We start from the raw sequence: 71,902 nt of genomic DNA, 5'->3' as shown, positions 1-71,902 counted from the left end.
CCATGGTCTAAGGTATTGGCAAAAAATGTAGATTTGCCAGTGTCACCCACATCTTGAGAACAAATAAAGAAATGGAATGCTTTACCATGGAATAGTTGAGGAAAAGACTATTGCATCTTTTAAGACAAAAGTTAGATAAACATTTGAAGCAGCGGAAGATCCAGATTTATAGGGAGAGCAGGGCAATGGAAATAGTTTTGGATTGTCTAGCAAAGCGCTAGCACAGACAAGATGGATTTAATGTCCTCCTGTGCTATAAACCCCTGAGGTTCTAATTCAGGGTTTGTGTTGCCCTTCTGTGAATACTTTCACAGCATTGAGCTAATCCCAAAAACAAGTGATCAATTTTTCTCTAGAATGCTAAGTGCACTCCTCAATGAAGCACAAGGTCTGAAAGATTTTGTGAAGCTCTCCCGTCAGATTTTTGATTTGTCTGTGATGCACTTCAAATTCAGATCCGAGATCTATTAAGAGATTTATATTAATTGCAAAAAGAATGAAAGAATATTAAAATGTATGTGGAGCAAGTAGGGGAGTGGGGTTAGACAAGGTGTCTCATGTAGAGAAAAATACTGACACAGACTTGATGGGCTGAATAGCCTAGTCTGTGCTGTAACATTCTGTGATTCTTTGACACTAGCTGCTGCTGGTAAATGGTGCAAAGAAAAAGTAAATAATTCAGAAAAGCTGTCATCACCTTTACCAAAGAAAGACAGACGTGCATTTATATAGCACCTGTTGTGCCCTCGGGACATTCCAAAGCGATTTACAGCCAATGAAGAACTTTAAAATGCAGTCACTGCTTTGCAGGCAAACATGTCAGCCAATTTGCATGCAGCAAGGTCCCACAGTCAGCAATGAGATAAATGAGCAGCGAATCTGTTTTTGGTGTTATTTGAGATAATGAATGTTTGGCCGGGCTTCAGGAGAACTCCCCATTCCTCTTCAAATAGTGCTATGGGAATTTTTATGTCTATTTAAATAGGCAGATTAACACCTCAGCCAAAATATGGCACCTCCAACAATACCCTTAATGCTACACTGCTTACTGATCTTAAAACATTGCTGGCACCCTACCCGGAGCAACAGCAGTATGTTTCTGTAAAAATAACTTGGCTTTCTAAAGTACAGACTTCAAGTCTTCCTTGATGTACAGGCTTGTTTTCGTTGGACACAGAATGCACTAACCAACTGCTGGAAGAACATCAAATATTCACCCAATGTGAAACTTAAATGTGCAAAATATCCACACCTTTGGATGTCTGAATGCAAGTGTGATTCAAAATCACTACTTAAATCTGAGATGCCACGATCCATGTATGTTAAGACATTTGCAGATCACTAAACTACTCTTGGGAGTAAAGCTTTAGGATTAAATCTTTCTTGCACAGGCGATGTTGCATTTAACTGGATCGGAAACTTGGCTTCTTTGGAAAATGTCCTGAAAATTTCTTTCTTTATTTTCAACCTGACTTTTCAGTGGCTGATCTTTGCAAGCCACTGGAAATGTGCTCCTGATTAGTGCTGAAATAAAATTGCGGATTTGAGCTGTGACGGACTGTCGTAACAAAGAAGGCACATAGGTTTCCTGTTACAATCTACAAAATATTAGGCAAGTTTCCATTTTGAGAAGAATGAGCAATGTTCATCCTCATCCATTGTTACATTTTTCAGTTATCTTGAACTTGTGTTGCAAGTAGGGGAGTGAGGTTAGACAAGGTGTCTCATGTAGAGAAAAATACTGACACAGACTTGATGGGCTGAATAGCCTAGTCTGTGCTGTAATATTCTGTGATTCTAAGTACTTGTGTTGCGGACGACACAAAGCTGGGTGGGCGTGTGTGCTGTGAGGAGGATGCCGAGAAACTCCAGGATGATTTGGACAGGTTGGGGGATTGGGCAGAAGCATAGCAGATGCAATATAACGTGGATAAATGCAAGGTTATCCACTTTGGTGTCAAAAACAAGAAGGCAGACTATTATCTGAATGGTAATAGATTGGGAGAAGGGGAAGTGCAACAAGACCTGGGTGTCCTTGTGCACCAGTCGCTGAAGGTAAGCATGCAGGTGCAGCAGGCGGTTAAGAAGGCAAATGGTATGTTGGCCTTCGTAGCGAGAGGGTTTGAGTACAGGAACAAGGATGTCTTGCTGTAGTTGTACAGGGCCTTGGTGAGACCACATCTTGAGTATTGTGTGCAGTTTTGGTCGCCTTATCTGAGGAAGGATGTTCTTGCCATGGAAGGAGTGCAGCGAAGATTCACCAGGCTGATACCTGGGATGGCAGGAATGATGTATGAGGAGAGATTGGGTCGATTGGGCTTATACTTGCTGGAGTTTAGAAGAAAGAGGGGATCTCATTGAAACTTATAAAATTCTAACAGGACTAGACAGACTAGATGCAGGAAGGATGTTCCCGATGGTCGGGGAGTCCAGAACCAGGGGTCACAGTCTAAGGATAAGGGGTAAGCCATTTAAGACAGAGATGAGGAGGAATTTCTTCACCCAGAGAGTGGTGAACCTGTGGAATTCTCTACCACAGAGGGCGGTGGAGGCCAGTTCATTAAATATATTCAAGAAGGAGTTGGATATATTTCTTAAGGCTAAAGGGATCAAGGGATATGAGGAGAAGGCCCGGACAGGGTACTGAGTTTGGATGATCAGCCATGATCTCATTGAATGGCGGAGCAGGCTCGAGGGGCTGAATGGCCTACTCCTGCTCCTATCTTCTATGTTTCTATGTTCACAATAAAGCTAAGTCACCTATTGCTCCTCTGCTCCAACTGGCCAGATGAGCAGCATGATTATTATGCTGTTGAACTTTTTTTTTAACTTAATATACAAAGAAAAATACAGATTGTGCACACCTTTTTCCTCATATTATAAAAATTAGGAAACAAAGTAATGACCTCTCGGAAGGCCACTAAATCTAAAACTTACATTCAATTATATAGCAAACCCATGGAGCACAGAATCCATAAAAGAGAGACTTCAGTTCAACACCAGTGCGGAAGTACTTGTGGCACATTGCAATTTGAGCCAATGTGTCCTTGTTCCTTCACTACTATTCCAAGGATATTGTACCTTGACATCATACAGGGGGTTAAAGATTTATAAATAGTGCTCGACATCTCAGGAATTTGAGCACTTAGGGTAATTAAGTCTGACCCCTCACAATCAATTAATAACAACTCATACTTTTGAAGCTAAAATGATCTTAACCTTGATGCATAATAAAGTTATCTGGTTTCTGACTCGACAGTATCGAGGGTGCTAAGCTGAGACTTGTACGGTTGAGAGGAAGTGACGCTGCATTTTCTTCGAGGGCTGTCCTTATCGTCTGCTGCAGCTTGTCCCTGGACTTCTGATGGACCTGGAAAGAGGAGAGAGAGACCTGAGATGGGTGGAAGTTTTTTTCTCCCTCCCTCTCTTCCGCTGGGTGGTTAGTTGTCTCTGACCTATGCAGCCACTCTGAGATCAAACTTAACAGTTGGTAACATGAAACTTTAACTGGAAAATCTGTTCTGCAGATTGTTTTCAAATAATTTGGAAAAACTTAGAAAGAAACTGAAAAATCCTTTTACATCAATGGGATCTACCCTTCCAGTGGTGAGTCAATTCACTACTCAACCGGCAGAATCCTAATAATGCAAGAAAGCTAACATAAAAGTGCTGGAGGGAGTGTGTTATATGCAAGATATAGATAATAACAAAGCTGAGAACTGCCAAGTTTCTAAAATAAATACAGCTATTATGTTTATATATTGTGCTATATAATTGCCTTTTCTTTGGTCTCTTCACACTATGCACTGCTCTTGCCTGAGAAGCCAAGTGGATGACTTGCTCTGAATTTTTTGCTGAGGTTGACCATGACCTGGAAATGATTTGTCCCCTGTAGTGCCGTACCCTGTCTTGTGTACCTCCCTAAACCGTTATGGCTAAATTTGGTGACTCAGCCTGTGGATCATTAACAGGTGTAAAATTACATTTGATCATTCTTGTGGCACAGTGCTTTGGACTTGACATACTGCACCACACTGCTGTCCCAGTCATCACATTATACTGAATACAACATTCAGAACGCACAGATTTTCACTATAAATTTGTTTTTAAAATTACTTTAGTGTGAATTCTTGAATATTTTTACATAAAGCAGGAGAAATGCAGAAACAACATTTTCACTTAATAAGCAACCAAGAGGTCAAGCACCTAAAGGAATTATGTTGAAGCTTTGTAACTTAGTCACGGGGCAACAACACATATATTTATAGCTTTTCTTGAGTTGGGATTAGTGTCTTCCAAGCTAACAAAGGTAACTTTAGGAAACTAATTATATTGTTATTCCACAGCTGACAAAATGATTGCAGAAGTTCTTGTGTAACAGACACCATAATATCTATAGCGTTTTGTAAAGGCCTCTTTTGTTGATAGATATAGTAGTGAAATCCGGCGATGACTGAATGAATCATCAGTTCAGAAAAAGCTTCAGGACAGTAAGTGTACTGTTCTTTGTGTCCTTACTTTGTCACTAGCACAGACAAACTAACTATTAGAATTTAGATATTATTTTTCATAAATTATAAATAGCCTTTATTGCTCTTGGGGGCAGAGATCTGGCATTTCTGGATCGCACCTCATTCCTCCCCACCCACTGCTCTCCTAGTTGTTTTACACTGACTACACCCTAGACTTAGGGCCATTAAGTAGAAAGTGCTTCTCAATGTTCTTGGTCTCACTACCATTTTACAACAAAAGATGTAACTTAGAAAGGATGCATTTGTGGACATTGGCATGTGCTGTAATGTACAGGTGTACAGTAAGTCACCCAGCAATATGCCTGGAATGTCTAATTTGATCTAGTTAGTGGCAGTCAGGCCGGAGGCAGACTGTGCTGCATTCAAACACTGTTTGACAACATAGAGGTAGTTGCCAATGTACAGTGGCACTGCATGAATAACCCTTCAGAGTTCAGACAATAAACAGCACCAGCATCTCCACAGTTCAGACGGGGATGGGCAATCATTTGGGCTGGAGGGCTACTGAACAAGTTTTGGTGAGCTGTTGAGGGCCGCACACCAATGTTTCCGTTAAGTTGCGCAGACGCGCGGTCACTCAGTGGCCTAGAGGTCCCGCGCAGGCTGCTCAGCGACTTTTAAATAGTCGTATACTTAGTACAGTAATGAGCACAATTAAATTGCACACCAATTGCCTAACGAGCAGAGTGTTAAGTTAGTGAATAAATCTGTTAACTAATTTACTAATTATTAGTTAGTATAAATAATCAGTGTTAAATAAATAAATTTGAGATCATTTTTTTATATTTGTTCCTGGGATGTGGGCATCGTTGGCAAGGCCAGCATTTATTGCCCATCCCTAATTGCCCTTGAGAAGGTGATGGTGAGCCACCTTCTCAAACCACTGCAGTCCATGTGGTGAAGGTACCCCCACAGTACTGTTCAGGATGGAGTGCCAGGATTTTGACCCAGCGACGATAAAGGAACGGCGATATATTTTCAAGTCAGGATGGTGTGTGACTTGGAGGGGAACTTGCAGGTGGTGGTGTTCCCATGCGCCTGCTGGCCTTGTCCTTCAAGGTGGTAGAGGTCGTGGGTTTGGGAGATGCTGCCGAAGAAGCCTTGGCGAGTTGCTGCAGTGCATCTTGTAGATGGTATACACTGCAGCCACGGTACGCCGGTGGTGGAGGGAGTGAATGTTTAAGGTGGTAGATGGGTTGCCAATCAAGCGGGCTGCTTTGTCCTGGATGGTGTTGAGCTTCTTGAGTGTTGTTGGAGCTGCACTTGTCCAGGCGTGTGGAGAGTATTCCATCACACTCCTGACTTGTGCCTTGTAGACGGTGGAAAGGCTTTGGGGAGTCAGGAGGTGAGACACTCGCCGCAGATTACCCAGCCTCTGACCTGCTCTTGTAGCCACAGTATTTATGTGGCTGGTCCAATTAAGTTTCTGGTCAATGGTGACCCCCAGGATGTTGATGGGGGATTCGGTGATGATAATGCCATTGAATGTCAAGGGGCGGTGTTTAGACTCTCTCTTGTTGGAGATGGTCATTGCCTAGCACTTGTGTGGTGCGAATGTTACCTGCCATTTATCAGCCCAAGTCTGAATGTCGTCCAGGTCTTGCTGCATGCGGGTACAGACTGCTACATACCTGCGGGCTGTATTTTGTCCACCACTGGTTTAGACAATGTGCCAACACTCCCCACAGTTCAGACAATGCACTGCACTAGCAGTCCTCAAAGTTCAGACAATTCATTGTGCTAACACACAGTTCAGACAATGCACAGCTCCAAGAGTCCCCAAGAGATTGAACAATGCACAGTGCTAATATTGGACGTGGTGATGTGCAGTACTAACGTATCAGGTGCTAACACTGTGCTAAAGCTAACACACAGATGGCCACAGAAAGTGCATAACTGGTCTGCTAACTGGAAAAGAGTGGCATGGTTTCTTATTTCTCTTTATGAGGAGGAAGTGGGGTGAGGTTATGCTGAAGTGTGTTTGTTCTGTCCCAACTGTCACTGGCTAGTATGGGTGCACTCCTGTGTTGAGAGAATATTTACAGCAGACCTGACATTTGTTGAAAGGTGGACATAACATGGACTTGCCGTCTTGTGCACTCCAGGTACAATTATTCAGTGAGCCTTAACATGACAGATAGGCATAGAGCCAACGGACACCAGCATTGCCTTCTACTCCAGAGTGGTTCTTCTCTGCACTGGCCCCAACGCATCAGTATCTTCTTCGTGCCTCGATGACCAGCATGGCACAAGATAGTCAAGTTGTGGACTGGGCAGAAGACTGTTCAAACCTTCCTCTGACGTAAAAACCCGGACTTTCCTTATGAAAACCACCCATTTCTGGGTGGTGTAGATATGGTCTGGCACGTGAAAGGGGGCAGTGCCCCTCAGCCAAAACTTCGCCCCAAAATTGGCCACCTCAATTTCTGCCATGATTTCCCTCCTATAGCCCTGATTATTCTACTAGCAGCGTGCCCACCGGGGGGCGGGGGTGGGGGGTGGCGGGGGAATCCTCAACTGATGCCTGCTGTTTATGTTACCTCCAGGGAAAGATGGCTGTTTCTCCAAGTTGCCTGCCCCCACCCCTGCTCCTCCCGCTCACTACTGTTCTTTGTTCCACCTAGTATTATCTGTTCTGTCTCAGTAAAACCGCTACCCCGAGTCGGTGTATCTGGGCTGTTGCTTGAATAAAACAGATGCCATGACAGAGTAGGTTGGTCAGATGCAGAGGTAGTCCCTCTGGAGGCATCAGGCTGCTTGACAGATGTTTCTTTCTCTAAACATTCAGCACGTGTGAGGGGTGAAAAGGACAACCAATTGACTTGTGCATAATGAAGTGTGACTGAGCAATAGCAGCAGGCCTTTCCTGTCATCAAAATATCAGCTGACATCAAAAATTCACCGTTCTATAAACACTTCATGCCAGTAGCAGCCTGAACCTGGCAACTCTGCTCCATCCCCAGCCCCTGCAGGCTCCCTGGTGAGTCTGTCCAGGAGTTGGAGAGCTTCCTTGCTCCTTTATCTCCTGATTCTGGTCATTCCTCCACCTTTGGTTGTTCCTTGCTTCTCATAGAGTCATTACGGCACAGAAGGAGGCCATTCGGCCCATCGAATCCGTGCCGGCTCTCTGTAGAACAATCCGGTCAGTCCCATACCCCTGCTCTATCCCCGTAGCCCTGCAAGTTTATTTCCCTCAAGTGCCTATCCAATTTCCTTTTGAAATCATTGATTGTCTCCGCTTCTACCACCCTCGTCGGCAGTGAGTTCCAGGTCCTCACCACTCACTGCGTAAAAAAGCTCTTCCCCACGTTCCCCCCTGTATCTCTTGCCCAAAACCTTAAATCTGTGTCCCCTCGTCCTTGCACCATCAGCTAATCGGAACAGCCTTTCTCTGTCTACCTTATCCAAACATGTCATAATTTTGTACACCTCTATCAAATCTCCCCTCAACCTCCTTTGCTCCAAGGAGAACAACCCCAGCTTCTCCAGCCTAACCTTGTAGCTAAAATCCCTCATCCCTGGAACCATTCTGGTAAATCTCCTCTGCACCCTCTCAAGGACTTTCACATCCTTCCTAAAGTGTGGCGACCAGAACTGGACGCAGTACTCTAGTTGTGGTCTAACCAGAGCTTTATAAAGTTTCAGCATAACATCCCTGCTTTTTTACTCAATACCTCTATTTATGAAGCCCAAGATCCCATATGCTTTGCTAACTACTCTCTCAATATGCCCTGCCACCTTCAAAGATCTATGCACATTAACTCCCAGGTCCCTCTGTCCCTGCACACTCTTTAGAACTGTGCCATTAAGTCTATATTGCCTCTCCCTATCCCTTCTGCCAAAATGCATCACCTCACAATTTTCTGTATTAAGTTCCATCTGCCACTTGTCTGCCCATTCTGCTAGCCTATCTGTGTCCTGTTGCTGTCGATTGGTATCCTCCTCACTGTTTGCCACACCTCCAAGTTTGGTATCATCAGCAAATTTTGAAATTTTACTCTGTATTCTAATATCCAAGTCATTTATACATATATCAAAAAAAGCAGTGGTCCTAGCACTGACCCTTGGGGAACACCACTGTCTACCATCCTCCAGTCTGAAAAGCAACCATTTACCACAACTCGCTGTTTTCTGTCCTTTTTAAAAATCTAACTTTAATTGTAAAGCCAGGGGAGAGCGCGAACGCAGTCCCCCACTACCACAAATTTTACAGTCGAGTATCCTTAAGCCAATTTCTTATCCAAGCTGACATTGACCCTCCTATTCCATGAGCCTCAATTTTGTTAACCAGTCTTTTATGTGGTACTTTGTCAAATGCTTTCTTAAAATCCACATAGACAACATCCACTGCAGTCCCTTCATCAACCTTCTCTGTTACTTCATCAAAAAATTCAATTCGATTAGTCAAACACGATCTGCCTTTTACAAATCCGTGCTGGCTCTCCTTAATTAACTTAAACCTCTCCAAGTGCCGGTTAATTTTTCCCTGATTATTGTTTCTAAAACTTTACCCACCATTGATGTTAAACTGACCGGCCTGTAGTTACTAGGATTGTCCTTACACCCTTTCTTGAACAATGGTGTCACATTTGCCACTTTCCAGTCCTAAGGCACCTCCCCCGTATCTATGGAAGATTGGAAGATTATGGCAAGCCTTTCCGCTATCTCCTCCCCCACTTCCCTTAGCAACCTGGGATGCAAGACATCCAGACCAGGCGACTTATCCACTCTAAGCATACCCAGCCTTTCCAGTACATCCTGCCTATCAATTTTCACCCCATCCATTACCTCTACCGTCTCCACTTCCACCGATATTTTGTCAGCATCCTCTTCCTTAGTAAACACTGATACAAAATACTCATTAAGTATTCTAGCCTTGCTGGTTAATCTTCTGGTTGTGCATATGTTCTCCTTTGGTTTCACACAGGGTACAAGTGTCTGCAGATATTGTCGCCTGAGATGTTAGCCATAGCTCAGTTGATAGCACTCTTGCCCTTGAGTCAGAAGGTTGTGGGTTCACAGTCCCACTCCAGAGACTTGAGCACAAAAAACTAGGCTGACACTCCAGTGCAGTGCTGAGGGAGTGCTGCACTGTCAGAGATGCCGTATTTCAGATGAGACATTAAACCAAGTCTGTCTTCACAGGTGGAAGACAGGCCCAGCAAATGCCTTCCAGGGGTGACTAAAACAAATCACGCCTTATCTGGTCCTGTGTGGGAACCTGTTAAAGAAGAGGCACAGACCACAAATAGCACTTAGTGAGACATAACGATTGATGTGCCTCAATAATTCCGAGACTCGAAGTTAGCAGAACAAAAACAAGGCTTTTATTAACTTAGAAAGTAACACGTAAGAGAGAGAGATGTCTTCCTTCTGGAGACTGAGGCCAGACTGAAGCTAGCTTACAAACGGGGCCAGGTATGGGCGGAGCCCTACACACAGCACATTCCAGTATACAATACAGCACATTCCAGTACACAATACAATGAGGTCTGGGGGAAGGGAAATGACACTGAAACCGATCTCAGTCACAGGCAGTGGTGAATGGAATATTTCATCACATTCACCCCTTCTATAGATTTAGTCTGTTCGGGGGTTTGATAGTCCTCTGCGACCGACGTGGCTGTTGCGGTGCCGCGGGTGTCGGCTGGGTGTCCCCGGTAGCCTCCTGGGTCTCTGCCGGGGGTGCCGCCAGGGTTGTTGGAGGGGTAGTTGGTGGGGGTGCCGTTGGTCGGTGTTCTTCCGGGGGTGATGAAAGAGTAGTGGGTGGGTAAGAGTTGCTGTGATCGTCGTTGCCGCTATTGCCGTGGTTGTTGTTGATGCCGGCTGGGGCGACGTCTTTTATGGACACGGTGTCCTCCCTTCCGTCGGCGTGCCGGACATATGCGTATTGGGGGTTGGCGTGGAGTAGGTGTACTGGCTCCACGAGAGGGTCCGTCTTGTGGCCCCTCACATGCCTTCGCACGAGTACCGGACCTGGGGTGGAGAGCCATGACGGCATGGATACGCCTGAGGTGGATTTCCGGGGAAAGGCAAACATTCGTTCATGAGGCGTGGTATTAGTGGCCGTACACAATAGCGACCGTATCGAATGGAGCACATCTGAGAGGACTTCCTGCCAGCGGGAGATAGGGAGGCCCTTGGTCCTTAGAGCTAGAATGACTGCTTTCCATACTGTCCCGTTCTCTCGCTCCACTTGGCCGTTACCCCGGGGGTTGTAGCTGGTGGTACGGCTCGTGGCGATCCCCTTGGACAGCATGTACTGGCGTAGCTCTTCACTCATGAAGGACGCCCCCCTATCCGTATGGATGTAGCTCGGCATACCGAACAGGCAGAACAGGCTGTTGAGGCATTTAATGACCGTGACGCTGGTCATGTCTGGGCAGGGGAAGGCGAATGGGAACCGGGAGTATTCGTCCACAATGTTCAGGAAGTAAACATTGCGGTCAACGGACGGGAGGGGGCCCTTGAAATCTAAGCTGAGCCGCTCAAAGGGCCGTGTAGCTTTGATTAAGTGGGCTCTATCTGGGCGGTAGAACTGAGGCTTGCACTCAGCGCAAGTGCGGCAGTTCCTGGTCAGGGACCGAACTTCCTCAATCGAGTAGGGTAAGTTACGGGACTTTATGAAGTGGAACAGCCGCGTGACCCCTGGGTGGCAGAGGTCGTTGTGGAGGGTCTGTAGCCGATCCCCGGTGGCGCTGGCACACATCCCTCGTGAGAGGGCGTCAGGGGATTCGTTAAGGGCCCCTGGCCGGTAAATGATGTCGTACTCGAAGGTGGAGAGCTCGATCCGCCACCTAAGAATCTTATCATTTTTAATCTTCCCCCTCTGTTTATTATTGAACATAAACGCTACCGACCGCTGGTCGGTAAGTAGGGTGAAGCGTTTGCCGGCTAGGTAGTGGCGCCAGTGGCGCACTGCCTCCACGATGGCTTGGGCCTCCTTTTCCACGGAGGAGTGTCTGATCTCGGGCCCTTGGAGGGTCCTCGAGAAGAAAGCTACGGGCTGCCCCGCCTGGTTGAGGGTGGCCGCCAAGGCGAAGTCAGACGCATCACTTTCCACTTGAAATGGAGTGTTCTCGTCCACTGCCTGTAGCGTGGCCCGCTCAATATCCTGCTTAATGCTTTTGAAGGCGGCGTGGGCCTCAGCAGAGAGCGGGAAAGAGGATGCTTTCAAGAGGGGGCGGGCTTTGTCGGAGTAGTTGGGGACCCATTGGGAATAATAAGAAAATAACCCCAGGCACCTTTTCAGGGCTTTGGGAGTGTTGGGCAGGGGCAGCTCCCATAGGGGGCGCAATCGGTCAGGGTCTGGCCCGATTTCCCCATTCTCCACCACGCTGCCTAGTATGCAGAGGCGCGTGGTGTTGTAAACGCACTTGTCCTCGTTGTAGGTGAGGTTGAGTTTTTGTGCGGTTTTCAGGAACCTCTCGAGGTTCGAGTCGTGATCCTGCTGGTTGTGACCGCAGATGGTGACATTGTCGAGGTAGGGGAAGGTTGCCTGCAAGTGGTGGTCATCGACCATGCGGTCCATCTCCCCCTGGAAGACCGAGACCCCATTCGTCACCCCAAAGGGGACTCTGAGGAATTGGTAGAGGCGTCCGTTCGCCTCGAAGGCGGTGTACGGGCGGTCCTCTGGTCTGATAGGGAGCTGGTGGTACGCTGACTTGAGGTCGATGGTGGAGAACACCCGGTATTGGGCGATTTGGTTCACCATTTCTGATATGCGGGGTAGCGGGTAGGCGTCTAGTAGGGTGTACCTGTTGATCGTTTGACTATAGTCGATCACCATCCGTTTCTTCTCGCTACCCCTTACCACTACCACTTGGGCGCGCCACGGGCTGTTGCTGCGTTCAATAATGCGCTCTTTCAGGAGCCTGTCTACCTCGGTCGCGATAAACCGCCTGTCCTCCCAGCTGTACCTCCTGCTTTTGGTCGCTATTGGCCGGCAGTTAGGGGTAAGGTTCGCGAATAGCGAAGGCGGCTTTACCTTCAGGGTAGCCAGACCGCACACTGTGAGGGGCGGCTGGGACCCACCGTACTTGAGCGTGATGCTTTGGTGGTTGCACTGGAAATCCAGGCCCAAGATCACGCTCGCACATAGGTTCTTCATGATTAATACTTTAAAATTATCATATACAGTTCCGTTAACGCACAATTGTACCGTGCAGTAACCCAGAATGGTCGATGTCTGGGTTTTATCAGCCATAGAGATGGTACCCTGAGTAGGGACCACCTTTAGGGAGAGTTGTTGTGCCAGTTCTGGGTGGATAAAGCTCTCCGTGCTTCCACTGTCAATTAAGCATTTAACCCGGCACCCGTTTACCTCGATGTCCACCATTGATCTGGATAGAGGGTGCGGCCTGGTCTGGTCCACTGTGACCGATGCCACTGTAGGGCCCTGATCGATACAAGATGGCGTCCACGCTGTCTGCTCACAAGATGGTGGACCCCACGAGGTCGGGCAAGATGGCGTCCAAGATGGCCGCTCCCACGGCGCACACGCGGCGGTGGCGGGTTTTCCGGCGGTTGGTTTTCCGGCGGGGTTCCCTCTGCACACCTTCCCGAAGTGCCCCTTCTTACCGCACTTAAAGCAGGTGGTGCCTTTCGCCGGGCACAGGTTTCTGGTGTGCTTTGGCTGCCCGCAGAAGTAGCAGTTGGGTCCCTGACGCGTCGCGGCTGTCGTAGGGCTTCTGGGGGGAGAGCGGGGCCCAGCCGGTGTCGGGCTGTCGGGCGGGGAAGATGCCTTCCAAGATGGCGGCGCCCTCGGTGCACTCGTGGCGGCGTGGACGGCGCGGGCTGAAGAGTAGGCGTCCGAGTTTCTCTGGGCCACATCCAGGGATCGCGCGGTGTCCGCAGCCTGTTTCAGGTCCAACCCCGTTTTTTCCAGCAGTCTTTGCCGGATGTAAGTGGAGCTGAGGCCTGTGATGAAGGCATCGCGAACAAGCTCGTCAGTGTACACTGCAGCCTTTACATCTCGGCACTTGCAGTCTTTGCCAAGCATTTTCAGGGTGCTTAGGAACTCCTCCACCGATTCCCCAGGTCGCTGTGCGCGGGTAGCGAGCAGGTGCCTAGCATACACCTCATTCGTAGGCTGCTGGTAATGCACCTTTAAGATGTCGCAGGCGGCCAGGTACGTCTCGGCGTCTTGGATGAGGGGGTAAACCCGGTGGCTTACCCAATTCCGCAGAATTCCGAGTCTCATCCTCGTAGCGTCCGTAGCGTCTTTGACGGCTGCGGAATTGTCCAGGAAGAATTCCATACACTCAAACCAGTGTCCGAAGCGTGCTGATGCGTCCGGAGCATGTTGATCCAAATCCAAACGTTCGGGTTTCAGGAGTTGATCCATAGTGTTGAAAAATAAGTTAATAAAATTGATGTGCCTCAATAATTCCGAGACTCGAAGTTAGCAGAACAAAAACAAGGCTTTTATTAACTTAGAAAGTAACACGTAAGAGAGAGAGATGTCTTCCTTCTGGAGACTGAGGCCAGACTGAAGCTAGCTTACAAACGGGGCCAGGTATGGGCGGAGCCCTACACACAGCACATTCCAGCACATTCCAGTATACAATACAGCACATTCCAGTACACAATACAATGAGGTCTGGGGGAAGGGAAATGACACTGAAACCGATCTCAGTCACAGGCAGTGGTGAATGGAATATTTCATCACAACGATGTCACATCCCCTCATATTTCTGTGGGACACCTTGATGGAAAGAAGACGGGGTTGTAAAACAGAGACAGTCGGAATCTTTACCTGAGCATCGGGGGCGGGTGCACGCGGGCTGCGTAGCGGGTCACCATCACAAACTTTTCAACAGCGCATTCTGCTCTGTGCGTTTAACTGAATTGCATCAATTGAAAGAGTCATGTGGGTTTCCCGGCCCAATTAAATGGAGCGGGTCTGATGATGTCACCAATGACTCGTTTTCAGCATAGATATTTAAAGCAGCCTTGTACACATCTCATTTGAAGGTTGCTGTAGGAGAGATCAAGGTGTTTGGACGAGCTACAAATTGCTGCATAAGATTGAGATTTCTGTGGGTCATGGAGACACACAGACAGAAGGCTGCACCAAGATTCCCAGATACCTCCCTGGAAGCGCTGGTCCAGGGAGTCAGAGGATGCAGGGAGGTCCTCTTCCCTGTGGCTGGCCGAAAAAGACCAGCCAGAGGCACTAACAGGGCATGGCTAGCGATCGCAGAGGAGGTCAGCAGCAGGGATGTGGTGAGATGGGCGTGGATCCAGTGCTGCAAAAGATTCAATGACCTCATGAGGCCAGGAAAGGTGAGTGCAATGGCACATTCACCTGCACCCTGATGTGCGTGTCACCCCAACTCCATCACTCTGCCTTCCCAAGCCTACTCCTGTACATCACTTCTCACACCAACCTACCTTGCAGGTGCACCCATCCCTCTTTGTCTATGCACCTACTCACATCCCCATCTGACTAACCACCACTGACACTCACTTTCATCCTAATGCAATCATAGCAAGTAACACCACAGATTGAGGCCATTTGTCAATGTCACGCCAATTCCCTCATAGTCACCCTCTACAGATGTAACCCATCCATTCCTTACACTCATTCCATCACTCTCACTCAAATTTACCTTCTTTCCCTCCTTGCAGGAGAAGAGAGCCCAGAGCAACAGGGAGAGGTAGAGAATCAGAGGTGGCCCTCCAATATTCACAAATCTGACTCCAGCAGTGGAGCAGGCGCTAGAAATCTCTGGAGTTGCAGAGCTGCTGGCGGTGGGAGATGGAGAGAGGGGGCCACCCAGCAACCTGGTGACAGAATTAAATCTCATACAGCCACCTGGGATACAACAGTCACTCATGGTGACTGATGTCAGCAGACAGTGAAATGCCATCATGTGTATAATGGTAACGTTACACATTCTTATCATAAGACTTCTAATTCATCTCTTTACTCTCCCACAGGTCCATCAATGCCAACCCTCCCCCCCTCCCGCAACTGTCTAGCCGGAGGAGGAAGATGACTCCACAGAGGAAGTCCCAGTCTCTGAGGGTGCACCGTCATCAGACCCAAGCACAGCCAGCACCAGCACAGATATGTACACCTCGGTGGGTCCTGTGAGACATAGAGTAGTGTTGTCACCTGGTGTCTCACACGTCACAAGTGAGCAAGAGCAGATGGTGTTGACAGGGACAACAGCTGGAGGGCCCAGGACGCTCCAAGCTCTGCTGAGCTGCAGGCAGCTGCTGAATCTCAGGAGCCAGCGAGAAAGAGGGTGATCTTGGCAGAGCAGCAACAAATCCACAAGGCTCTGGCAGCTTTTGCAGCCACGATGTGTGCAACTGTATAGAGAATGGAGGAGTCCATCTCCAACGTGAGCACCACCATCTCTCAGGCGATGGTGACGATGTGCTGTTCCATGGAAAGGATGGCCACCTGCATGGAGCAGGAAATGCGCCAGTCCAACGAAAACCTGCTTGCTGTGAACAACAGATTGCAGACGCTCATTGACCTCATCTCGAGGAGGGATATTAACCTAGACTTGGGCATTCATCGCCCCACTGATGTGCAGCAAAGTGCTCTCCAGCTCCTTGCTAGCAGGGAAGTGCAGGTGGCCCATGAGAGGGATGATGGTGAGAGGGGACATGGAAGTGGGGGCTCTTCTTAAAGCGCTCCCACTTCTCCCCTGTTGCCTCCCCCTCAGTCAGAGCCCCACATGCTGCCTCGGATCCCGATAGCCGAGTCTGCCCCGGCACAGTTGAAGGCGGGGCCCTCACAGGCTCCAAAACCCAGAGGACGTCCGGCAAATGTATCAAAGCAGTCACAGCAGGGAAGTGAACAACCTGCCTCCACTGCTGCTGAAGCCACAGGGGTTGCACCTCGGAGAAGCACGTATAAACGATAAAAGACACAATCCTAGATGCACATGAGTACGCCCATGGGTGTACGAAAAAAAATTACGTTTCAGTTCTATTTCTGACGCACATAAATTTATTTCTTTGCACAACTTTCCAGTCTTGTCAATTTTTGCCTGCTTTCTGGGAAGCGGCTTTGTCACTTAGAGTGAATGGTGAGACATTACTTAACCTCCAGCAATGGGGGTTTGGGTGACAGGAGTGGCTTGGTCATTGTAGGACTGCTTTGTGGTGTTGTGGGGGGGGGGGGCGGAGTTAGTAGAGCATCTGGGAGCCATATGGGTGCACTGGCGCAAGTTAAGTAAATCTGGTCTTTGAGGCCACCATGGAAGGCAATGCGTGCCGCCGCTGGTGCCATCTCCACCTTAGGTTTCTCCTCCTCCTCCTCCTGTGTTCCACCTGTTCCTTCTCATCCTCCTCCGAAGAGGCTGTGTGCTCTGCGCCTTGCTCCTCCTGCAGCTCCAATCCGCCTTGCTGTGCTATGTTGTGCAGCGCGCAGCATACAACGACGATTCTGGAGGCCCTGGCTGGTGCGTACTGAAGAGCTCCTCCAGATCTGTCAAGGCATCTGAAGCGCATCTTCATCATGCCGATTGCTTGCTCTATGACACATCTGGTGGACATGTGGCTGTCATTATAACGCTCCTTGGCCTCATTGCTTGTCCTCCTCAAGGGTGTCATCAGCCACGCCTTCAGTGGATAGCCCTAGTCTCCATGCAGCCAGCTGGTAAGTCTGTTTGGAGGTGTGAAGAGCTGAGGGAGGGTGGACTGGCGCAGCACGAAAGAGTCATGACAGCTGCCAGGGAATCTGGCACACACATGCATGATGATCTTTTTATGGTTGTAGATGAGCTGCACATTGCGGTTGACAAACACTCCTGGGTGATCAGGAGGTGCCTTGATGGTCGCATGTGTGCAGTCGATGATGCCCTGCACCTGTGAGAAGCCAGCCAGAGCCGCAAAGCCGAGCGCCCGCTCGCTAACACTGGCTTCATCAGTGACAAAGTTTACATAATTGGCTGACTTATGAAACATGGCATCAGTCACCTGGGTGATGCATCTGTGGGTGGTCTGGGCCTCTCCATTGTTTTTTCCAGCAGAATTGATGTCCAAGATCCTGCAAATGTCTGCTGCAGCTCCCTGGAAGGAGCCTGAGGCGAAGAAGTTGAGGGCAGTGGTGAGTTTGACAGCCACTGGTAAGGCGTGTCTACCAGGTACTCTGGGCAGCAGGTCTTGTTCCAGCAAGCTACAAATGTCTGCGATGACCTGGCATGATAGCCTCAGCCTCCTGAAGCATCAGAGGTACAATCCTCCAATGTACTGAGAGCGACTAGCAATGTGCTGAGAGTGGCTTCCGAGGTTACAGAAATGACCTGCAAACTCCTGAAAGCTAAATCTCTGCACAAAATGGTGTCAGCAAGAGCCTTTCCATTAGGCAAGGAAGCAGGTGTAAGGTGAGAGTATTTATGTGCTTTTTCCAGCTGTCACTTGGTGGATTTGCACAATGGCCACTGAGCTCCCGCCTCCCCATCACAGGCGAGGTTCCCGAGGTGCGTGAATCCCGCGCGCAACAAGTTAAAGCCAAAACTGAAGGTTAAAAAGGCAGTTAAAGGTCTGTAAACGAGCAGTTAATGACCTCAATGAGGTCACTCGTCTCTCCCGAGCGGGTCCGTGGCGCACTACAAAACGCGCCCAAATTAAATGCGGAAGTCAATAGAATGACGGCGGGTTCCCAACGCACTGTCAATTTCCATGCTTTTAACTGCCGATCTGCCCCCAAACCTGTACGTTCTGCAATGGGAAAATTCCGGCCATAGTCTCGCATCCTCAAGAAATTCATGCTGAAGGTATCCCAGAACTCACGTTTATTAGGAATGATAGGTAGAAATATGTGTCACTCAGATTGGTTAATTCAATGCAAGGAACTTTTCTTTGAAGTTAAGGGGGGAAAAATTTGGTTGTTTTGCGTCTCCCGGAGGGCGCTAATGGGGCGCAAAGCAACTAGCGCCCGGACAAGGCTGTTCCCTAGTCTTAGAGGTAGAAACATAGAAAAATAGGAACAGGAGTAGGCCATTCGGCCCTTCGAGCCTGCTCCGCCATTCAATATGATCATGGCTGATCCTCTATCTCAATGCCATATTCCCGCTCTCTCCCTTGATGCCTTTTGTGTCTAGAAATCTATATATCTCCTTCTAAAATATATTCAGTGACTTGGCCTCCACAGCCTTCTGTGGTAGAGAATTCCACAGGTTCACCACCTTCTGAGTGAAGAAATTTCTCCTTATCTCAGTCCTAAATATCCTACCCGTGTCCTGAGAATGTGACCCCTCATTCTAGACCCCCCAGCCAGGGGAAACATCCTCCCTGCATCCAGTCTGTCTAGCCCTGTCAGAATTTTATGTTTCAATGAGATCTCCTCTCATTCTTCTAAACTCTAGTGAATACAGGCCTAGTCGACCCAATCTCTCCTCATACAACAGTCCTGCCACCCCAGGAATCAGTCTGGTGAACCTTTGCTGCACTCCCTCTATGGCAAGTATATCCTTCCTTAGGTAAGGAGACCAAAACTGCATACAGTACTCCAGGTATGGTCTCACCAAGGCCCTGTATAACTGTAGTAAGACATCCTTGCTCCTGTACTCAAATCCTCTTGCAATGAAGTCCAACATACCATTTGCCTTCTTAACTGCTTGCTGCACCTGCATGTTTGCTTTCAGTGACTGGTGTACAAGGACACCCAGGTCCCTTTGTACATCAGCATTTCCCAATCTATCATAATTTAAATAATACTCTACCTTTCTGTTTTTCCTACCGAAGTGGATAACTTCACATTAATCCACGTTATACTGCATCTGCCATGTATTTGCCCATTCACTCAACTTGTCTAAATCGCCTTGAAGCCTCTTTGCATTCTCCTCACAACTCACAATCCCACCTAGTTTCGTGTCATCAGCAAATCATTGATTATATATTGTGAATAGCTGGGGCCCAAGCATTGATCCCCAGTAGTCACCGCCTGCCACCCCGAAAAAGTCCCATTTATTCCTACTCTTTGTTTCATGTCTGTTAACCAATTTTCAATCCATGCCAGTATATTACCCCCAATCCCATGTGCTTTAATTTTGCACACTAACCTCTTATGTGGGACTTTATCACAGGCCTTTTGAAAATCCAAATACACCACATCCACTGGTTCTCCCTTATCTATTCTACAAGTTACATCCTCAAAAAACTCCAGTAGGTTTGTCTGAGTTATGAGGAAAGCCTGGGAAAGTGTGGGCTTTTCAACTTAAAAGGAGGCATCTGAGAGGTGATCTTACAGAGGTATGTTAAGATTGTACATGGTATGGAAAAGGTAACTCCTGAAAAGTACTTTAAATTAAATTGCAACAATAGGACAAGGAGCCACACTTTCAAACTACTACAAGAGTGAACAACACAAACTCCCAGATAAAGTCTGGAATTATCTAAGAACCAATTGGATGTTGCAATGCGCTGACCATAGGTCATTCTGGATGAAATAAGATGGGCTGAAAGACCTTCCTCACTTGTAATTATCTTGTGAATGCTATCTGCCCATGTTTCCCTTTTGCTAGCTGCACGATACCATTTCAAGCAATTCTTTGTTTTTTTGTGAAATATCAACAGAAACATGCAGCTCCACAAAGATAAAGGCACCAATATTGCATCGGGGTGGTTAGGAAGAGAACAATGTTGCACATCCGCGTTAGGTCAAGCACCCACCAGCCCCCCCCCCACCGTCCCCATGAAATCTTAGCAGTTAGCATCACATAAACACTTAAATGAGAAAAACTGAGATGTAAATATTTGTTCAGGATAAAGTAAATTGTAACAGGCAAGGTGGCAGATCATTTCAACAATTCAGCCACTGAATTTCTTTGCATAACTAAACCAAATGGTAAAGAAAGTTTGGTAGTCTTATTAGTACTGCAGCCATCTCGCACCTGTTTTCACCCTTCGGCCAAAATAAACCCCTGGATATATTCTCTTTTGCCCACATGTTCAGCCACGCATACAACATTAATTTTGAACAATACATTTTATGTCCAAATATTTTAAAGGCGTACTCAGTCAGTTTTAGGAGCTTTTGTGCCATGGACATAAAAAAGTGGTAATTTATAAAAACCTTTTTCCATAAAAGCACATTTTTACATTTGTGCAGTCTCATGTACCTTTATGAGCTGGAATTGATTTGGCAAACCAATCGAAATACAAAAAGGTACACAGTAGAGCTGTCAGAAAACACACTAAATTACCATACAATTGATGCAATTTGCTGAATTTTACTACTTAAAAAATATTTTAATTTTCTCTTTTTTTGCTCTCATCCAAAGGCAGTGACAGATAACTGAGGTGCATTGCAGTACCTCAACCAGCTGGCTATTCTCCTTGTATGAGACAACAACAACTTGCATTTATATAGTGCCTTTAACATAGTAAAGCATTCCAAGTTGCTTCACACGAGCGTTATCAAACAAAATTTGACACCAAGCTACATAAGGAGATATTAGGGCAGGTGACCAAAAACATGGGCCCAGAAATTCGGGTCGGGGGCTTCCCGCGGGTGCAAGCCCCCGACCTGCACTTACCTTGCGCGCTGGCCATTGAGCTGTGGGCCCCCGTGGAATTCCGATCCAGGGCCTGGCCCAGCTGCCGGCGCACAGTGCTTGCGTTTCCCAGGGACGCAGTTAGTTCGATGCGTCCCCTGGGATCACGTGGGCCATGGGGAGCCAATCGGAGCAGGGAATGCTCCATTCATAAGTTTGACAGGAAGAGCTGTCAAACTTAGAAATACTACGGCCCCAAAACATCACCAAATCTTCAAATAATTTTTTTTTTAAATCACATTTTAAAAATAAACTATAAATTACATGAAATAACTATTTTAAACAATAATTTAATTTTTGAAAAAAATAATTTTATTTTCTAACGGGGCTAAAAATAAACTTACCTTGCTTTAAAGTATTTAAAAATAATAAACCTGTGGAAAAAATGTTTTAATTTTAATTAAATTCACCACTTACCTTGTAAAAAGCAGGCCTTGCGCCTGCTTTTAAAATGTGTAACTTCTGCAGACTTACCCTCCCGGGAAAACCTGTAAAAAAAAACTAAGTTCGATGCGCATGCGCAGCCTCTCCTGCACACGCGTTCGAACTCTGAACCCCTTCGTTCAGGGGAACAGAAGTGCCGGTTTCCCGCGCATGCACAGTGCATGCAGGAAACTGGCACTTCCATTGGGCCTATGGGTGAGTACCCCGTGCGTACTCACCCGCGGAGACCCGAATTTCTGGGCCATGGTTTTACGGAGCGTCTTAAAAGAGAACAGGTATCAAGGGGAGGTGTTTAGGGAGGGCTTAGGGCCCAGGCACATGAAGGCATGGCCTCCAACAGTGGAGTGTTTAAAATCGGGAATGCGCAAGAGGCCAGAATTGGAGGAGCGCAGACTTAGAGGACTGTAGGGTAGTGAACAGTGATATGCCATTTGATCAAAGATCATATGGGAGAGTCCTGGTTTGTCCACTGTCACCAGAATGCAAATCATTAGGTGCTTCTTTGCCCTTGGGGTCAATTTGTCCTTATTTCAATTGCTTCCAATAAAAATATATATCCTCTCTCCGATATTCCTCCTCTCCTGAAGACATTGACATATATTGGAGTAAAGATCCAAGTGGTCAGTCATTGTGTGAGCCTAGACATTGAGCATCAGCAAGCTATTCAATCCTGGTAAACATACAATCAAAGCCCAATACTGTTCACCCGACATCCACAAGTGCACACTTTCCAGCAGGGGATACTGAATTATGACCAAGATTGTGAACCTTGACTGGGGTTTTTCCCCATCTAACTAGTCCAGAGGTGCTACAATTTGCCTCAGTACCTTATCAGCATCCTGAGGACAGCTAGCTCAGCACAGGGCAAGATCAAATTTCTGGTCTACATGGTTGTTCTACATTGGGCAGCAAGTCTACTAACTCAGCCACTGGAGAAGCTAAGATCTATTTAAATTTATCCACCAATCAAGACTATATGCAGAGAGGATAGGAAAATGATGTATTTTTCTTATTTTTTCTTGTTCACCATAAGGACAGAGGTTCCTGGCCCAGGCTGGATTGCTACATGTGTAATGTATGTACCTTTAAGGGGGGAACTACTTTCTACAGCTCATGTATACTGTAGTACCGGCAGTGACCACACCTGTATATAACGCTGAGTAGTAATCTGTTGTTTCAGTTGCAGTTTGAACCACATTGAGTAAACACCTGTTGTACCGTTCTCTGCAGTCCTTTTCTTATTATTACACGGATGTAACAGTGGCGACGAGCAAGTTCGAACCTACCTGCAACTCTGCATCACCTCCCAGGGATTCGCTACTGGAGAACAGTGGAAGAAGGTCGAGTCCAGAAGCACGGGCGTTGACCACGGGCAACCGCCCAGTCATCCAGCGGAGATTTGAGCATCGCAGGGGAGGCTGTCGAGAGCCAGGCTTGGCTTTCCAGTCACGGTAGTCCAGCGAAGCGGGCTGGCAACAGGTACTGCGCAGACCCTTCCCGGACAGCGACGGGCTAGAGCCCGACCGAGCGGCACAGAAAAAGGCCGAGCAGCGTCGACGGGGGAGAGAGAGAGAGAGGGCAGAGCACACAGGGCGCAGCTGGTGTTCAGGACCGAGCGGCGTCAACGGGGGAGAGAGGCGAGAGAGAGCAGAGCGCAGCCAGTGGTCAAGGGCCGAGCAGCGTCAACGGGGGAGAGAGGCGCGCAGGAAAACACGAGGCGCTGCCATTGCCATGAGGACCGCAGAGAGCGGCGTTGGCAGCAGTGCACGAAACCCACAGGGCGTCGCCATTTGCCACGAGGACCGCCGAGAGAGGTGTTGGCAGCAGCGCAGGAGACGCCATTTTAAGCCGCAGCGGGGAAGAAAGGAAAGCGCGGGAGACACCATTTTAAGCCAGTCTAACCGCACCCAAAAATGCCGAAGAGTGGCAGTATCACAGCGTTCGACAATGAAGTCGAAGATTGGACGACATATGTCGAACGCATAGAAGTATACTGCAAGGCGAAAGAAGTGCCAGATGACAAGAAAGTGCTGGTATTGTTGAATTCAATGGGTGCAAAAACATATGGCTTACTACGAAACCTAGTAACCCCAGAGAAGCCAGTAGAAAAGGATTTTGAAAACATAGTGTCAATCCTACAGGACCACTTAAACCCCACACCGCTGCTGATAGCAGAAAGATTTAAGTTGCACAAAAGGAACCAGCATAAAGATGAAAGTAATGTTGAGTATTTAACGGAACTGCGCAAGCTATCGAAACACTGCCAGTTTGGAACGGAACTAGCAGATACTTTAAGGGACAAGTTTGTGTGTGGGCTTCAAAGTGAAGGAACCCAGAAACAGCTTCTATCAGAAAAGGATCTTACGCTGGACAAGGCTTTCAGCATTGCAGTATCACACGAAGCAGCAGCACGGGGCGCTGCAGAGATACAACAGAGACCGCAAGAATATGGCACAAATGAAATGTCATACGGAACAGTGAAGTGCTATCGCTGCGGCAGAACAACACATGACCATAATGATTGCTGGTTCAAGGACAAAGTGTGCAGACAGTGTGGAAAAGTAGGACACATAGCACGAGTCTGCAGGTTGGGAAAGAAAACCAGCAATAAGAAACCGACCAAAGGGAAGTACAAGAAGGTACATAAGATAACGGAGAATAGTTCAGACGAACAAAAGAGTGATAACGACTCCGAAAGCAGGGAACTGAGTTGTCTGAAACTACATAATGTGATCACAACGGAGGATCACCGAACCATTTGGGTCACTCTCAAGATAGCAGGAGTCCAGGTAAAGATGGAATTGGACACAGGATCAGCTCTAACAGTCATAAACCGATGGGACTACGAGCGGCTATTCTCACACATATCCTTGAGAGACACAAAAATTATTTTGAAGACGTACACGGGGCAAAAAGTCTACCCCAAAGGAAAAATAAGGGTGACCGTTATATATAACGGTAAGGAAACACCAAAACTAGACCTGTATGTATTGCAAGATGGAGGATCACCATTACTGGGACGTGAATGGTGAGGAAATCTACATATTATAAGGGGTTAATTTCAGGTGCTTGCTGGGTAAAAGTTTTCAGACTTGACACCGGTCAAGAGTCGATGTGTAACTAGAGCTATTGCACGTACTTAGATTACAGCCAAGAACAGATGTCTGCCCACCTGATGAGAATGTAGAAATGAAACAATGGGTTCCTTTGATGTAACCAGTGACCTGACAACTTGCGACCTAAGCAAACCTAGCCTCCCAATACATGATTAAGATTAAGGAGGACCTCCGGTTACACGATTCATGCCCTGTTATAGATTAACGGTTGACTTATGTGTCCAGGATCCTTCTGTCAATATGTAATTAATACCTGATGATTAATCTAAAATGTATCCTGATAGAGGAACAAAGGAATGTCAATTAAACTTGTTTGTTACACTGTATAAATATGGAACGCTTACGCTGTATCATTGGAATAGTAGCCTCACCCCTTGAGTAGAGGTGCTGATTCCCCTTGCAAGTGAAATAAAAGGCCTGTCCGTCTGACGAATCCAAGAGTGTATTGAGTCATTACCCAGAGCTAAGAAGTAAGGCACTTCTACAATTTGGAGGTTCCACCGAGATGGCTTGCTGTACCAATTGGTGAATTAACAGACGCCGAGTACGTTGCTCGGTTAGGAAAAATCCCATCGGCCGAAGGTGGTGTTTTGCCACATTTTTGGGACTTTTCCTGCCAGAAGCATAGCTGCGCATAGTCTGTTTATTCCATTGGACAGTACTGCCATCGGGTAATTGACTCACAAGGTTCGGAGGTTAAACTGCCGTTGTGACTGCTTCCCTTTCAGAAACGGAACAGAGGATCAGCCATGAGGCGCTGACGCCCCGCGAACAGGATCGTGCAGAAAAGGACTGTATAAAGGTACCAGAGAGAGAAGGTTAAGTCAGGAATTTGATTAACTAAGGAGCTAGCGATTTACTGGAAATTGAACTAGCAAGGTTCCATAAAGGGAGTAGGGTAGAAGGAGAGAGAGTGGGTGAAGTTAGTTGGGACAAATTGAAGGCCCTTTTTGCTAAAAAATTTGGCTAAAGGGAGTAAGGTAGAGGGAAGAAGAGTGGGCGATTGTCTGAAACACAGTGTCAATGTTTAATGTTTATGAGAGTGAGTATTTAACTACTTGTTATTATCAATCAACTTTGTCCAGTAAGGCTGCATAGGTTGTGGATTTAGTAACACTTTGGTTATTGTTTAACAAGTGTATTGTTTATTGTTTATTGTTATATGTATTAATGTTTAGTCATGTCTGATCTGTAGAGGCGTCCCACGCAGATCATAGAGTGTTACGGAATTGTTGTATGTTTTAACTAAAATATTTAAGCTGAAAAAAAAACTGCAGAAGGGGTTGGAAAAGACCCAAGCCGGGGAAGTGAGTCCCGCGGCGGAATGTATGGTTGAGAAAATAGTGATGTCTTTTACATGATCCACTAAGCTATTGTGGATTCAGTATTTTCCCCAGTTAGAAATGCCTTCCACGAGGGTTGAGAACCCTCGAGTTTTAAGGCATAAGGATATGTCTTAATGTGTTGTAAATATTTAAAAAAACCTTGTTGCAGTCAGTTGACTAAATTCAGTCGGGAAGTGCTGAGTTTCAGTCGCCTAGCCTCAGGCCGGTTATTAAGAGGGCAAATGCCCCACGTGAAGGCCGGGACCATAAAGTAGGCGCCGAAACTCTAAAGGCACTCGGAGTGACAAATGGTCAAGGACTTTGTGACACTGATTTGAAGTAAAGACCAAGAAGATTGGATGTGACTGTAATTTTGATACGTATGTATAGTTTATTAATCTGATCTGTAGGGGCGTACAACGCAGATCACGGATTGTCACGGGAGTTTAGATTGTTTTAAGTGAACCATTTAAGCTGCTGAAATGGGTGCTAGCACCAGTAAGCCACCCGAGAAAGGCACGCCAGCAGCCTTTATGTTAAAGAACTGGTCAATCATCCATTGATCACCTACCAAATTGGTCCAAATGGACTGTAAATAAGACTAGACCCTTTCCCTCAGATGGTTCATTTAACATAGAAAGAATTACTTGCCTCGAGGAATGTTTAACGGACAAGCGAGAAATAGAGAACAGCCAGATAAAAAGACTGCCTCTATGTTTGTTGAGTCAGAAGAAAAAAAAATTAATTACCCTGAAGAAAGACCTTTCTCCTCTATTATGGTAGGATAACAAGGTAACTATAGAAGGATGAATAGAGGGGAATATAGAGGAAGACGTGATAGAGTAAGAGGGTATGGATGATCTGGTAATTGTTACAATTGCGGACAACCCGGACATTGGGCAAACCAATGCCCTGCGAAAAATCGTCAGAACAAAACCTCCAATAATGGACCTCCGTTAGAGAATAAAGGCCCTAATTTCACTGTCCATAACCCTTTTTCGGACCAGTCAGGAGGTTACCCTACAAACGGACAGGGATTTAGGAGAAATAGAGATCAGAATTACTGACTGACACCAGCAGCCCCAAGCGCCACAGACCACCAAATGCCCGTTGTTTCTTTAAATTCACGCAGCGAACCTGAAATTAAAATGCAAATAGCTGGGAGACCTATGTCATTTTAGTAGATACAGGAGCAACCTTTTCGGTGTTAGGGAAAGAATATTCTGAAGGAATGCCTATTAATGGGAAAAAGACCCCGATAGCTGGATTGGCTGGAATACTACAATGCTTGAATCAATCGACTCCCCTCACAGTAAAAGTAGAAGAATTTGAGGAAGAACACTCCTTTCTGTTATCAGGAGATGTCTCTATGAATTTATGTGGAAGAGACTTGCTGTGCAAAATGAATGCTACAATCATTTGCTCCCCATCAGGAGTAACGGTAGAAATCCAAGTAGATAAGGCATATGCGTACCCAGTAACAGAAATAAAACACCCTGTTCTTTACGCATGGGAAATTGCCGACCCAAGTTTGAGTCCCAAACTTGTCAGTCTGTTAGGAGCATGGGGATTCGTTACAAGCTCCATAAAACAATACCAGGAATCCCTGAAACTAGGGAAATGGCATCCAAAATTGCACTGCACGGCCTGCTATGACAAAACAGGACAAGATTATCAGCCGTTTTTAAATTTAAAATACCTCCTAACTATTAGACTGCACAGCCCTATAAAGTTACAATTAATCCAGCTGCACCATTACCCAAAAGGTCACAGTATCCATTGTCAGAGAAAGCAGAAAAAGGAATTGAGCCAGTGATGGAATCATTGTTAAAACAGGGAGTTAACGCCGGATAGAATAAAGATCGTTTGCAACACATCGTTGCCAAAAACGAAAAGAGAAATGAAGCATTTTCTAGGAATGACTGGCTATTGTAGACAATGGATATTGAACTATTCAGAAATAACCAGACATGAGCATGACAAATTTGGAAAATTCGCGGTTACCTGACTTCCTCGGGAACCCAGATTAAAAATGCACAAGAAGTGCAAAATCTTTTACTAGCTATTCAGAGACGTAAACAGATTGCAATTATTAAGTGCCAAGCGCACACGGGGCATTTGGACAAGGTTGCGCTTGGAAACGCTGCTGCAGATAGCGCTGCTAAGTCAGTAGCTATATCAAGTACTGAACGACAAGTTTCAGCCTTCCCTGTTAGGGAAAAGCCAGAGATACCGCAGCCCCCGTCCTTAGATGATGTGCTGACCCATCAAGATAGGGCCAGTTCTGATGAAGTAAAGGAATGGGTTGTTAATCATTATTTTAAAAAACACTGACGGCTTATGGGTTCATCATGACGGCCGCATGGTGGCACCCAAATCATTACTATCACCAATTGCCCGATGTGTTCATAAATTCACCCATGCGGGCAAAGGGGGGATGGCGGACTATATCCTCAAGACCTGGTATGCACCAGGAATCTCAAAGTTGGCAAAACAAATATGTGAAAATTGTACTATCTGCCAGACCATGAATGCAGGGAAAATAAAGAAGGTACAGCCCGCATCCCACCCAAACCCCATGGGCCCTTTTGTATACTTGTAAATGGATTTTATTGAACTACCTGTGTGTATGAGCTTTAAATATGTATTAGTTATTGTTGATATGTTTTCAAGATGGATTGAAGCGTTTCCTTGTAGAAAGAGTGACGCCACTACTGTTGCTAAATGTTTATTGAAGGACATTGTACCTCGCTTTGGGATACCAGCAAAACTGTCAAGTGACAATGGGTCCCATTTTACGGGAACATTGCTTAAGGAACTATGCAAAGCCTTACAGATTAACCAGCACCTCCATTGCAGTTATCATCCACAGCCGGCTGGACTAGTGGAAAGATATAACGGGATGCTGAAAAACAAGCTTGCAAAACTGTGTAAAGAAACTGGACTTAAATGGGTTGATTTGTTACCCATAGCTTTAATGACAATGCAGTCTGCTACCAACAGAACTACAGGATTGTCGCCTCACGAGATCGTCATGGGAAGACCACAAAGATTGCCCTTTTCGGCACCTTTAACAGCTAAACAAATGGACATTCATAAAATGGAGGAAGATATGTTGAGTTATTGCATTGCACTAACCAAATGCATTTCTAGTTTCCATCAACAGGTGAAGGGAGCCCAGGTCGATCCCGCTGAAGGAAAGTGCCATACTTTCGAGCCAGGAGATAACGTCTACATAAAAATCTTCAAGCGAAAAAATGGCCTTCAACCCAGATTTGAGGGACCCTTCCAAGTACTCCTGACCACAAACACCGCTGTAAAAGTAAAGGAGCGACCAACATGGATACACACGTCCCATTGTAAGAAGGCATCAGTTGAAGACGATACACTGCCAAGATGAACTGGATTTGGACTCTAATAAGACTGTTCTTTTTGTCAACAATAATTGAAACTGCCATATGGATTTACCCAGATCCTCTGCAAGGCAAACCATGCATAAAAGAATGTGTACTTTTAACCAAAAATCTCTTTTATATTATATGTTATAATGAGACCATGAAAGTCCAGCTCCAGGACCATACTATGCAGGTACCCCCGTATCAACCCCTAAATCTTAGGGTAAGACAGGGTAAGATAGTAGAAGAAGATAGTGGACAAAGGCTTGATAAGCTATGGGTTATATGCCCCGATACTGTGTCACCAAGTGAAAGAATTGCGAATGAAGGAGTTGTCTGTAGTGGTAATCCAAAGGGAGGACTGGCCCTGACGGCCAGGCCAATGTTCTGTAACAATCCAGTTACAGAGCCCTTTATTTCAACATTAGCCACTCAGAAAAGAAAACTTAATAAGACAGATCCAGAACAACTAGAAGATGAGTGGAAGGGAGCAGGATATAACCTAACGAAATTCGAAGGATGGTTTCATCCCCAATATGATAATCGAAGGAATCCAGAGAGTCTATTAGTGACGTCAATGGGAACCGTAAATAAAACAAAAGGAGAAGTCTGTCTGGTAAACGACAATGGAGAAGGATTGATGGTTGGATGGAGTGAGTGCAAATGTAACTACACTTTGACTAAAACTACTACTAAACCACCGGGTGCAGTCGAATGGCCCTATTGGGGACGGTGGAACCTGTCCACAGTACAAAATTTGACTAGTAAAAAAATCTGGAAAGGAGAACAAGGAATAGGAATGATGCACCAGATATGGAACAAATTTGAAGCCTATAATAACACCTATTTCATCTGTGGGCATAGAGCATACCCTTGGTTACCACAAAATTGGACTGGGTCATGTTATTTGGGATATGTAGTGCCCTATATACATCATATTTCATCTTTGGATAGCCACCCTGGGACATGAGTAAAACGAGCCATTACAGACTTAGTGATGTAAACGCAGAAATGGTGGCTATGCGCACTGTTGCTTTACAAAACCGCGTGGCTCTGGACTATTTGTTGGCAAAAGAAGGGGGCACATGTGCAATCATAGGAACCGAATGTTGCAGCTATATCCCAGATAGCTCAGAAAATATCACCAACCTGGTAAACCACATAAAGGAGGCTGTAGAGAAACGACGTCAACCTGAACCGTGGTCCATGTGGGATTGGATTTCAGGATGGGGAGTATCACTAGGAAAGCAAATTTTGGAAGCCTTAATCGCAATTGTGATGATAATAATTTTAATTAGTTTATTGATTGGTTGTTTAAAATTATTGTGTACAAAAGTCCTTTCCTTATTAACGTCAACTCCTCCAGTACCAATGATGTCTGAATATGAGGATATTAAGGATGAGACCTTTGATGTAGAATTTCTTAAGCTTAGCGAAATAGATTGTCCTTAGAAAGGACAAAAGGGGGGAATGAGGAAATCTACATATTATAAGGGGTTAATTTCAGGTGCTTGCTGGGTAAAAGTTTTCAGACTTGACACCGGTCAAGAGTCGATGTGTAACTAGAGCTATTGCACGTACTTAGATTACAGCCAAGAACAGATGTCTGCCCACCTAATGAGAATGTAGAAATGAAACAATGGGTTCCTTTGATGTACCCAGTGACCTGACAACTTGCGACCTAAGCAAACCTAGCCTCCCAATACATGATTAAGATTAAAGAGGACCTCCGGTTACACGATTCATGCCCTGTTATAGATTAACGGTTGACTTATGTGTCCAGGATCCTCCTGTCAATATGTAATTAATACCTGATGATTAATCTAAAATGTATCCTGATAGAGGAACAAAGGAATGTCAATTAAACTTGTTTGTTACACTGTATAAATATGGAACGCTTACGCTGTATCATTGGAATAGTAGCCTCACCCCTTGAGTAGAGGTGCTGATTCCCCTTGCAAGTGAAATAAAAGGCCTGTCCATCTGGCGAATCCAAGAGTGTATTGAGTCATTACCCAGAGCTAAGAAGTAAGGCACTTCTACAATTGATCTGGAAAATACAAATGGATTGGTATTCCATACAGGCACTGATTGTGGCTGACAAAAAGGATGATGACGTCACACCTGGGTGACTGTCAAAGATCCTAACTGACGCGAAAGAAGTGTTCCAGCAAGGACTCGGAACACTAAAAGGCATGACAGCGATGATTAAAATTGAAGAAAACGCAAGCCCAAAATTTTTTAAGGCCAGACCGGTACCTTATGCAATCCGCCCAGCCGTCGAAGCAGAGCTGGAGAGTCTGGAACGTTCAGGTGTACTGTCCAAGGTAGACTGAAGCGAGTGGGCTACACCCATCGTCCCTGTGATGAAAAAGTCGTTGAGCAGCACGCCTGGGGAACCAAGGAAGGTTCGCATCTGTGGGGATTTTAAGGTAACAGTGAACCCGGTCCTTCACACCGTACAATATCCACATCCGCGGATTGAAGATATTTTCACCTCGCTATCTGGAGGGAAACGCTTCACTAAGATTGACCTGGCCCAGGCGTATCTGCAAATGGAGGTAGAAGAAGCATCAAAAAAATACCTCACAATCAACACCCATAAAGGTCTCTACCAATACAACCGGCTGGTATTCGGGGTAGCATCAGCTCCGGCTATTTGGCAGAGGGCAATGGAACAAGTCCTGCAAGGGATCCCAGGGACCCAGTGTTATTTGGACGACATCCTGGTCACGGGCGAAAATGACAGTGATCACCTTGCCAACCTGGAGCAGGTGCTCACTAGATTGCAGGAATATGGGCTCCGAGCTAACCGCCCCAAATGCGAGTTTTTTAGAAAACAGATCTCGTATTGTGGCCACGTTATCGATAAAGAGGGGTTACATAAGTCCCCAGAGAAGATTGAGGCAGTAGTCAAGGCTCCAGCACCGGAAAATGTGTCACAACTGAGGTCGTTCCTCGGGCTGGTAAACTACTACCATAAGTTCTTGCCAAATTTGTCTACAATACTACACCCACTGAACACCCTACTGCAAACTGGGGTGCCATGGAAGTGGAATGACGAATGTAGACGAGCTTTCCAGAAGAGCAAAACACTAATCACATCGAAAGAGGTATTGGCCCATTACAACCCAGCGTTACCAATTCGGTTGGCTTGTAATGCGTCACCCTACGGCATTGGAGCGGTGCTGTCGCACAAATTCTCGGACGGCTCAGAGAGGCCAATAGCCTTTGCGTCACAATTACTAACCTCAGCCGAGCGTAACTACGCCCAGATTGACAGGGAGGCACTCAGCCTAGTGTGGGGAGTGAAAAAGTTCAATCACTATCTGCACGGGCAGAAATTCACCTTGCTGACTGATCACCAGCCTCTTGTCTCCATTTTTAATCCGAAGAAGGGTGTTCCGGTGATGACTGCGCAACGACTACAAAGATGGTCACTTTTTCTAGGGGCGCACCACTATGAGATTGAATATAAGGGCACGAAACAGCATGGAAATGCTGATGGGCTATCACGCCTGCCACTGCCTACTGCGGAGGAAGCACTAGCAGTGGATCCTGTTGAAATATTCCATTCGACTATAGTTGAATACCTACCGGTAACTAACGCTTGTATCGAAAAGGAAACCCGAAATGACCCGACACTGTCTCGGGTATATGATTTGACGGTGAAGGGATGGCCAGCATATGGCGACTCACTGTTGCCAGCATTCGCGACAAGGAGAGAACAGCTGTCAGTGTGCCGGGGGACCTTGATGTGTGGATCCCGAGTGGTAATTCCACCCAAGTTAAGGGAGAGAGTGCTCAATGAGCTTCATGAGGGTCATCTGGGAGGGGTAAAAATGAAAAGCCTAGCCAGGGCTTATGTGTGGTGGCCGGGAATTGATAAACAAATCGAGGACCTGACCAAGAGCTGATCAGGATGCCAGAAAGTCCAAAATGCACCACCACAGGCTCCTCTACACCCATGGGAGTGGCCCTCATCTCCATGGCAACAGGTGCATATTGATTTTGCTGGTGCATTGATGAACTCAATGTTTTTAATAGCCGTGGATGCGCACTCGAAATGGCCTGAGGTCATCAAAATGTCCTCCACCACCACGGAGAAAACTATTGCAGTCCTACGGACCATTTTTGCCAGGAATGGCTTGCCAGAACAGATTTGCTCCGACAACGGACCACAGTTTATGTCCGAAGAGTTCCGGAGGTTCTTGAAGAAGAATGGGGTAAGGCATTACACATCCGCCCCGTATCATCCAGCCACAAAAGGATTGGCTGAGAGGTTTGTACAAACCTTTAAGAAGGCAATAAAGGCTATGTACAATGACAACATTCCGCTGCAGCACAAGGTGGACAATTTCCTGTTCGCCTACCGGAATGCGACACATGCAGTCACCAACCAGGCCCCAGCCATGATGTTGTTTAACCGAAGGTTAAGATCTCGCCTGGATTTGCTCAGACCAAACGTAGAAAGAGATGTTGAGAGTAAGCAATTCCAGCACATCCATGAGAAGCCAACAAGGAGCTTCAATGTAGGGCAACCAGTCTTGGCCCGCGACTACCGAACAGAAAAATGGCAGCCAGGAACGATATGCACACGGCAGGGCCCACTAATGTACACAGTGGACGTTGGGGAGAGCATCGTGAGACGCCATGCTGACCAGATCCTAGAGTCACAGGAACAAGTCAACCCCATGCCTCGCCCATACGTACCTGGTGATGAACCCGACGTACAGGTAGCATCTACCCCAGAAACAGTAGCATCGGAAGCTGATGAACCAACCACGACAGGGGGCCAGAATCGCCTCCGCACCAAGAGCAAGACACTCGGGAAAGGCGCTGTAAAGTCTGTAGGTATTATGGCGAATTAATACACAGACTACAAGAGTAACTTTAACAGGACTTTACTATTCGAAGGTCAGGGCGAATCTGCCCAATAAATCCTTACACAGCACTTATATACCGGTGTGGTCACCACCGGTATTACAGTATACAGCAGCCGAGATAAAGTAGTGCAACACCTAATATAGTTCTCTTAAAGGTGGACGGTTACATACAATAGTTCTCTTAAAGGTAGAACAGTTACATACACTACAGGCGCTATCCAGAAAGGATCAGGAAGCCTCCCCAAAGGCTGAATTTATAAATAGACTATTTTCAGCTAATGTTGCATGTTAAAAGTGTTAATTGTAATTAGTTTGATATTTAATTGTTAAATGAGTGTTATGGTACTGTTAATCTAAAAGGGGAGGAATTGTAATGTATGTACCTTTAAGGGGGGAACTACTTTCTACAGCTCCTGTATACTGTCGTACCGGCAGTGACCACACCTGTATATAACGCTGAGTAGTAATCTGTTGTTTCAGTTGCAGTTTGAACCACGTTGAGTAAACACCTGTTGTACTGTTCTCTGCAGTCCTTTTCTTATTATTACACGGACGTAACAACATGGACTGAAACAGGATAGTTTGTTGATCTTCCACCCTATCACAGACCTTCCCCTTTGTTCTTTCCTCCCCTCCCCCCTTTCCCTGCCTCTGCACTTGCTTAAAACTTGTTACATCTCTAACTTTTTCCAGTTCTGACAAAAGGTCATCGACCTGAACCGTTAACTCTGTTTCTCTCTCCACAGATGCTGCCTGACCTGCTGAGTATTTCCAGCATTTCTGTTTTTATTTCATATTTCCAGAATCCGTAGTATTTTGCTTTTGTAGTTTATTGATCTGGTCACTTTGCAGAATTCTCAGGGATCTGGTTATATATAGGGATATCTCAGCAATTTTTTAAAAAGTATTTTGGTGAATTATTGCATTAATTAAAGTGGGGAATGGAATATCTTGTCCACATCTGTCATTTAGTGTCAGTGCCCAGCATTCCCAGGTCAGGTACAACATAGCCAGATGCAGAGAAAAGGGGGGAAAAATTGGGGATCGCCCATTTTGGGGCGCTAATATTGGCCGGGCGCAAAGTTTAGCTCCCGGAGCTAATTATCGCCTCCGACTGCAAAATTCACCTCTATCGCCCCTGGAGGTGATTTGAGCGCTAAATCAGGTGCTACACACCTCTCTTAAGGCACTAACATCGAGGAGCGAGGCGCTACCACAGAACGCTACCGAAGCTCAGGCGATGTCAGTTACCATGGAAGTCAGATACACTGGCGCCATCCAGTTCTTAAAGGGGAGGGGCCATTTGCTGGCCAGCCACACCCTGCTCATTGCAGCCTTGAATCTCAGCCTGGAGAGACCTCAAAAGCAATTGTGTTGGAAGCACTAACTGATAGGCCCAGGGAAAGAGCTCGGCACTTAGGAACCTCAAAAGTGGTGCTGAGGGCCAAAACTCCTCAGGACAGCGTAGGAACCTCAAAAGTGGTGCTGAAGGCCAAAACTCCTCAGGACAGCGTTAAATCTCTCCAGACGTCTCTCTCCCTCTCAACCTGCGTGTACCAAACATTTTGCTGACAAGAACAGGCAGGAAGCGCCCTCCTTTAAATGGCGCTCCCCAGCCCCTTCCCGACTTGAAAATGTTCCCCTCTACCTGTCGTTCCTAGCGGCAGGCGCTAAGGCAAGGGGTGCGACTCAATATCCGGTCCTGGGCGCTACCTGGGCGGTGCACGCTCAACTGACGTCACGATCTGCGGGCGCAGGAGATCGTGGCGGTAGTGTTTAGTGCCGCTGCAAAACGACTGGTCAATTTTGCGAGCGGCGCTAAAATCGCCACGTTTGGGCAGTTCCTAGCGCCACGTTAGCGCTCCACAGAGGTGCTAACCAACCAAATTTTTCCTCCAAGGTCTCTTTATTCTGCCACAACAATGTGCTTTAATCTCAGAACAGCATTCCTATTGCTGTGGCTTTTTCCATTTCTCACACCAGCCATCCCTACATGCTGTCTGAATGAGACTGCCAATTTGTGCTGAACTGGGATAGTTTTGTGTTCTGGGTCTGTATCCACTAAAAACTGAAATCACACTGGTCAAACACCTGTAATATGATTACAGCCAACAAAAACAGGAGGCTTCTATCTAATGAATCTGAACTGGCTATGAACCTGACTGAAGGGGCAGTGTGCTATTCCAGTGATATCCAATTACACTTCCTTTACCCCAGCATCCTTACACTGTTGTAATCTACCATAGCATTATTGGATAATCATTTCTGTGCATGTAAGATAGAATGTAGGTTTTCTCTTTTTTATTGATAAATATCTAAAATGTCTTACTCTAACATACTACTTAACCAACGCTCTTCTCGATCTTCCTTGCTGCAATGCTCCATCTCACCCTCAGTAAGCTCCCCGCTGGAGTGGAGCTAATTTACAGAACAAACGGGAAACTGTTCAACCTCCGTCACCTCCAGTCCAGATCCAAGGTCGTCCCATCCTCTGTCGTCGAATTACAGTATGCAGACGACGCTTGCGTCTGCGCTCACTCGGAGGTCGAACTCAAAACCATCAACACCTTCACTGAAGCGTACGAAAGCATAGGCCTTACACTAAACATCCGTAAGACAAAGGTCCTCTACCAACCTGCCCCCGCCACACAGTACTGACCCCTGATTATCAAAATCCATGACAAGGCCTTGGACAACGTGGACCACTTTCCATACCTCGGGAGCCTACTGTCAACAAGGGCAGATGTCGATGACGAAGTCCAACACTGCCTTCAGTGTGCCAGTGCAGCCTTCGGTCGCCTGAGGAAGAGAGTGTTTGAAGACCAGGACCTCAAACCCGGCACCAAGCTCGTGGTCTACAGAGCAGCAGTGATACCCGCCCTGCTGTATGCCTCAGAGACATGGACCATGTACAGCAGGCACCTCAAAGCACTGGAGAGGCACCACCAATGCTGCCTCCGCAAGATCCTGCAAATCCACTGGCAAGATAGGCGCACCAATGTCAGTGTTCTTGCTCAGGCCAACATCCCCAGCATCGAAGCTTTGACTACGCTCGATCAGCTCCGATGGACGGGTCACATCGTCCGCATGTCCGATACGAAACTCCCAAAACAAGCGCTCTACTCGGAGCTCCGACACGGCAAGAGAGCCCCAGGTGGGCAGAGGAAACGCTTCAAGGGCACCCTCAAAGTCTCCTTGAAAAAGTGTAACATCCCCACTGACATCTGGGAATCCCTGGCCCAGAATGCACAAAGTGGAGGAGAAGCATCCGGGAAGGCGCAGAACTCCTCAAGTCTCTTCGCCGGGAGCAAGCAGAAGCCAAGCGCAGGCAACGCAAGGAGCGCACATCAACCCAAGCACCCCACCCACCCGCCCCTTCAACCACCGTCTGCCCCACCTGTGACAGAGACTGTAGGTCCCGCATTGGACTCATCAGTCACCTGAGAACTCATTTTTAATGTGGAAGCAAGTCACCCTCGGTTCCGAGGGACTGCCTAAGACGACGACGACGACTTAAATGTCCCAAATAAAGAAACATCTATTATGAAGGTAAAAATGGAAAAAAAACAAACACAGATTTGTAAATTCTGATGTCTTTTATTATTGGTTAGGTTGTTCCAGCCACCTTATCATTCAATATTTACACAACTTTTCTTAAATACGGATCTCAACTAATTAAAAATCTCAAACAGCAGGCATGTCACAATACTGAGCTGCAACAAAGAAAACTAATCTGTTTATATAATTTATTAATTTAAACACAATAAACTGAATATAGTGTGAAACAAATAATAAATGCATTCATAATGATTAATGTTCCGCACAAGATCATATTCCAAAAAGATAATGTATCTACAGTACAAGTAGGCTTTCCATTGGTGAGCATTAACTGTGGCTGTGAGCTAAAGCACAGATATTTAGAAGCCAAATGTGTTTTCTCCACTATAAGCCACATACAAAAATCCATCTTCATCTTTTTCCTTCTCATACAGTTGGCCCATGGTCAAACTACAAGGAGAAACAAACAGTGAGCGTAATAATAAAACAACGTTCTCTTCAATTTTGATAGAGCTGCTGAACTATGAATAAGGTCAATGAACGTGCCTTTAAATATAAAGAACCATCCTGAGGTGCTTCACAAATAAGCATAAAAAGACTTGCATTTATATAGCGCCTTTCACGACCACCGGACATCCCAAAGCGTAAGGGAAACATACTTCAAGCAAAGAGCGTTGTTAGGAGGGGCTTGGTCATGGGTCTTGAAGTTTTTAAAAGGGAGAGAGGTTTACAGAAGGGTTTGCAAAGTTCTGCCACCAAAGGTGGCGCGAAGGGAGGTGGGAATGCACAGAAGGGCAAAGCAAGAGGAATGGAATATTTGGGATGGGAGCATAAAAAAAGACTTGCATTTATATCGTGCCTTTCACGACCACCGGACGTCCCAAAGTGCTTTACAGCCAATTAAGTACTTTTTGAAGTGTAGTCACTGCTGTAATGTAGGAAATGTGGCAGCCAATTTGCGCACAGCAAGCTCCCACAAATAGCAATGTGATAATGACCAGATAATCTGTTTTAGTCATGTTGATTGTGGGATACATATTGGCCAGGACACCGGGAATAACTTCCCTGCTCTTCGAAATAGTGCCATGGGATCTTTTATGTGCCCGAGAGGGCAGACAGGGCCTCGGTTTAACGTCTCATCCGAAAGACGGCACCTCCGACAGTGCAGCACTCCCTCAGTACCTCAATGGACTGTCAGCCTAGATTTTTGTGCTCAAGAACCTGGAGTGGGACTTGAACCCACAACCTTCCGACTCAAGAGGCGAGGGTGCTACCAACTGACACAGAGCTGTAGGAGGTTGCAGAGATAGGATGGAGAAAATCCATGGGGGAATTTATAGATAAATACCAGGATTAGGGAAGAGTGAGCCATTGCAGGTCAGTGAGAACAACGGACGGGAGGGGGGGGGGGCCAAGCTAACAGCATTTAGTGCAGGGCAAGATACATAAGAACATACATGTGGCAGAGTTGTAGTTTACAGAAGGTGGAGATTGGGAGGCCAGGAAAGAAAGTGTTCCGAGTTGTTGACTCTGGAGGTGACAAAGCCGTGCATTGGGTTTTGGCAGTAGAGGGGCTGAGGCAAGGGTGGAGGTGAACAATGTTACGGAGTTGGACATAAGTAGTCTTGGTGATAGATAGGATGTGGGGCTCAGCTCAAAGTCAAACAGACTAGGTATTGATATTATTTATATCCACTCTTTATCTTTAAAATCTCCACGGGGTTAACTTTCACACCCAGGCAGTAGACTCGGTGTAGCGTATCGGACGACTGTTACATAACCCACCGGATTTTCCTGTTCATTGACTTCAACGGAAAGGATGATCGGGCAGGTTGTATAACAGACATCCAATCCACTACCGCCAATTTTCCAGCTGGCAGTGAACATTAAAATCTACACCCCCACCCCGTTTCGTCACCATTTTCAGAGTTAGTGTCTCAAGTTATCTATTCCCGGGCATCTATCTATACTGTTCTGTCATTGGCTGTTAATGGGTGAACATGAGCAATAAAACATTTTTCCACCGATCCATGTCTGGTAAAGCACATCACCTTAGATTACTGTGGGTTTTTTGACAAATTTTTGTCAAAGGCCACAATCCCAAAATCTATCTGTCCCTCTATTTTATGTATCTCAGGTCCAGCAAAAATACAGAGCTGGTGGGCTGTGGATAGGGGCCGAGTGACACACTGAGAGGTACAGATTGAGGAGTGGTTCCCCACAGTATGACTACAATTGGGTTAGTGACCTTCTGCCTGAGAAAGGGAACTAATCATGTAGGGAATTTGGCACCATCACAGAGTCAGATTTGCTGTAGATACCTTCTCAAATTCAGTTGCTCCTGTAAGCACTCGGAGCATCTTGCTTTTACGGGAGTTGACTCACATTGCCCTATATCTATCTTACAATAGCATAACCCAGAAATGTAATAATAGTATCCCCTTATGATCTGCATTGGATATTGGCATCTTTCGCATGTGTGCTTCTTCAATCTCTTCAAAATGCACACTGAGCGAGCACTTGGTGAGATGAGGCCAGATATGAATCTTTAAGGTGCTTTATTTCACAGCAAATGAACATACACAACAGCTGTTATGACCGGATTCAATTCAATCTGCATAACTCATCTTTGCGTAATAATACAAATTAAGAACACGCCATACTAGCCCACACTTGATTTAAACAAGGTGGTTACAAATACTTTGTAACACAATGGATGTGAAGTGTATTCTAATTGCTAAGATTGGTTAATGAGTTGCTTATTTACAGTGTATAAGGAAACAACATCATAGCCAATTCATTAGCATTTTAACCACCTGTCATCTCTTGCCTTTTTTTTAAACAAACTTATCTGGATACACTATGCTGTTTAAAAGCCCAACACTAACACTTTTTCAAAATCTTTTCTGTGGAAGAATGATCAGAAAATCCCTAAATGTGATAGGCACACTTCCAGCATGGGCACGGTAGCCTAGTGGTTACGGTACTAGACTAACAACCCAGAGTCAGAGTTAAAATCCCAACAGAGCAAGTTGTAAAACTGAATTCAATAAAGCTGGTGGGCTAGCACCAAAAAAATGACTACGAAAGCTAATGGATTGTTGCAAAAACCCAACTAGTTCACTAATGTCCTTCCAGAAAGGGAACCTGCCAACCCTACCTGGTCTGGTCTTCATGTGACCCTAGTTCCACACTATGTGGTTGACTCAATGCCCTCAAGAAAACTAGGGATGGGCAATAAATGCTGTCTTGCCAGTAGCACCCGCATTTAAAAATATTCTACCTTTCTAGGACACGACAATGTAAATATGCGAAAGGGAAGAAGCTTTTTAATGCTTTTGTAATTTTTACTTTTTTGGCAACTAAATAGATGTTATCAGTGATTGACATTGTTAAGATTTCCACAATACATTACAGGAATATTTCACAACATTGAAACTGAATTTATTGCACACATGGAATATTATCTAATAGTATGCACTATTCTGAAATGATGCTAAACCTAAATACTACAATGCCCATAGAACACATTATCACATGAGGGATAGTGAATGGTGCTTTAATTGTTCAGTAATTTTGGAGAAGCATATCATAACTCATTTGCATTTGTTGTTCTTAATATATCTGCTGTTTCCACTTGTGAGGAAACAATAGAGATGTGCTATCCACAATCCTGGCATATTTATTCTCTGATTGCTCTCACTTTTAACAGTGCCAGCTAAAAGCAGAGTTAACATTATTTACATTGATAAGACTGGAATAACTCATTCAATAATATTCGCTCATATTTTCTTCAAACATTAAATTAAAAAAATACCAATTTGTTCTCAGGATGTTATCACTGCTGGCAAGTCTGTATTTATTTCCAATTCCAAATCACACTAAGGTGGAATGTGGTAAACCACTGTTTGTATTCCACTGTGTACATGCCTGGACATGCCTCGGCTGACTCCTCCCACAAGTCCTAGTATAAAGGTGACTGCTCCCCAGCCCTTTGTATTTCTGGACCGGTCGACCACTCGAGGCAGACCTTCATTCTTTTGTTAATAAAAGCCTTCAGTTACTCTCTTAACTCTGTCTTTTATGAGTAATTGATAGCGCATCAATTTTATTAACAAAATTTTTATAATGGAGAAGATCCTCACACCAGCATGCCTGGACTTAGATCATCGGGAGGCGGACTCATCCACCAAGTTTACTCACTGGCTTAAGTGTTTCGAAAAATTCCTGACCGCCTCCGCAGCAATCAAATCGGACGAGGACAAACTGGATGTCCTGACCTCCAAAGTGAACCACCGAGTGTACTCGGTCATCCAAGACGCGACCTCGTACGCGGACGCTATCAAGCTCCTCAAGGACCAGTACACGCGCCCAGTGAACGAAGTGTACGCCAGGCACCTTCTGGGGAGTCGTAAACAACAACCTGGGGAATCGACCGTGGAATACCTTCAGGCACTGTCTGTGCTTGGCCGGGCCTGTGGTTGTAAGGATGTAAAGGCCGCCGTGTACACAGAGGAACTTATCCGGGACGCTTTTGTAGCGGGCCACAGATCCAATTACACCCGACAGCGACTGTTGGAGCAGAGTGACCTCGACCTCAACAAGGCCTCTGAACTCGCACTATCATTGGATACAGCCTACCGGGGCATGGATGCCTACTCCTCTGCACCGTGGACGCCGCGGGGAATGACAGCCTGGGACACGGTAGGACCGCCTCATAGCGCCGTGCCACCCCAGCCACACCCCAGCAACGGCCCAACTACCGCAGCAGTGTCCCAAGGCCAGACAGCAGTGCCCCAAGGCCAGAAATGCTACTTCTGTGGCCAGGCAAAACACCCCAGAGCGCGCTGCCCGGCGAAAAACGCGATCTGCTCGGGCTGCGGGAAGAAGGGACACTACGCTAACGTCTGCAGGGCCAAAGCCACCCCGAACCCCAGCAGCGCCGCGTGTGGGCCATGCGGGCCGCCATCTTGGGCCTCCCCGGCCATGTGCGAACCACCGGTACAGCAGCCATTTTGGACGCCTCCAGCCACATGGGGATCATGGACGCCGTCATCTTGGACGACAGCCGGAACGCAGCAGGCCCCCAACACCGCCTCATCTGATACCCGCAGCGACACACCGACCCCTACGCTGGCATCCGTTACACTGGACCAAGCGAGACCGCACCAGCTGGCCAGTTCCACAATGGACATTAAGGTAAATGGCCACGATACAATCTGCCTTTTTGACTCTGGGAGCACGGAGAGCTTCATCCACCCCGACACGGTGCGGCGTTGCTCTCTCCCAGTCCTGCCTGCGCACCAGCGGATTTCTATGGCCTCCGAGTCCCAGTCGGCGGACATCGGCGGCTACTGCGTAGTGACACTCGTAGTAGACGGGACCGTGTACGATCACTTTAAACTTCTGGTCCTGCCCGACCTCTGCGCTGCCGTCCTGCTGGGGTTAGATTTTCAGTGCCACCTTAAAAGTGTTACGATGGCGTACGGTGGACCCCTACCCCCACTCACAGTCCGCGGCCAGCAGCTCCCAAATTGCCCGCCGCGCACCAGGTGCAACCTCTCCACACTCAGAGTCACCCCCCCCCCCCACTGTTTGCTAACCTCACCCCCGACTGTAAGCCCATCGCCACAAAGAGCAGGCGATACAGTGCCGGGGACAGGGTTTTCATTAAAACCGAAGTGGAGCGGCTCCTGAAGGAAGGGATTATTGAGGGCAGCACCAGCCCCTGGCGAGCCCAGGTTGTGGTCGTTAAGACCGGCGAGAAGCAGCGCCTGGTCATCGACTACAGCCAGACAATAAATCGCTACACCCTGCTGGACGCCTACCCACTCCCCCGCATAGCTGATATGGTCAACCAGATCGCGCAGTACCGCGTCTTCTCGACCATTGACCTGAAATCAGCGTACCACCAGCTCCCTATCCGCCCTGAGGACCGCCAGTATACTGCCTTTTGAGGCAAACGGCCGCCTCTACCACTTCCTTAGGGTTCCCTTTGGCGTCACCAACGGGGTCTCCGTCTTCCAAAGGGAGATGGACCGGATGGTAGATCAAAATGCGTTGCAGGCCACTTTCCCATATCTCGACAATGTGACCATCTGCGGCCGTGACTTGCAGGACCATGACGCAAACCTCGAAAAATTCCTCCGCACCGCCCAACTCCTGAACCTGACATATAACAAGGAGAAGTGCATATTCCGCACAAACCGCCTCGCCATCCTTGGCTGTGTTGTGGAACACGGAGTCATCGGCCCCGACCCCGACCGGATGCGTCCCCTTATGGAACTCCCACTGCCCCACTGCCTCAAGGCCCTGAAGAGGTGCCTAGGGTTTTTCTCCTATTATGCCCAGTGGGTCCCCTACTATGCGGACAAGGCCCATCCGCTGATCAAGTCCACCTCTTTTCCCTTGACGGCAGAGGCCCGCTTAGCCTTCCACTGTATCAAGGAAGACATTGCCAAAGCCACCATGCACGCAGTGGACGAATCCATCCCCTTCCAGGTGGAAAGCGACGCGTCCGACTTTGCCCTGGCCGCTACCCTCAATCAGGCGGGGAGACCCGTGGCCTTCTTTTCACGAACCCTCCAAGGCCCGGAGACCAGACACTCCGCTGTTGAGAAGGAGGCCCAGGCGATTGTGGGGGCTGTGCGTCATTGGAGGCACTACCTGGCCGGGAAACGATTTACCCTGCTCACTGACCAACGTTCAGTTGCTTTCATGTTTAACAACAAGCAGAGGGGCAAAATCAAAAATGACAAGATCTTGAGGTGGAGAATCGAACTTTCCACCTACAATTATGAGATCTTGTACCGGCCCGGGAAGCTCAATGAACCCCCGGATGCGCTATCGCGTGGCACCTGCGCCAGCGCGCAGATCGATAGACTGCGGGCCCTCCACAATGACCTCTGCCACCCGGGGGTCACCAGGTTCTTCCACTTCATCAAGGCCCGCAACCTGCCTTACTCTATTGAGGAGGTCAGGACCATGACCAGGAACTGCCAAGTCTGCGCTGAGTGCAAACCGCACTTTTATAGACCAGACAGGGCCCACCTGATAAAAGCCACTCGCCCCTTAGCGTTGATTTTAAAGGGCCTCTCCCCTCCTCCGACCGCAATGTGTACTTCCTCAATATTATTGATGAGTACTCCCGTTTCCCATTCGCCATCCCCTGCCCGGACATGACCAGTGCCACGGTCATTAAATGTCTGAACGACCTCTTCACCCTGTTCGGTTTCCCCAGCTATATCCATAGCGACCGGGGCTCATCGTTTATGAGCGACGAACTCCGTCAGTACCTGCTAACTAGGGGTATTGCCACAAGCAGGACCACCAGTTACAACCCCCGGGGGAACGGACAGGTGGAAAGAGAAAATGCGACAGTTTGGAAGGCCGCCCTGCTAGCCTTAAAGTCTAGGGGCCTTCCAACCTCCCGCTGGCAGGATGTGCTCCCCGATGCGCTCCACTCTATTCGGTCACTGCTCTGCACTGCCACTAACGCCACCCCTCATGAGAAAATGTTTGTCTTCCCAAGGAAGTCCACATCGGGGACATCGCTACCGCCATGGCTGACGTCCCCAGGGCCGGTCCTACTGAGAAGGCACGTGAGGACCCATAAAACGGACCCCCTGGTCGAGAGGGTCGACCTCCTCCACGCCAACCCCCAGTATGCTTACATTGCATACCCGGACGGGCGGGAGGACACAGTCTCCATAAGAGACCTTGCACCCTCGGGGGCCGCAGTAACCCACTACTCACTACCACCCCCACCCACGATCCGATATCCAGCCCCAGCAGACGGCAGGCCTGGGCCCCGCGACCCGCTCGACATCTACGAGGATGACACGCCTGTGCCACAGCCCACGCAGGACTCGACGCCGGAAGCTCCACTACCCCTGCCGTCGCCACGCCGATCACAGCGGCAGACAAGACCTCCGGAGAGACTCCAATACACTAACTTTTAATACACTTCACCCCGCCGGACTCAATTTTAAACAAGGGGTGAATGTGGTAAACCACTGTTTGTATTCCACTGTGTACATGCCTGGACATGCCTCGGCTGACTCCTCCCACAAGTCCTAGTATAAAGGTGACTGCTCCCCAGCCCTTTGTATTTCTGGACCGGTCGACCACTCGAGGCAGACCTTCATTCTTTTGTTAATAAAAGCCTTTAGTTACTCTCTTAACTCTCAGTCTTTTATGAGTAATTGATAGCGCATCAGGTGGGCTCAGGTTATATCAGATGGCATTGAGAGTCAACCAAATAGCATGAGATTGAAGTCAATTGGAGGACAGACCAGGTAGGGATGGTAGGTTCCCTGAAGGACATTAGTGAACCTATTGAATTTTTATAACAATCCAGCAGCTTTCATGGTTATTTGTTTCTGATGCCAGCCCACAAATGAAAAGATTTATTTAATTCAATTTCACAACTTGTCACGGTAGAATTTAGACTCATGACCACTGGGTTATTAGTCTAGTACCATAAGCACTACATTATCGTACTCAATACAGAAAATATACTATACTCTTGCAGAGATTTTGTGTACAAACCCATTTTGCACTTGCAGTGAAAATACAGATACACACTGTACAAAAAGTTACAATTGAATTCAAGAAGGATATCAACAAATAGAGGATATATAATGGGTAAAAGTAGACTACACAGATTATTCTAATTGGCTTGGGTAACAAATTCCAAATGAATTATGAAGGTTATCCTCATTATCTGGACTTTCTACTGTTGTTCATTAAGTGGCCTATTTATTCCATTAATAGTCCTGACTTCAGTCTCTAGCTGCCAGAATGATGCTAATACAGCATCAGATATAAAACCATATTCACATCCGGATACAGAACTTATAGTTCCATGAATCAAAAGTTAAATAAAAATTGAAGATATCTGCTTCGTAGTAAGAATAAACAAATGTCTCATTTCTCACTTTGATGACCAAGATTTTTAAAAAATATTTACTTCACCGCATGTAAAGTTTTTCATTTACACCTCAAATACTTGGCTAAATAAGACAATTGCAAGTTATGAGACTACTGACCTGGACTGAGGGACTGTCTTATCTACAAAAAGGAAGATGGCTTTCTCAGACGGCAGTTGGATCCGTTTCCTAATAATCCACATGAACTGTGCCACGGTGATGTCAGAGGGCACCAGGTACTTTCTTTTGTCTATATCCACAATCTGCGAGCCAGATACCTTCTCCACTATCACCTATTGGAACCACAAAACAATTACAAACACATTTGATAATGAATGTTTTTTTTAAATAACATTTTAAATCTTACTTTCAACAGATTTCTGAATAAGCAGTCAGCTTTTTGAAACATAGAAGATAGGAGCAGGAGTAGGCCATTCGGCCCCTCGAGCCTGTTCCGCTATTTAATGAGATCATGGCTGGATCAAGGAGCAGCTCTCCGAAAGCTTGTGATTTCAAATAAAGCTGTTGGACTATAACCTGGTGTTGTGTGACTTCATCCAAATTCAGTACCCTGTTCCTGCCTTCTCTCCATATCCCTTGAGTCTTAAGAAATATATCCAACTCCTTCTTGAATATATTTAATGAATTGGCCTCAACTGCTTTCTGTGGTAGAGAATTCCACAGGTTCACCACTCTCTGGGTGAAGAAATTCCTCCTCATCTCAGTCCTAAATGGCTTACCCCTTATCCTTAGACTGTGACCACTGGTTCTGGACTCCCCGGCCATCGGGAACATCCTTCCTGCATCTAGTCTGTCTAGTCCTGTTAGAATTTTATAAATTTCAATGAGATCCCCTCTCATTCTTCTAAATTCTAGCGAATATAAGCCCAATCGACCCAAGCTCTCCTCATACGTCATTCCTGCCATCCCAGGTATCAGGAGGTCCTGTGTACTGAGTGCTTGAGCATTATGGATAGATTTTGAATAAAACTTATAAAAGGTTTTGCAGATACTTCCAATTTACAAATATTTTAAATAGGCAAACCCACACATCACGAACACAGATTGTCATGTTGTGTGGCAGGTACACTACAAGGGACTGATCTTATGAAATGGGTGATTACAGGCACTTGTAGAAAAGTCCTGTAAATATTGCTGCAACCAACTCATTTACAGCACTATAAACACAACTTGGGACAAAAGAGTCACAATACTGGAAACGTTAACCTGACCTTTCTCTCTCCACAGATGCTGCCTGACCTGCTGAATGTTTCCAGCATTTTCTATTTTTATTTGGGACAAATGCAGGGCAGGTACTTAATGTTCACAGAACTTACTCCTAGGCATTCCTACAGCTTTAATAGAATTCTGAGAACACAGAAGTGCTCAATTTCCTTTTTTAATTCTAGTTTTAAAATGACTGAAATTTCTTTATGGTAAATTGTTAAAACTATGTACACATTCTAAAACAAAAGCCAAATTATCACAAATGCTGGAAATCTGAAATAAAAACACAAAGTGCTGGAAATACTCAGCAAGTCAGGCAGCGTCTGTGGAGAGAGAAAAACAAAGTTAACAGTTCAGGTCGATGACCTTTTTGCCAGTTCTGATGAAGGGTCATCGACCTGAAACGTTAACTCTGTTTCTCTCTCTCCACAGATTCTGCCTGACCTGCTGTGTATGCCCAACACTTTCTGTTTTTACTACACGTTCTAAAAGTTATAAAATATGAAAAGGGTTTACTTCAGTAAGTTTACTTAATACAGTTCTGATATAGTTAAAGAAAACAATGTGCTCATGTAAGTAATGTAATAATAATTCTGCCAAAGTGTATGAATATTATTGGAATCCTAGAATGGTTACTGCACAGAAGGAGCCCCTGCCGGCTCTCTGCAAGAGCACTTCAGCTAGTCCCACTCCCCGCCCTTTCCCCGTAGCCCTGCAAATTTTTTTCCTTCAGGTACTTAGCCAACTCCCTTTTGAAAGCCACAATTGAGTCTGCCTCCACCACTCTTTCAGGCAGTGCATTCCAGATCCTAACCACTCGCTGCGTAAACAAGTTTTTCCTCATGTCGCCTTTCTTCTTCTTCTTAGGCAGTCCCTCGGAACTGAGGATGACTTGCTTCCACATTAAAAATGAGTTCTCAGGTGACTGATGAGTCCAATGTGGGACCTACAGTCTCTGTCACAGGTGGGGCAGACGGTGGTTGAAGGGGCAGGTGGGTGGGGTGCTTGGGTTGACGTGCGCTCCTTGCATTCCTTGCGCTTGGCTTCCGCTTGCTCGCGGCGAAGAGACTCAAGGTGTTCGGCGCCTTCCCGGATGCTTCTCCTCCACTTTGTGCGGTCTTGGGCCAGGGATTCCCAGGTGTCAGTGGGGATGTTGCACTTTTTCAAGGAGGCTTTGAGGGTGTCCTTGAAGCGTTTCCTCTGCCCACCTGTGGCTCTCTTGCCGTGTCGGAGCTCCGAGTAGAGAGCTTGTTTTGGGAGTCTCGTATCGGGCATGTGGACGATGTGACCCATCCATCGGAGCTGATTGAAGCTTTGACCATACTCAATGCTGGGGATGTTGACCTGAGCAAGAACACTGACGTTGGTGCGCCTATCCTGCCAATGGATTTGCTGGATCTTGCGGAGGCAGCGTTGGTGGTACCTCTCCGGTGCTTTGAGGTGCCTGCTGTACATGGTCCATGCCTGAGGTATACAGCAGGGCAGGTGTCACTGCTGCTCTGTAGACCATGAGCTTAGTGCGGGTTTGAAGTCCTGGTCTTCAAACATTCTCTTCCTCAGGCGACTGAAGGCTGCACTGGCACACTGAAGGCGGTGTTGGACTTTGTCGTCGACGTCTGCCCTTGTTGACGGTAGGCTCCCGAGGTATGGAAAGTGGTCTACGTTGTCCAAGGCCTTGTCATGGATTTTGATAATCGGGGGGCAGCACTGTGTGGTGGGGGCAGGTTGGTAGAGAACCTTTGTCTTACAGATGTTTAGTGTAAGGCCCATGCTCTCGTATGCTTCAGTGAATGTGTTGACGATGGTTTTGAGTTCGACTTCCGAGTGAGTGCAGACGCAAGCGTCGTCTGCATGCTGTAATTCGACAACAGAGGATGGGACGACCTTGGATCTGGACTGGAGGCGACGGAGGTTGAACAGTTTCCTGTTTGTTCTGTAAATTAGCTCCACTGCAGCGGGGAGCTTATCGAGGGTGAGATGGAGCATTGCAGCAAGAAAGATCGAGAAGAGTATTGGTGCGACGACACAGCCTTGCTTGACCCCGGTCCGTACGTGAAATGGATCTGTGGTGGAACCGTTGGTCAGGATCACGGCTTGCATTTGGTTCTTTTGCCAATCACCTATAATCTTGTGTCCTCTGGTTCTCAACCCTTCCGCCAATGGGAACAGTTTCTCTCTATCTACTCTGTCTAGACCCCTCATGATTTTGAACACTTCTATCAACTCTCCTCTCACACTTCTCTGCTCTAAGGAGAACAATCCCAGTTTCTCCACATAACTGTTAATAAAAGGTCATAATGGATGTTCTGTATATGTTTTACATGTAAATGCCCTGCTTGTTAGTTTAGTGCATAGTAAATCAGATATTACAAAATATATAGGTTAAAGGAAAAGTCATTTGTCTCGTCAATTCTCCTAGTAACCCAGATCTATGAAGAACACCGCAATTACTTCTTTCTGGTGTAACCCTTCAGGAACTAACCTAATTCACACCTGTCACAACCTTAGCCTGGATCCAAGTTTATACACTGTAATATCCTGCTTATTGAAAACCCAACCCACTGCTATTTCTTTAAATTCTACCAATTTAAATCTTAACTGTAATAGGTTGAGTTTTTTTTTAAGTTCAAGCTAAAGAAATGCCAGATTGAAGCATTAAATGTGTGCTAAATAAGTGACTTCAATAAAATCTGTATAGAGTTTTACAGAAGTAGGCCATTCAGCCCACCATACCTACACCATTCCCCTGCTCTTTCCATATAAACTTTTAAATTCTTCTTTTTCAAATATTTATCCACTTTCCTATTATAGATTCGTGGCACTATTTGTGTAGCTGTTCGAAGCTTTGACCATGATTTTATCAAGTATACAAAATCCAGTTGGACTTTTATTTTTGAATGTTAAGTTAGAATTAAATATAAATGAATTCCCATTTTTCTTCTGTCAAAACATAATGCAAAAAGAATTCTCTTCAAAATGTTTTTATACCATTTTATTGGAATGATACTCACTGGCACTCTGTCTGGGTATTTCGCTCTAATTTTGGCAGATTCGACACACCTGTGTTCTGTGGAAAGAAATTAATGGAAAGAAATTTAACGTACACATTTTTTTCTCACACACTTTCTCACCTCCTCCATTAGAAGGTTGACTCCCTTGCTGGGTTAGGGTTCCACATGCCAGTACCTTGCCCAAGCAGAAATTATTTATGTGTGACCCTCAACAGGCCATTTTTCTGTGGGTGACATCTTAGCCAGGCCCAACCCCCTGTCCTCACCCGATGTCCATGTGACCTTCCAGCAGGGGTTGCTAAATAGCGAACGACAGTGGGAAGCCAGATCAATATTCCTTTCCCCAATCCAGCAGTGCCGTAATCATTCCTCCTGCTCCTCTAAATGACAGCAGCTAAGTCAAGATAAAAACAGGGTTGGAACCTGAGACTTTCCTGTTCATGTGGGGGTTCTGGATCTTGGGGGGGGGGGGGGGGACTCTGATTGCAGGGAGAGGTCCATTGATGGTCAGGGGGAGCAGATGGTGATCAGAGGGGAGCAGACAGATTGTGGGAGGGGGTTTAGTGGGTAGGTTATTGGGCCTGGAGGAAACATTCCTGCTCCTCCTGGCCCACAAGCAGTGCTGTAAAGGCACTTACCTCATGGGTTCAGCCCTTCTCGCCTGCTTTCAGCTGCCGAGTTTTCCGAGGCCCGGGAAACCTGGCAGCCTGTAGTTAAAAATAGAATAACTGTTAAAAATGAAGTCAGGCAACCTCATTTTAATATTTAAATGCAGCCTCTGGAGGAGCGGGGTATCTCTTACAGCAACCTCCGGATTTTCACGTTTAGCTGCGCATGTGCAGACGCCAGAAGTTGCTGTCCGATTTACTCCATTAAAACAGTGGGCGTCGTTAGCCTCACCATTATTATCTACACAAAATCCGGGCCATGGAACTACTGCAAATGGGTTGGCAGTCACAATTTCCACACTTGTAATGAGTTCTGATTTCAGAAATTGATTGGGAAAGATACAGAATGGTGGCAATGTGGTTCTGCCCTGTAGGGGAAAGAAAATTCATTAAGCAAATCAACCCACAATACTCATGCACCTCCTGAACCTCCTGAACAGGTACAGAATGGCATTGGAAGAGGCCGGAAGCCATTCAGCTTCATGCACTACTGGCAAGATTAGCATATAACTTGGGGATTGATCGAAAAAGCACTTTTATTATTCATTCACGGGATGTTGGCATCACTGGCAAGGCCAGCATGTATTGCCCATCCTTAATTGCCCTGGAGAAGGTGGTGGTGAGCCGCCTTCTTGAAATGCTGCAGTCCATGTTGTGCAGGTGCTCCGTTAGGTAGGGAGTGCCAAAATTTTGGGCCAACGACGATGAAGGAACAGGCAATATATTTCCAAGTCAGGATGGTGTGTGACTTGGAGGGGAACTTGGTGGTGGTGGTGTTCTCACGTGCCAGCTGCCCTTGTCCTTCTAGGTGGTAGAGGTCGTGGGATTGGGAGGTGTTGTCGAAGAAGCCTTGGCGAGTTGCTGCAGTGCACCTTGTAGATGGTGCACACAGCAGCCACGGTACGCTGGTGCTGGAGGGAGTGAATGCTTAAGGTGGTGGATGGGGTGCCAATCAAATGGGCTGCTTTGTCTGAATGGTGTCAAGCTTCTTGAGTGTTGTTTGAGCTGCACCCATCCAGGCAAATGGAGAGTATTCCATCACACTCCTAACTTGTGCCTTGTAGGTGGTGGAAAGGCTTTGGGGAGTCAGGAGGTGAGACACTCACCGCAGAATTCCCAGCCGCTGACCTGCTCTTGTAGCCACAGTATTTGTGGTTGGTCCCGTTAAGTTTCTAGTCAATGGTAGACCCAGGATGTTAATGGTGGGGGGTTTTGGACTCACCCCATAAGTGGAAACATCTTCTCTACGTCTACCCTATCAAACCCTTTCATTATTATTTTATTGACCTCTATCAGGTCACCCCTCAGCCTTCCCTTTTCTAGAGATAAGAGCCCCAGCCTGTACAGCCTTTGTTGGTAAGTATATCCTCTCAGTTCTGTTATCATTCTTGTGAATCTTTTTTGCACCTTCTTTTTAGATTACAGAGACCAGAACTGTTCACAGTACTCCAAGTGTGGTCGAAGCAAGCTTCGATAAGTTTAACATAAATTCTCTGCTTTTCAATTCTATCCCTCTAGAAATGAACCCCAGAGCTTGATTTGCTTTTTTAAAATATTATTTGAACTGTAGCTAAGACATGAAGAACATGCAAGATGGCAATAAATAGAGTACATTTTCCTCCTATACTGAAAACTTTAATTTATCAATCATACTTTGTAGCATTGTATGTTATTTGTGTATTCACAGTAGCTCCTCTCCTGCCTTATGTGTACAAACGGCAAACTAAATTACTGGACCCATTTTATCTTTTGTGAAAAATTAGTTTAGCTTCAATATTTTTGACACTGGGATTCTTTTGAGTTCCTGAGGAGCTCAAACAGACCACAGTGACATGTGACACTCCATACTTATATTAACAGACCAGTTCCATTGCAATTTCTGTATCAACTGGTACAATTTTATGCTGGATTGATGCAAAGTATGGTGTCACTAGGTTAAGATTGTTGATTGGAGAGTAATACAAATTTTGCCAAGCTATGGGACCACAATGAGATGCTAGTCTCACACTGATTGGGGCTCAAACCAGTTGTGGTACAAGTGCAGCTGGTGCAAAACCAATCCTAAAGTTTTAAAAGGTTCCATCTTTTGTCTTGGTCTATGGGTCTCCAACAACCTGAATTGCACGTATTGCACGTGCCTCAAACCAACAAGCAACCTCAAATGCAGCAGTAATTTGTGTCCTCCCCATGACATTTTTGTGCAATACCACAACAACTACTTTAACATAGTAAAATGTCCCAAGGCGCTTCACGGGAACATTATCAAACAAAATTTGAGAGCGAGCCACATAAGGAAATATTACAACAAATGACCAAAAGCTTGGTGAAAGAGGTAAGTTTTAAGGAGCATCTTAAAGGAGGAGAGAGGCGGAGAGGTTTAGGGAGGGAATTCCAGAGCTTAGGGCCTAGACAGCTGAAGGCACGACCGCTAATGGTGGAGTGATGAAAATCGGGGATGCGCAGGAGGCCAGATTTGGAAGAGTGCAGAGATCGCGGCGGGTTGTGGGGCTGGAGGCAGTTAGAGATAGGGAGGGGTGAGGCCATGGAGAAATAATACACACAAACTTCCTTTATCCTTGCCTCTCATCCTGAAAACTGGTCAGTATCTCAACAAAGTACTTGAGCAGGCCATGAATAATGCAGAACAACATGACAAAGCAGAATTATTCATAAATCATAGAATGGTTACAGCACGGACGAAGGCCATTCGGCCCCTCGAGCCCGTGCCGACTCTCAGCTAGTTCCACTCCCCCGCCCTTTCCCTGTAGCCCTGCAAATTCTTTTCCTTCAGATACTTATCCAACTCCCTTTTGAAAGAGAAGATTGAGTCTGCCTCCACCACCCTGTCAGGCAGTGCATTCCAGATCTTAACCACTTGCTGCATAAAAAAGTTTTTTCTTACGTCGCCTTTGGTTCTTTTGCCAATCACCTTAAATCTGTCTCTTTTGGTTCTCGACCCTTCTGCCAATGGGAACAGTTTCTCTCTATCTACTCTGTCTGGGCCCCTCATGATTTTGAACACCTCTATCAAATCTCCTCTCAATCTGCACTGCTCCAAGGAGAACAACCCCAGCTTCTCCAGTCTATCAACGTAACTGAAGTCCCTCATTCCTGGAATCATTCTCGTAAATCTGTTCTGCACCTTTCTCTTGATGCCTTCACATCCTTCCTAAAGTGTGGTGCCCAGAATTGGACACAGTACTCCAGTTGGGGCCTAACCAGTGTTTTATACAGGTTTATCATCATTTCCACACTTTTGTACTCTATACCTCTATTCATGAAGCCCAGGACCCCTTAAGCCTTTTTAACTGCTTTCTCAACCTGCCCTGCCACCTTCAACCATTTGTGCACACATACCCCCAGGTCTCTTTCTTCATGCACCCCCTTTAGGATTGTGCCATTTAGTTTAAATGTCCTCTCCTCATTCTTTCTATCAAAATGTATCACTTCACACTTTTCTGTGTTAAATTTCATCTGCCACGTCTGCCCATTTCACCAGTCTGTCTATATCTTCCTGAAGTCTATCACTATCCTCCTCACTGTTCACTATACTTCCAAGTTTTGTGTCATCTGCAAATTTTGAAATTGTGCCCTGTACACCCACGTCCAAGTCATTAATATATATCAAAAAAAGCAGTGGTCCTAGAACCGACCCCTGGGGAACACCACTGTATACCTTTATTATATTACAATTCACTTATCACAGGAAAGTGCAACAAAAGAATGGTGACATAATTGAATGCATAAAAGAAATAAATGATGATAAAGAGGCCTTACATATATTATAAATACATTACTAGATGTCATTGTGCTGCTGTTATAACCCTTAGCAGACATTTATTTTCTATAGGGGTGTAGCGGAGGGTAGCATACCCAATTTTTAATTCATAAGAGGTGAGTATGCTCACTTCTTGGCAGCATGTAGTGGAGGGTCTATTAAATATACACACTTTTCATTTTTGGAGGCTAAATTATGAATGAGAATTAAACAGTCCTCATCAACATACATAGACACCATGTTTAATCCGCAAATATTATTACAGTATATGCAGTATAGAATCGGCATTCATAAATCGCCATTACATTCTATCTTAATCCTCATATTACTTATTTTTCATGTCAAACTCTTGTTCCCTTCAGAAATGTAACTAATTATTAATGCAAGCTAATGAGAAATCCCCAATCAACTATTACATAGATAACTATGAACGGTTTGTGTCCATAAATTGATTTATTCCCACCTATTGCCTAAACCCGTCATCTGATTTAGGTTCAGACCTCATTGAAAGGCAAATTCTAAATGAAGATGTCCTCAGATTAATATTGCTCCTTTGATCTACACATTAATGGCAACACAGAATAATTATGGCATGACAAAGGAGAAAGAGAAATGACAAATCAAACAGTACTCCCAGACTCAAACATGGCAAACCTCTAGTTGCAAGCTTGAATGGACCACTTGGACATCAGACCCTGTCTCCAAAAGCACAAGGCAACAAGTGACACAAGGTCGCATTGCAGGCAGCCATCTTCTGATGAAGCCCATAGGGCTCTGTGGCAGTTAGTGTAACAGAGAGCTGTTTTTATATTTTGTACTATTGAAGTCCCATTCACCCATCATCCCTGTGCTCACTGACCTACATTGGCTCCCGGTTAAGCAATGCCTCAATTTCAAAATTTTCATCCTTGTTTTCAAATCCCTCCATGGCCTCGCCCCTCCCTATCTCTGTTCTCCTTCAGCCCCACAACTCCCCGAGATATCTGCGCTCCTCTAATTCTGCCCTCTTGAGCATCCCTAATTATAATCGCTCAACCATTGGTGGCCGTGCCTTCTGTTGCCTTGGCCCTAAGCTCTGGAATTCCCTGCCTAAACCTCTCCGCCTCGCTACCTCTCTTTCCTCCTTTAAGGCACTCCTTAAAACCTACCGCTTTGACCAAGATTTTGTTCACCTGCCCTAATTTCTCTTTATGTGGCTCAATGTCAAATTTTTTATCAAATTACTCCTGTGAAGCGCCTTGAGACATTTTACTACGTTAAATTGATTGGCACCCCATCTACCACCGAAAACATTCACTCCCTCCACCACCGGCGCACCGTGGCTGCAGTGTGTACCATCTACAAGATGCACTGCAGCAACTCACCAAGGCTTCTTCGGCAGCACCTCCCAAACCCATGACCTCTTCCACCTAGAAGGACAAGGGCAGCAGGCGCATGGGAACACCACCACCTCCTCCAAGTCACACACCATCCTGACTTAGAAGTATACCGCCGATCCTTCAGCATCGCTGGGTCAAAATCCTGGAACTCCCTCCCTAACAGCACTGTGGAAGTACCTTCACCGCATGGACTGCAGCGGTTCAAGAAGGCGGCTCACCACCACCTTCTCAAGGGCAATTAGGGATGGGCAATAAGTGCTGGCCTTGCCAGCGACGCCCACATCCCATGAACGAATAAAAAAAAGCAGTATATAAATACAAATTGTTGTTGTTGTGCTATTATACTGTCAGGCTGAAAATTACTGTGGCACTATTAGCAGATGAGCATTTAACACATTGTTATGGCTTTCCACTCTCTGCTACATTAACAGCAGCACTTTCTCTAAAAATAAATGTGTTAATACCCATGTTAAAATAAAGATGCAGGAGATTATCACAAGTGTTAACTATTCTTATGCTAATACTGTCACTAGTAATTTCTAGGCTCAAAAAATGATACGTCAAGAAATGACAACTTGTATTTATATTGTGCCTTTAATGTAGTAAACAGTTCATGGCTTTTAACAGAGGGGGGGGGGGGGAATGGACGCCAAGCAGTAGTGGAAGAATTAGGCGATGTGAGTGAAGGCATGGTCAAAGATTTTGTGGAGGATTTTGAAAGGGGTGAGAAAGGTAGACGGATTTAGGGAAAGTGTGGCAGAGTGTGAAAATCTGCCACCAAAGGACGATTGGAAGAAGAGGGGATGTACTGGAAACCATTGTACTGAGATTGCAGTAGTGGGGACGGGCGAGACTGCATGCACATTTGTAAACAAGTGTCAGAGGTTTGAATTCAATGTGCTGGGGGGATGGGGAGCCAGTGGAAGCCAGCAAGGACACGAGCGCACAACTTAATGCGGGTACGACAAAAGCAAACTACTGCGGATGCTGGAAATCTGAAATAAAAACAGAAAATGCTGGAAAGCACTCAGCAGATCAGGCAGCACCTGTGGAGAGAGAAACAGAGTTAACAGGTCGATGGCCTTTCATCAGAACACAATATTGGTATGGTTCAGGTAGTGGAGCAGGGAAGAGTATAGGAGTCAGCAAGGCAAGTATTAGAGAAGCCAAGTCTGAAGCAAAAGCATGGACGAGAGTTTCAGTGGCAGTGGAGGTGAGGCAAGGATAGAGGTGGATGGTGCTGCAGAGGCGGCAATATGAACTATTGTCAGCAATTTATTTTGAGAAAAAGCCTGTTGGCAAAATTAGTGGGCGGTAGAGAACGAAGATTTAAATGAGAGGAGGTGAGGGGGTGGAACAAGGTGAGATGCTCAAAGGAGGAGAAAGTACCAGAGGAGTAGGGGGACAGATCAAGGTGTGATTTGGTGATAAGAGTCTCACCGCCACCGCGGCAGTCTGGGCGGGGCAAGTGGTGCAAGGTAAAGCCAGGCAAGGAGGCTTCATTTAGGGGGAAGGTGTCATCACTCCTCAGCCAGGTTTCCGTCAAGGTCATAATGCTGATGCAATCATCCACAATGAGCTCATGGATGGCGAGGGCCTTGTTCACAAGCGAACGGACATTCTGGAGGGAGATGCGGAGAGGGGCAGTGATAGCTGGCAGAGTCCACAGGGTCAGCACTGGGAGGGGTGAGTTGGATGGGGAGGAGAATAGCATGGGGCAGTTGGGGTTGGTGCTCGTAAGGAAGCAGCGCTGACTGCCTTGATGGACCCTTTGGAGGATGTCAAGACACACACACACACACACCTTATCTAAGCTTCTGTAAACTTGAGGTGATCCAAAACTCTGCTGCCCATGTCCTAACTCGCACCAAGTCCCGTTCACTCATCACCCCTGTGCTTGCTGACCTACATTGGCTCCCAGTTAAGCAAAGCCTCGATTAAAATTTTTTCATCCTTGTTTTCAAATCCCCTACGGCCTCGCCCCTCCCTATCTCTGTAACCTCCTCCACAGGAACATAGCAACAGGAGTCGGCCATTCAGCCCCTCGAACCTGTTCCGCCATTCAATGAGATCATGGCCGATCTGCGACCTAACTCCATACACCCGCCTTTGCCCATATCCCTTAATACCTTTGGTTAACAAAAAGCTATCAATCTCAGATTTAAACTTAACAATTGATCTAGCATCAATTGCCATTTGCGAAGAGAGTTCCAAACTTCTACCACCCTTTGTGTGTAGAAGTGTTTCCTAATTTCGCTCCTGAAAGGCCTGGCTCTAATTTTTAGACTATGCCCCCTAGTCCTAGAATCCCCAACCAGCAGAAATAGTTTATCTCTGTTCATCTTAATATCTTGAAACCTTCGATCAGATCACCTCGTAACCCTTGGAGTCTGGGTATTATCCAATAAACCTACGCTGCACTCCCTGCAAGGCCAATATATCCTTCCTAAGGTGTGGTGCCCAGAACTGCACACAGTACTCCAGCCCTACAACCCTCTGCGCTCCTCTTGAGCATCCCTGATTTTAATCGCTTCACCATTGGCAGCCGTGCCTTCAGCTGCCAAGGCCCTAAGCTCTGGAATTCCCTGCCTAAACCTCTCCACCTCTCTTTCCTTCTTAAAACGCTCCTTAAAACCTACCCCTTTGACCAAGCTTTTGGTCATCTGTCCTAATTTCTCCTTATGTAGCTCAGTGTCAAATTTTGTTTGCTAACGCTCCTGTGATGTTTTACTACGTTAAAGGGGCTATATAAATACAAGTTATTGTTGTCGTGGTCTTGGTGATGGATAGGAATTGGAGTCTGAAGCTCAGTTCAACAACAACTTGTATTTATATAGCCCCCTTAACGTAGTAAAACATCACAAGGCGTTTAACAGGAGCATTATATGACAAAATATTTGACACCAAGCTACAAGGAGAAATTAGGGCAGGTGACCAAAAGCTTGGTCAAACAGATAGGTTTCAAGGAGCGTCTTAAAGGAGGAAAGAGAGGTAGTGAGGCGGAGAGGTTTAGGGAGGGAATTCCAGAGCTTAGGGCCTAGGCAACAGAAGGCATGGCCACCAATGGTTGAGTGATTATCATCAGGGATGCTCAAGAAGGCAGAATTAGAGGAGCGCAGATATCTCGGGGGGGGGGGGGGGTTGGTTTGTGGGGCAGGAAGAGATTACAGAGTTAGGGAGGGGCGAGGCCATGGAGGGATTTGAAAACAAGGATGAGAATTTTGAAATTGAGGCGTTGCTTAACCGGGAGCCAATGTAGGTCAGCAAGCACAGGGGTGATGGGCGAACGGGACTTGGTGCGACTTAGGACACGGGCAGCCAAGTTTTTGATCACCTCAAGTTTACCTAGGGTAGAATGTGGGAAGACAGCCAGGATTGCGTTGGAATAGTCAGGTCTAGAGATAACAAAGGCATGGATGAGGGTTTCAGCAGCGGATGAGCTGAGGCAAGGGCGGAGACGGGCGATGTTATGGGGGTGGAAATAGGCGGTGTTTGTTATGCTGTGGATATGTGGTCGGAAGCTCATTTCAGGGTCAAATATGACACCAAGGTTGTGAACAGTGTGGTTTAGTCTCAGACAGATGTTAGGGAGAGGGATGGAGTCAGTGGCTAGGGAACGGAGTTTGTGGCAGGGGCCGAAAACAATGGCTTCAGTCTTCCCAATATTTAATTGGAGAAAATTTCTGCTCATCCAGAACTGGATGTCAGACAATTTAGAGACCGTGGAGAGGTCGAGAGAAGTGGTGGTGAGGTAGAGCTGGGTGGAAACTGACTGTGTTTTCGGATGATGTCGCCAAGGGGCAACATGTAGATGAGAAATAGGAGGGGGCCAAGGATAGATCCTTGGGGTACACCAGAGGTAACGATGTGGGAGCATTGCAGGTGATTCTCTGGCTTTGATTAGATAGATAAGAATGGACCCAGGTGAGTGCAGTCCCACCCAGCTGGATGACGGTGGAGAGGCGTTGGAGAAGGATGGAGTGGTCAACCGTGTCAAAGGCTGCAGGCAAGTCAAGAAGGACGAGGAGGGGTAGTTTATCTTTGTCCCAGTCACAAAGGATGTCATTTATGACTTTTGATGAGAGCCATTTCGGTACTGTGGCAAGGGCAAAAGCCTGATTGGAGGGATTCAAACATGGAATTACGGGAAAGATGGTCACGGGTTTGGGAGGCGACAACACGTTCAAGGACTTTGGAGAGGAAAGGGAGCTGGAGATGGGGTGGTAGTTTGCAAGGACGGAAGGGTCAAGGGTTGGTTTTTTGAGAGGGGTGATGATGGCAGATTTGAGGGAGAGAGGGACAGTACCTGAGGAGAACCGTTAACAATGTCAGCTAACATGGGAGCCAGAAAAGGAAGTTGGGTGGTCAGCAGTAAATCTAAATATAGAAATTCAGGGTCCTATAGGACTCTAAGTTTGTATTGAGCTTGAACAAGGAGCCAAGGTGGTTGTAAAAGATCCCACCTGTAAGAGCAAGGGAATTCTCCTTGTGTCCTTGCCAACATTTATCCCTCAATCAAAACCACCAGAAACGGATTAACTGGTTATTTATCTCATTGCTGTTTGTGGGACCTTGCTGTGTGGAAATCCGTTTCCTACATTACAACAATGACTACACTTCAATAGTACTTCATAAGCTTTTTGCAACATTCTTAAGTAATGAAAGTCACTATATAAATGCAAGTTATTTTATTATATGCAGTTCTAAGTTGGTGTGGTGCCTGGCCTGGCGTGGCCTGTGTCTCAGAACAGTATATATACACATAATAATAATGCTATTTAATATTATGAGGAAACAATAAGTGTGAGGGCTGCTGAAATTAAAAGGGAAGGGTTGGGCAAGCTGGTTACCGTTAAATAGGCATAAATAAAATGTACTATATTGTAATATCTAAATATAGAAATTATAGTATAAAACAGATTTTTCAATTTGTGACTGTTTTACTGGAGCACTGGCTGTATAGGTAGAGGGATGCAATTTTCGAATGTTGGGTATAGCATTCTTCGGATTCTGAAAACCTCAAATAGACGCAACAATTCCCACACCCTAAAAAGAAAAACAAACAAGCGCCTCGACAAGCAAACTGCGCAGGTCAGCACTAGGCCCTGAAGACGTCAAACGAACGCAGCACAGCAGAATGCATTCACCGGCAGTGCAACAAGGAACCACGGCGGCAGACTGAACTCACCTAATGAATGGTCTTCTTTAAACATCCATTTCATGTTGCCCGATGTACAAAAGTATCTATTTGCCAAACAGAAACAAAAAGCTGCTACAACCTGGCACTCTTGAGCACTGCACCGTATCAAGCTCAGGGAAATGTCCTGTCGGCCTGAACTATTCCTTTTTGAAAGAAGGGGGTGGATGTCAGGACTGAGAATGCCAAGAGATTTCTGACATCGAGAATATATCTTGTACATAAAATTTTTTTTTTTAAATACTTCCCTCCATAGTCTCTGGTTTGTATTATTGTATGACAGTTTCAAACTTTTTTTTTGTCTTATACGAATAATTACAGAGGATCAATGTATCCCTGACAATGATATGGTTTGTTCTGGAAGATTACTTCAGCCATCAAATTGCACATCATTTATGACTTTAAAGAGGAAATATTTTGACACATTTTCTATTTTTTCCTTTTCCAACAGAGGTTCCAGACTGAGGGCAAGTGTAAGCACCACAGCTGGAAGGGTACACTTTAGCAACTGCCCCTTGTGTACAGCGTCTGGAGCTGACATTTATTACCCAGCCCCAGTTGCCCCGAGAAGGTGGTGATGGGCCATCTTCTTGAACCGCTGCAGTCCGTGTTCTTTGTAGCGGTTTGATACAACTGAATGGCTTGTGAGGCCACTTCTGAGGGCAATTAAGAGGCAATCACGTCTGTGGTGTTGGGAGTCACATATAGGCTGGATGGGGTAAGATCGGCAAATTTCCTTCCCTAAAGGACCTTAGTGAACAAATTGGGTTTTTACAGCTTTATGGTCCCTTTTACTGATACTGCAAGGCAGTTGGGCAGTTTGGCTGGAAGAGTCAAAAGTGGTGGCAGAGATGTAAAACGGAATTGTCAGCAAATTGACTCCATGCCTACCAATGGGTTGGAGGAGAAGCCTATGGCTATTCTTATCTTAGATAATCCTGGAGTAGGAGGAAGGAGCGTTTGGATCAAAAATGGATATTCGATGTTGCACTATTTCGAAGAAGAGCAGGGGAGTTATCCCTGGCACCTTGGCCAATATTTATCCCTCAATCAACATAACAAAAACAGATTATCTGGTCATTATCACATTGCTGTTTGTGGGAGCTTGCTGTGCACAATTGGCTGCCGGGTTTCCTACATTACAACAGTGACTACACTTCAAAAAGTACTTTGTTGGCTGTAAAGTGCTTTGGGACATCCTGAGGTCGTGAAAGGCGCTATATAAATGCAAGTCTTGCTTTCTCTTAGTTGATCAGGCCACATCTGGGGCAGATATGTGCTCCAGTTTGTGGCCTTCTGCTTTAAGGGAAGGCACACAACAATTGTGCCAGTGGAAGAGTGGGGATGCAAAATAGTGAGGGACTTGGAGGGGACAAGGGCATCAAAGGCCAGGGAACTGTTAAACAGGTTGAGCTCAGTGAAGGTGTTGAGCCAGGTGGCAGGTTGGAGGAGAGGAAATTATAAGTTTTAGAGGGTCTTGTAAAGAGAGCAGGGTGATAGTTTTCTTTAGGGATGGAGGGTAGTTATTACAGGAGTTTGAAGCAGGCAAGGTAATATGAATGTAAAGGGCATTAGGATCAGAGATGGATTTATCAAAGCTAGAAATCGCGGATGTGGCAAGATCTGTCACACAACAAAGTTAAGGAAGTGACTGTGGGTGTGGAGAGTGAGGCTGAGTGAGGACAAAACAGAAGAAAAATCAGAGGAAAGGGGGAAAGTGGAACTTAGTCTGAAATCAGCAAGTATCAGAATCATTTGTTGCAGAGGCAAAGTGAGGAGAGGAAACGAGAGAGGAGATTTCGGCTAGGAACTTGATGGGATATTTAGGAGGCCAGAAGTCAAGAAGGATTTTTAGGGAATGATGGGAAAGTGAAGTGCTCAAAGAAGAACAAGGTATCAGAGAGTAAGCGTAGAGGCCAAGATGGGGTCTAATGATAACAGCCATCCCACCACTTCAATGTTAATAGATGAATAGTACGACAAGGTGGCCCTGATAAGGGGGGGGAAAATCAGCATCTGTTTCAGTAAGGACCAGAACATTGACTTGTTGATGTTGTTTGTGAATAGTGAGAGCTCTATTTGTGAGTAAGTGGCTGGGTAGTGGGGACCAATGGGAGTGGCTGGGTAGTGGGGACCAATGGGAGTGGCTGGGTAGTGGGGACCAATGGGAGTGGCTGGGTAGTGGGGACCAATGGGAGTGGCTGGGTAGTGGGGACCAATGGGAGTGGCTGGGTAGTGGGGATCAATGGGAGTGGCTGGGTAGTGGGGACCAATGGGAGTGGCTGGGTAGTGGGGACCAATGGGAGTGGCTGGGTAGTGGGGACCAATGGGAGTGGCTGGGTAGTGGGGACCAATGGGAGTGGCTGGGTAGTGGGGACCAATGGGAGTGGCTGTATGAAGGCAGGAGCAAAGGGGAGAGGGAGAGTTTGGAGATTTTTGTGCCTAAAAGGGAAATCGGTAAGCTTGGTAGTGAGTTAGGGTAACAAAACAGTGTAGATTATTATTCTGGGAAAGCCAATAGGCAGAATTGGGATGCGCATGGCATTGTCTCCACAATGAGGACATCCTCCATTGTGTAGCGTGTCACTACCACTTTGTACAATGAGACAGAATAAGGACAGATCTAGCAGCCCAAAGTTGGACATCCGTGAAATGCTGTGTAATGAAATCTGTTTGTCTTGCCTGTATCCGTTTTGCACTCATGTATATTACCCTCCCCCACACGGTGTATAGTTTCACTTCCTCTTTCCTGACTAACCTGGAAGGTTCCAGGTCTTGGCTCTTGGCTCTGCCCCTGACTTCTCTTACTTAAAGATCTCCGGATCTGTATGACTCATTCCTGTGAGCCAGTCGGTGTGTTGAGATGTTAGCTCTGATCTTAGTGATTAAAAGCCAACTTGTTAAAGTCTATAACTTCTAGTTTTGTGGTTATTGAAGGCACATCATGCTGTATGCCATCACACTCAGAATTGTATACCACTGCAATCTGTCACAGTGTGGTCCAGCACATCCTTCACTCCTTTGAATCCCATCAGGCCAGAATACCAATCCTGCTTCAATGGGAAGTATAGAAGTATATACCAGGAGCAGCATCAACCGAGTACAGCTAAAGGGGTACGTAAGAACAGAAGAAATAACAACAACAACAACTTGTATTTATATAGCGCCTTTAGTAAAACGTCACAAGGCGCTTCACAGGAGTATTAGACAAAAAGTTTGACACCAAGCCACATAAGGAGAAAAGCTTGGGCAAAGAGGTAGGTTTTAAGGAGCGTCTTAAAGGAAGAAAGAGAGGTGGAGAGGTTTAGGCTGGGAGTTCCAGAGCTTAGGGCCTAGGCAACAGAAGGCACGGCCACCAATGGTTGAGCAATTATAATCAGGGATGCTCAAGAGGGCAAAATTAGAGGAGCGCAGACATTTCGGGAGGTTGTGGGCTGAAGGAGATTACAGAGATAGGGAGGGGTGAGGCCATGGAGGGATTTGAAAACAAGGATGAGAATTTTGAAATCGAGACATTGCTTAACTGGGAGCCAATGTAGGTCAGCGAGCACAGGGGTGATGGGTGAATGGGACTTGATGCGGGTTAGGACACAGGCAGCCGAGCTTTGGATGACCTTAAGTTTACGTAGGGTAGAATGTGGGAGGCCAGCCAGGAATTCATTGGAATAGTCAAGTCTAGAGGTAACAAAGGCATGGATGAGGGTTTCAGCAGCGGATGAGCTGAGGCACGGGCGGAGACGGGCGATGTTACAGAGGTGGAAATAGGCGGTCTTAGATCTGCTGCGGATATGTGATCGGAAGCTCATTTCAGGGTCAAATATGACACCAAGGTTGCGAACAGTATGGTTCAGCCTCAAACAGATATTAGGGAGAGGGATGGAGTCAGTAGCGAGGGAATGGAGTTTGAGGCGGGGATGGGAAACAATGACTTCGGTCTTCCCAATATTTAATTGGAGAAAAGTTCTGCTCATCCAGAACTAGTTGTCGGACAAGCAGTCTGACAATTTAGAGACCGTGGAGGGGTCGAGAGAAGTGGTAGTGAGGTAAAGCTGGGTATCGTCAGCGTACATGTGGAAACTGAGGCTGTGTTTTCGGATGATGTCGGCAAGGGTCAACGTTGTAGATGAGAAATAGGAGGGGGCCAAGACTAGATCCTTGGGGGACACTAGTGGTAACAATGCGGGAATGGGAAGAGACGCTGTTGCAGATGATTCTCTGGCTCCGATTAGATAGTTAAGAATGGAACCAGGCGAGTGCAGTCCCACCCAGCTGAACGACAGTGGAGAGGTGTTGGAGAAGAATGGTGTGGTCAACCATGTCAAAGGCTGCAGACAAGTCAAGAAGGATGAGGAGGGATAGTTTACCTTTGTCACAGTCACAAAGGATGTCATTTGTAACTTTGATGAGAGCCATTTTGGTACTGTGGCGGGGCGGAAACCTGATTGGAGGAATTCAAACATGGGATTGCGGGAAAGATGGGCACGGATTTGGAAGGCGACAACATGTTCAAGGACTTTGGAGAGGAAAGGAAGGTTGGAGATGGAGCGGTAGTTTGCAAGGTCGGAGGGGTCAAGGGTTGTTTTTTTGAGGAGAGGGGTGATGACGGCAGATTTGAGGGAAAGGGGGACAGTACCTGAGGAGAGTGAACCGTTAACATTGTCAGCTTAGATGGGAGCCAGAAAAGGAAGTTGTGTGGTCAGCAGTTTGGTGGGAATAGGGTCGAGGGAGCAGGAGGTGGGTCTCATGGACAAGATGAGCGCAGAGAGGTCATGAGGGGAGATCGGAGAGAAACTGGAGAAAGATGTGAGTTCAGGGCTAGGGCAGGGAGGAACCTTAGAGGACTTTTGGGCTAAGGGAAGGAAGGGAAGTGGCAGAGGCAGCTGAACGGATGGTCTCAATCTTCGAGACGAAGTCCATGAGCTCCTCACATTTGTTGTTGAAGGTGAGGGTAGAGGAGACAGGGGAGAGGGGTTTAATGGAGAGTGGAGAATAGGAGCCGGGGTTTATCTTTGCATTCCAGAATGATTCTGGAATAGTGAGCAATTTTGGCAGACGAGTGCAGGACCCGATAGTGCTTTATGTGGTCCAGCCAGATCTGGCGGTGAATGGCTAGACCAGTTGTCCGCCATATCCGTTCAAGTCTGTTACCCTTGGACTTAAGAGAGTGAAGATGAGGGCCATAACAGGGGGAATGGCCAGGGTGAGAAAGAGAGTAATTGTTTTATAAGAACAAATAAGAAATAAGACCAGGAGTAGGCCATATGGCCCCTCGAGCCTGTTCCGCCATTCAATAAGATCATGGCTGATCATCGACCTCAACTCCACTTTCCTGCCCGATCTCCATATCCCTTGATTCCCCTAGAGTCCAAAAATCTATCTATCTCAGCATTGAATATATTCAAAGACTCAGCATTCACAGCCCTCTGGGGCAGAGAATTCCAAAGATTCACAACCCTTTGAGTGAAGAAATTCCTCCTCATCTTGGTCTTAAATGGCCTACCCCTTATCCTGAGACTATGCCCCCTAGTTCTAGACACTCCAGCCAGGGGAAACAACTTCTCAGCATCTACCCTGTCAATCCCCTTCAGAATCTTGTATGTTTCAATGAGTTCACCTCTCATTCTTCCAAACTCCAGAGAGTATAGGCCCATTCTACACAATCTCTCATTATAGGACAGCCCTCTCATCCCAGGAGTCAACCTAGTGAACCTTCGTTGCACCGCCTCCAAGGCAAGTATATCTTTCCTTAGATAAGGAGACCAAAACTGTGCACAGTACTCCAGGTGTGGTCTCACCAAGGCCCTGTACAATTGTAGCAAGACTTCCTTACTCTTATACTCCAAACCCCTTGCAATAAAGGCCAGCGTGCCATTTGCCTTCCTTACTGCTTGCTGTACCTGCATGCTAGCTTTCTGTGTTTCTTGCACGAGGACTCACAAATCGCTCTCAACACCAACATTTGAAAGTTTCTCACTATTTAAAAATATTCTGTGTTTCTATTCTTCCTACCAAAGTGAATAACCTCACATTTCCCTACATTATACTCCATCTGCCACCTTACTGCCCGCTCACTTAGTCTATCTATATCCCTTTGCAGACTCTTTGGGCCAGATTTTCAGTGTACCGTGAGGCGGGCTTTCAGGCGTGCGGGGGGCAAAAATCCCGAATTCGGGGGTCCCGACACCATCCCGCCCAAAACCCGCCTCCACGTAAGTTTCAAGGGAGGCGGGTACCCGCCCCGCACTGGGACCCGCCGACCCGAGGCGGGAAGGGATTAGTGCCAATTAACTGCCTGTTAACAGGTAGTTAACAGGCAGTTTTTAGCCTAATCCCTATTTTGAGGGGTGTCGTGTGGGATTCCCCACGGCTCCAAACCACGCCAGGTTAGAGCAGGCGGGCCATCGGGTTGAAGGACTTGGAGGGGTCGCGATGTCGGTGTTCAGGTGAGTGATGGGTGCATGAGTGCAAAGGTAAGTGTGTTTGGTGTGTCTAAAGTGTGTAAAGAAGTTTAAATTACCTGCACTTACCTTAACAGCCTTTCTTCCTCTAGGCTTCGGGAGTCCGTCATTCAGCCGGCACTGAAAGCTGAATGGCTGCGATCTGTCAAAAGTGACAGCCTTCAGCTTTCAGTGTCGGTGAGAGTTCTAACTGAGTCTGCGTAGAAGGACTCAGGTTAGAAGTCAGACTGTCAGTGTTTGACAGCTTCAAACAGCTGTGAAACACTGATATTTCATCTGTCAAAAACTCTTGACAGATGAAATTTCAGTCTGTGATGTCACCTGTTGCCGGGTGGCCCTTAATTGGCCTGCTGAACCCACTGGGCGGGCTCAACAAGGTCAATCAAGGGAAAATTGCATCGATTGGCCGGATGTCGATGGAGGCAGGACTAAAACCCGAAAGTTGTAGTCCCACCTCCTTCCCGACTGCTTAATGAAAATCCAGCCCTTTGTGCTCTCCTCACAGCTTACTGTCCCACCTAGCTTTGTATCATCAGCAAACTTGGATACATTACACTCGGTCCCTTCATCTAGGTCATTAATATAGATTGTAAATAGCTGAGGCCCCAACACTGATCCTTGCAGCACCCCACTAGTTACAGTCTGCCAACCTGAAAAAGATCCGTTTATCCCCATTCTCTGTTTTCTGTCCGTTAACCAATCCTCTATCCATGCTACTATATTACCCCAACCCCATGAACCCTAATCTTGTGTAATAACCTTTTATGTGGCACCTTATCGAATAAGGACTAGGGCATCAAAGGTGGTGGTGAGGGTGTGGTTGAGCAGATCGGTAACTGCAGAAATGTCATGGTGAATGGAGGGCCAAAGGCTGGACAGTTGTGATTTATTAAGTGCAGTTGTAAGAGAGTTGGGAGAGAGTTTTTTCCAGGGGTGGACACAGAAGGAATTAGGGTTGGGGGGTGGGTGGTGGAAGGGGGATGTGGGTGGAGAGCGATAGGAGGAAGTGGTCCGAGATGGCCTTATCTGTGATTGACACAATGGGAGTAGCGAGGCCACGAGAGATGTCAAGGTAGTGGGGGTGGCCGTGAATATGGGTTGGGGAGTTTACATGGAGGGACAGATTAAGGGAGGATAGGAGACTCGTGAACTCAGAGGAGAGAGAGCATGATGAATTGAGATGGAGGTTGAAATCACCAAGGATGAGAAATCGTTTGGTGCAGGTGCTGAGGGAGGAAAGCAGTGATATATTTCAGTAATAACATTTTTATGGTACTTGGGTGGGTGGAAGAGAATGAGAATTTTAAATGAGAGGCGAGAGGGGTGGAATAAGGTCAGATGCTCAAAGGAGGAGAAGGTCCCGGCAGACTGGAAAACTGCTAATGTAACACCCTTATTTAAAAAAGGCAGTAGACAGAAGGCTGGAAACTATAGACAGGTTAGCCTAACATCTGTGGTAGGTAAAATTTTGGAGTCCATTATTAAGGAGACAGTAACAGGACATTTGGATAATCATAATTTAATAGGACAAAAGTCGGCATGGTTTTATGAAGGGGAAGTCATGTTTGACAAATTTGCTGGAGTTCTTTGAGGAAGTAACATATAGGGTGGATAAAGGGGAACCAGTGGACGTAGTGTATTTAGACTTCCAAAAGGCATTTGACAAGGTGCCACACAAAAGATTATTGCTTAAGATAAAAAATCACGGGATTGGGGGTAAGGTTGCAAAATTCTGGGAATTTTTAAAAGAGGAAACTTTCCATGGGAATTTATGGGAATTTTGAGTTTTTTTGCACACTGATGGTTTTTGTCTCTGACCCTTATATTATCTTTGTCGTCAAAATAGACATACTGTTCCATACAAATAAAAACAGGCTTTCAAAACTTTATTTAGGTTATAATTTTGAACTTTATTGAACCCCCACAAAAAAGACCCATCTAAAATAAAATAAAAAGAGCATCAGCTTATTTAGCCTGTAATTTGTCCTTATTTTGTCCCTTTGAGTCTTCTACTCATGAGTCTTCTGAGTCTTCTACTCCTCATTGCTCCTCCTGATTCTCTGACTCTGGCTCTGACGTGTCCATTTCCTCCTCTGAGTCAGTGTCTAGCTGTGTGGTGGACACTTCTGTATCTGGCTCAATAAGTTGTAGGTTCGCCCGGATAGCCACCAGTTTCTCCACTCTCTTGTTAGTCAGCCTGTTGCGCACCTTTGTATGCGTATTCCCAAAAAGTGACCAGTTTCGTTCAGAGGCCGCTGATGAAGGTGGGATTTGGAGTATCACCGATGCAATAGGTGACAGGGCCTCAGATGCACAAAGTCCCTTCCACCAGGTATGTGCACTGATATGCTTGCATGATTCCCATATCCCATCCCCATTCCAAAGACCTTGCTTGGTAGAGAACTTTGCCCACATCCAGATTGAGATGGTGTGAGAGGGTAGAAATCACACTGTAAGCGCTGTTGATCTGTTCTCCAGAAAGTATTGGTCTCCCAACATGCTTTGGGTCCAGCATGTATGCTGCAGCATGAATCGGCTTGACACAAAATTCTTGATGCGTCTGTATGAATTGAACAATTGCCTTCTCCTCTGCTTTGAGCAGCAGGGATGTGGGTAGGGCAATGCTGATTTGTTCTTTGAAATCAGTAAAAAGCCTGAGAACATCTGACAAGACAGCGTCATCTCCTTCAATCTGAGCAATTGCAGATGCTACTGGTGAGAGTAGTTTAAGGCTGCTAACCACTCTCTCCCAAAACACATCATCCAGCAGTATTTTTTTGGTGGTGGTTTCCATATCCCCAGACTGGGATATTGCCATTTCTTGCAGTGACTCCTTACCCTCCAGAAGGCTGTTGTACATTATGACAACACCACCCCATCTAGTGTTGTTGGGCAGCTTCAGTGTGGTGTTCTTGTTCTTTGTCATTTGCTTGGAGTTGTAGGTTGCTGCAACTACCTGTTTTCCCCTGACATACTTAACAACTTGCTTGGCTCTCTTGTACAGTGCTTCCATGGTTCTCAAACCCATAATGTCCTTGAGGAGCAGGTAAAGCCCATGAGCTGCGCACCCAATAGACGTAATATGAGGGTAGGCCTCCTCCACTTGAGCCCAAGCAGCCTTCATATTCGCAGCATTGTCAGTAACTACTGCAAAGACCTTTTGTGATCCAAGATCGTTGATGACCGCTTTCAGCTCATCAGCAATGTATGTGCCTGTGTGTCTGTTGTCCTTCGTGTCTGTGCTCTTGAAGAACACTGGGAGAGGAGTGGAGACGATGTAGTTTATGATGCCCTCCCCTCGTACATTTGACCACCCATCTGAGATAACTGCAACACAGTCTGCCATCACTATCGTTTCTTTGAGCTTTCCTTGGACTCTGTTATACTCAGCCTCCAGCAAATAAGTAGACAAAGCATGTCTGGTGGGAGGACAGTATGCAGGGTGAATAACATTGAAAAATTGATGCGCTATCAA

The 71,902-nt window shown here is 46.3% G+C and overlaps 1 protein-coding gene across 1 annotated transcript; it reads right to left on the bottom strand.

Annotated features, from left to right (window-relative positions):
• Window positions 1–37,798: 37,798 nt before the first annotated feature.
• On the bottom strand, window positions 37,799–62,128 carry gabarapl2 (GABA(A) receptor-associated protein like 2). Its single transcript, XM_085991712.1, has 4 exons — window positions 61,961–62,128; window positions 50,948–51,003; window positions 46,830–47,002; window positions 37,799–38,229 (listed from the first exon to the last, which is right to left on the bottom strand). The coding sequence occupies exons 1-4, from the start codon at window positions 61,992–61,994 to the stop codon at window positions 38,139–38,141; spliced, it is 354 nt and encodes a 117-aa protein (XP_085847838.1). The 5' UTR covers window positions 61,995–62,128; the 3' UTR covers window positions 37,799–38,138.
• Between the last annotated feature and the right edge of the window lie 9,774 nt (window positions 62,129–71,902).

Source organism: Somniosus microcephalus, chromosome 6 (genome assembly GCF_052327205.1).
Source record: "Somniosus microcephalus isolate GS21.2 chromosome 6, FLI_Smic_1.0, whole genome shotgun sequence".
Taxonomy (NCBI): Eukaryota; Metazoa; Chordata; class Chondrichthyes; order Squaliformes; family Somniosidae; genus Somniosus; species Somniosus microcephalus.
Note: the sequence above shows the minus strand (reverse complement) of the source record. Positions and strands in the feature narration are given on the sequence as shown.

Coding starts and splice junctions, on each gene's coding strand:
- gabarapl2 (XM_085991712.1), bottom strand. CDS start 61,994: ATGAAATGGATGTTTAAAGAAGACCATTCATTAG. Junction 51,004..61,960: donor TAAAGAAGACCATTCATTAG/GTGAGTTCAGTC, acceptor TTCTTTCCACAG/AACACAGGTGTGTCGAATCT. Junction 38,230..46,829: donor AAGACAGTCCCTCAGTCCAG/GTCAGTAGTCTC, acceptor TTCTCCTTGTAG/TTTGACCATGGGCCAACTGT.